Below are 68,639 nucleotides of genomic sequence, written 5' to 3'. Positions count from 1 at the left end.
CCCCCCCCCCCCCCGTAGGGTTACTATATTTCAACAACCAAAAAAGAGAGCCCCAACCGCTCTCTACACCCGCTTCTCCTGACAGCCCCCCCCAGAATCCCCGACCAATCTAACCCCCGTTCCCTGTCCCTTGCCTGCCCCCCCCCCCAACCAGGCCGAGGGAGAGCTGCAGGCTCCACATGGAGCCAAACACAGTTCTGCGCTGCTCTGTGCGGGAGGAGGGAGCGGGGGAGGGGGAGGGACTCTGGCTGCTAGAGGCCCCAGTAGCTGCGAGCGGCTTTCAATCAGGCTCAGCCGTCCAATCAGCCGCGCCGCACTCTGCATGAGGGGAAGGGGGAAATCCCGGACATTTCTACTTTATTAGAAATCCCCCCTGGACAGCCATTTAAAGCTGAAAAAGCCGGACATGTCCGGGGAAACCCAGACGGATGGTAACCCTAAATTATCAAGTGCTGGTTCCATCAGGCAATTTGTGTTTGCCCTGCTTGGTTTGGGCCCCTCTTAGATCTCCAAGGAGACCTTTGAGTGCTCTGGGTAACATTCTCTGGTTTCACTGTGTAACATTAGCGCCCTCATGGTGAAGATAGAGTCTGCTCTGCAGGCCGCTCTGGCCAAGAAAAGGTGTGCACAGGAATGTAGCAGTGAAAGTCCCTTCCTCCCCAGGACACAGGTGTCAATTTTGCCCGGGCATGGGGTGTTCAACCTTCTCTCAGCCCTAGGACCTGCCCCCACTCCACCCCTTCCCCAAAGTCCCCACCGCTGCCCCCCTCTTCCCACTCCTGCTCTGCCCTAGGCCCTGCCCCCCCCCCCCCCCATGCTCTTCTCCCCCCCCCCCCCCCCCCCCCCCCCCCCCCCCCCCCCCCCCCCCCGTGCACACCTCCTTCCTGCTGATCCCCCTTCTTGCCAGCGCCTCCTGCATGCCACAGAAAAGCTGATCTGCAGTGGGCGGGAAGCGCTGGGAGGGAGGGAGGGGGAGGAATTGATCAGAGGCGCTGGGGCAGAGGTAGGGGGGCTTGACTGCTGGTGGGTGCTAAGCACCTGTTAATTTTTTCCATGCTTCAGCCCTGGAGCACCCACAAGTCAGCGCCTATGACCCAGGGGCACCTGTTGCAAACCCCCTTCCACCCCCGAGTAACCACACCACACACACACTTGAAGAATACACTGAATTTAGGAAAGGGAAATATACATGTACAGAGGGGTGAAAGGAGAAAACCAACCTGGGGAACTATAGGGGGAGCAGTAAAACAGGGGTGCACTCAACACAAGGCCCCACAGGCCCAGTGGTACCACAGTCTGGAAGGGCAGAAACTGAGCAATGTGTCTGCACACAGAGTTCAGGAGCCCTGGGCAAAGTTCCAATTCAGTGGTGAGTCTTGGGTACTCCTGGTTGTCTTCGGTGCCAGTGAACTTTCCCCAACAAACCCCTCCGGTGCCCTCTTCTGCCGCTTTCTGCAAAGCCCCACAGAGCAACAACCGCCCCCCTTAGCTAGCTAACAGCCTCCCGCCTTATTCCTAACACAAGCCCCAGTACGATCACCCATACAGCTATGGCAAGCAGTGATAATGGGTCCAGCTCTGGTTTGTCCTTCTTGGGCGATTCCTCCCTGGCACAGTGCTCCTCCTGGCTCCCATCCTGGGATGTTCCTGATTGGATGCTCTGTCCCTAGGGTGACCAGACAGCAAATGTGAAAAACTGGGACAGGGGGTAGAGGGTAATAGGAGCCTATATAAGAAAAAGACCCAAAAATTGGGACCGTCCCTATAAAACCGGGACATCTGGTCACTCTATCTGTCCCTCCCACACTTCAGGCAGGTTCTCGTCTGCTTCGCTCTGTGAGCGCCTTTTTGCTGCAGCCTTTCTGTTTGGCGCTCCGGACACACACACCCTGTCACTCTCCCTCTCTCCATGCTTCCTCCCCAGAGCCCCAAACAGCACTTCTTTCCCTTAGGACAAAGATTGGAAGGGGCCATGCTCTCTAAACGCCAGAGTGGTAACACTTGTAAAGACAGCAGAGAACCCATGGAACTACAGTAGGTTCTGGTCACCTTGATGCCTCTGTCATATGCTTTGCAGGAATTCATACAGGATATCATGCAAGGCAAAAGTCCTCCTTGGATTGGACTTAATTTTACATCTCCTGCAATGAAGTGGACTTGGGAGGATGACTCCTAGTTAAATCAAACCCTTTGCATCTTTCCCCACATTAAATATCCCTGAGGTGTTTTAAAGATCAGCCAAGCTAGTTGTTTATCATTCTCTGTATTTATTCTTGCTGCACTGTAAGGCCTCTAATCACCTATAACAAGTGCACATGTGAACTAATGGATGACATAGTGCAGCAACGACTTCTATTCATGGGTGAAAGTAGAATGCAGCTCTTACCGGTACGGGGCCTCTCTGTTCCCTCTCCCCCCCAGAAGGGGCGGGGCCTTGGGTGGAAAGGGCGGGGCTGGGGGGGGGTCAATGCCCCCAGCCAGTCTATCTGCCCTCCCTGGCCCGTGCTGCCTGGGGCTCCAGCGGCAATTTAAAGGGCTCGGGGCTCTGGCCACTATAGCGGCAGCCGGAGCCCCGGGCCCTTTTAAGTCACGGCCCCAGGGCAGCTACTTCTTTTGCCCCCCCCCACCATTGGCGGCCAGAGGGCAAAAGGGGCAGTGCTTTAACGTCGCTGCCCCTTTTGCGCCCTTCCATTGGCAGCGCTTTAAAATCAGCGGTACAGGCTGATACTGAGCTACCTTTTATTGGTACGGCGTACCGGCCCGTACCCCCTTACTTTCACCCCTGCTTCTATTGCTTGTCGTGCTGGCACAGCAACGTGTATTTATGCAAGTTTTCAGTTGCAGAAGTTTGGCCTGTATTTATTTACATTTGAGAAAACACTGAAAGTTAGATTCTGACTGTGTGGCAACATTAACTATTATAAAAACACATTATAATGTTGACTTCACTAACTACATATGGGATTATTATAAAATTTTCATAGGAAAGAACCAAATTATAGCTCTGTGTCCCTCTACATATGTTGTTAAAACCTGGGAGCAGATTTAATGGGCTATATCCAGTCCCACAGAAGGGATACTAGTATGTACTGATAGCTACAGATAATTTTTCAAAATAGGTGGAAGGATTTCCACTTAGCGCTAAAACAGCACGTGAAGTGAAGAAGAAAATCTGTAAAATTATATCTTGACCTGGGATATCCAGAGCAGATACTGGCAGATCTAGGTTCTGAACTGAATAATGAGATAACAATTTACATTTTAGCGTTATTTTCACTCTATGGTCACCTACACAATCATAGCCGTGTGACGGGGGCTGTTAGCAGCTACAAACTGAGCCCTTTGGAAGCCAGCACCCTGGTCACTGAGAACACCCAGGGCACCGGGTGCAGTTAGAGGAGGAGGGACTGAGTAGTTTGGGTTTGGAAGGGCAGAGGGGATCACTTGCACCTGTAGGGAGCCTGATGCTGTCAGTAGCTCACCAGCTGGGTAGTGCTGAGAAGAAATTAGCAGTATAAAAGGCAGAGTGAGGGAGCAGGAAGGGGGCTCCACACAACTGCTGCTCTGCTGTGATGTACCTGAAGCATAAAGAGTAATAAAGACATGTGATGCAGGGAGCCTGGTGGTCTGTGCGGGCTGCTTAATTCCCAAAGAGGCCTGCCAGTCAGGGGTAGCAGGAGCTGAAGGGGGAGCCCATCCACAGTCAGATATTTACAAATGAACATTGCCACCATTGTTGTCAGGACAGTTTGTGCTGTACATTGTTAGTGACACCACATTGTTATGGCTCTTCAGATACCAAACATTTTTTGTACATATTAGCCTGCTTATCAACATATTTTCCCATGGAATAACACAATAAGATTGGATAAGAAACCCCAGTAATTACCCACAATTTCAATGGGAAAAGGGGAAAGGAACACAGGTATTTCTGAAGGAAATGTTATGGGAAAAATCATATATTTTCAGCTTACCCTTTCTCTGTGTGAAAAACTGGGACTAACGTGTTGCTTCACCAGCCCAGGCCACCTAGAAACCAGCTGACTGGATGAAAAGCCAAATGAATCCATCACAAGATAATTTAACAGTATTTATTTTCAAATAATCAAAGTAAGTAGGGGGTGCTCTGACATAAATTCAATATTGTGAATAATCTTCAAAATTGAACGATATTGAAAATGTTCATACTGCATCAAAGTTAAAACAAAAAGGAGTCCTAGCAATGCCATGTGATGTACCTGCCCTCATACTCTGCTTAGCTAGCTCTTCAATAAATTAGATTCAATCACTAATTTCAAGAAATGTAGACCAATCCATCACTATTTTTACAGATCATTACAGAAGGTGGTGGACAGAACCCAGAGCTAGTGGGATGAATTCCCTGGAACAACTTTATTTTCTTTGTGCTCTAAACCTCACATGACAACAAAAGCATCATGTGTGACCGAGAAGAAAGGTTTCCTGATTAAATTTCACCTAATTGCATGGAAAGTGTCTTTAAGTGCCCGGGTGTTTTTAATAAAATTAATTTGTGATTATTCAGTTAAGGATACAATCCCATCTCTATTTCTTTATTAAACTACATTTGTTGTGTCCTGATAGCCAAGAAAACAGAGTCCAATGAAATCAGCAGAGGTCACTGACAGTACATTGTTGCAAATAATTTTTCTAAAGAAAAACAAATGAAAAAGGATATGGTAGAAGAGATTTTTATGTATAGGAAACTAGCATTTGAGGTTGGGGACTGTGTTTTGGTAATGGATGTGAGAGTGAGAACAAGAAAGGGAGGGTCATAGTTTGATTACTGATTATATATAGCTAGAAAGTTAAAAATCACATGAATTAATTCTAGCAGAAGTTCTAAGAATATTATTATATAATCTTGTGTGAGTTCATTGAAATATTTTGTTAATTAATTCTATGTCATCATTTTTTCACCTGTAGAGAAGTTAAACTTTAATGGAGATTTCAAGAAAGAATCACAAAATTAATGAAAATAATTCCATTTCTAAAAATATGTGTAGATGCTTATTTTTGAAATACTGTTGAAATGGAAATTAAAATACTCTTGTATTTACACCTTATTACAGTACTGGCATTTTCTAAATTGGAACAATCTCTCTTTTTTTCTTTCTTTCTCTCATATTTTGCATTGCGATTTCACAGGAGTAGAAATTCTGAGAGGAGTGAATGATCCCCATCCATCACCATCTGCTACTCCTGGGCCAGGGGATGGGGAAAGGTGAAGGGCAGAAAAAACACTGAGAGCCGTTTGTCACACTGCACTGGGGTGTGAAGCAAGCAAATGGGGGTCGGGAAGCTATAGAGACTCCTTCCAGCAAGCGGGTCACATTCCCTCAGCTTGAACCCATTGCTCACACAGGTCTTGGTAGTGTCGGAGAATAACAGAGTTCTCACTTTTTGTTTGGGTACAGCAAGTCAGATGCTTTATTTCTCTCACAATTGCGCAGAGGGAGAGAGCTAAGCAGGTCTCTCTGCAGGTAAAGAATTACAGCAAGCATTTATACCTTTCATTACAGACAATAACAAGCAACAGCTGCATTTTGTTTATACATAGGCCATCTTGATATCTTATTTTTCTCACTTGTTTTGACTCTAGCCTACATACAATATTTTCTACACATTATCTACACAAGGTTGCAACAACTTTTTACACAGTTCTTTCCCACTCGCCTCACACAATCCTCGCTTCTACAAATCTTGCGTTATTAGGGTTAGAGTTAGCCTGACTCTTGCTAACGAACTGTCATGCATTGCAGTTCCTTCCTGTCAGTTCTTTCTCTGCTTCCACAGTAGGGTTGCCAGGCATCTGGTTTTCAACAGGAACACCCAGTCAAAAAGGGACCCTGGTAGCTCCTGTCACCACTGCTGACTGGGCCGTTAAAAGTCCGGTCGGTGGCACAGCAGGGCTAAGGCAGGCTCCCTTCCTGCCCTGGCTCCGCACAGCTCCCGGAAGCAGCCAGCATGTCCCTGTGGCTCCTAGTTGCAGGGGCAATCAGGGAAGCGCCACACGCTCCTCCCCGCCCCCAGCGCCGGCTCCACAGCTCCCATTGGCCTAGGGGCTGGACATGCTGGCCACTTCTGGGAGCAGCACGGAGCCAGGGCAGGTAGGGAACCTGCCTTAGCCCTGCTGCACCGCCGCCTGAGAGCCACCTGAGGTAAGTGCCACCCAACCGGAGCCTGCACCCCACACTCCTCCTGCACCCCAATCGCCTGCCCCAGGTCAGAACCCTCTCCAGACCCCACCCCCCCAGACCCACCCCCCAACTCCCTGCCCCAGTTCGGAACCCCCTCCCACACCCTAACTCCCTCCCAGACCCCACACCCCGTGCCCCCACCCACACCCCAACCCCCTGCCCCAGTCCTGAGCCCCCTCCTGCACCCAAACTCCCTCCCAGTGTCTGCACCCAAAACCCTCTCCCACACTCCAAACCCATGCCCCTTCCCTGAGCCCACACCCTGCACACCCTCTTGCACCCCAACCCCCTACCCAGCCCTGAGCCTCCTCCTGCACCCCACCCTAGAGCCCAGACCCCCACTGGGAGGGGACAGTCTCTGCCATGGGTGTCACTGTCAGGGACTAAGATTCCCTCCAGCCTGAGTGGGGATTGGGTAGATTATCAGGGGAGCTGAGTTTTTACCTTCCTTGTTGAGATAGGGACTGAAATAAGGGCGGAGCATCCCAGAGTGGCCCATACAGCAGGGCCCTGGTGCTCTCCCTCCTGCCCCCACACTTCCCAGGTGGCCATTTCACTCCCATACATGGTCCTTTCCCAGGGCAGGAAATGCCAGGATGTTCCCGTAGCTCACTGGCTCCGTTGCACTCACTGGGCCCCTCTCCTTCCCCACAGTCATTTCTACCACATGTGGCCTGTCTCCCCTCCCTGTCTAATTACATCCCTTCCCCTTGTGATCTGGGCTTTTCTGTTACTGCTGCCAGGGCTGCCTGGGGGGGGAGGGGCAAGTGGGGCAATTTGCCCCAGGGGGCAAGTGGGGCAATTTGCCCCAGGCCCCACAGGGGCCCCCACGAATATGTCAGAGGCTCCCCCTGTCTCTGTTTCCCCCCATCCCCCGGCGTCTCAGCTGGTAAGGCTGCGAGCTGCGGCCGAGCGGCAGGAACTCAGGCCCCGCTGGAGACACCACACCACTGCAGCACTGTCCGGGGCCGCTCCTGGACACAGCGCGCTGAGGCTCCGGGAGAGGAGGTAAGCGGCATAGTAAGGGGCTGGGCACCCCCCCAACCCCATCCCCCACAGCCCTGACCCCCAGCTCTGAGCCCAGCCCCTCTGAGCCAGGTACCCTCCCCGACCACATCTCCCTCACAGCCCTGACCCCCAGCTACGAGCCCAGCCCCTCTGAGCCGGACACCCCCCGACCCCATCCTCCCCACAGCCCTGATCCCCAGCTCCGAGCCCAGCCCCTCTGAGCCGGACACCCCCCGACCCCATCCCCCCCACAGCCCTGACCCCCAGCTCCGAGCCCAGCCCCTCTGAGCCGGACACACCCCTGACCCCATCTCCCCACAGCCCTGAGCCCAGCCCCTGTGAGCCGGGCATCCCCCCAACCCAGAGCCCAGCTCTCCACCCAGCCCTGGGCAACAGCAGCACCACCCACAGGCAGCAACAGCCCATTGGCACCAACCATTACCATCACCCAGCAACAGCCCATTTTGTAATTACAAATGTAGACATACCATTAAAGCATTTAATGTTTTTAAATAATGTATTTAGTGTATTTTCAAATTATTACAAATTAATTTTTGAATGTATTTCACTAGTTATTTTTTACATTTCCTAATACATGTTACTATAGTATTGCAACTTTTTTTATGGAAGGGCCCCCTGAAATTGCTTTGCCCCAGGCCCCCTGAATCCTCTGGGTGGCCCTGCCTGCTGCTGCAGCCCCCTTCTCACACCACCCTCATCCACAGCAGCCATCCTTGATATTGCACCCACCCTCCTCTGCCCTGCAACCTGCTCCCCCCACTCCTTTCTCTGCCCCCTCCCCTCCCCCAGATCACAGGCCTGGGGCTGGGAACTGAGAGGTGAGGGGATGGTGGGAGGCAGGCAGATGATGCTCTTTAGATATCCCCAGGGCAATAGGCCTGAGGGCTGGTCAGCGCTGGGAGGGGACAGTGTCTGCCGTGGGTGTCACTGGCAGGGACTAAGATTTCCTCTGGCCTGAGATGAAACTCAAAAAAAAAGATGAACTCAAACTGGAACGGGTGCAGAGAAGGGCCACTAGGATGATCAGAGGAATGGAAAACCTATCGTATGAAAAGAGACTAGAGGAGCTTGGGTTGTTTAGTCTGACAAAGCGAAGGCTGAAGGGGGATATGATTGCTATCTTTAAATATATCAGAGGGATAAATACAAGGGAGGGAGAGGAATTATTCCAGCTTAGTACTAATGTGGACACGAGAACGAATGGATATAAACTGGCCGTGGGGAAGTTCAGGCTTGAAATTAGACGAAGGTTTCTGACCGTCAGAGGGGTGAAATATTGGAACGGCCTTCCGAGGGAAACGGTGGGAGCGACGGACCTGTCTGGTTTTAAGATTAAGTTAGATAAGTTTATGGAGGGAATGGTTTAATGGTAAAACATAGTAGCCAAGGAAAACCAAGCGATGGTACGTAAATAGTATAATGGCCAACAAGGGTCAGGCTAGAGACTCTTGCCTACATGCTCGGGGTCTTACTGATCGCCATATTTGGGGTCGGGAAGGAATTTTCCTCCAGGGTAGATTGGCTGAGCCTCTGGAGGTTTTTCGCCTTCCTCCGCAGCATGGGGCAGGGATCACTAGCAGGAGGGTCTCTGCCGACTGAAGTCACTAAAACACAGGATTGGGGACTTCAACAGCAGAGTCCAGGGAAGGGTCTTGTGGCCTGCAGCATGCAGGGGGTCAGACCAGATGATCATAATGGTCCCTTCTGACCTTAAAGTCTATGAGTCTATGAGTCTATGAGCGGGGATCGGGCAGATTATCAGGGGAGCTGAGTTTTTACCCTCCTTGTTGAGATAGGGACTGAAATAAGGGCGGAGCATCCCAGAGAAGGTGTCAGCGATAGTGAGCAGATGGGATTTGTTAGTCACATTGTAAAATGAGACCTCGCCCGCCTCATAGTCCAGGAAAATCCCCACCCGGCTGGGCCTGACGCTTACGGGAAGGAGGGTCGAGGGGGAGTTGTTGGCCTTGTATTCCCCATTCCACAGCCATATGGCCCAGTATCCATTCCTAGGTGTGACTGTGACCTTCCCTTTTCTGCTCACAGTTTCCCTACAAACTCCCAGGTCCCAGTCAGTCTTATCTCCCACCTCCACCTCCCAGTAATGCCTCCCGCCCGTGAATCCCTCAGTGCCCAGGACACAGGGACAAAGATCAAATCTTTCAGGGTTGTCGGGCAGATCCTGTCTTGTGTCTCTGTGTCTCACACGTTTCCGATCCTCAGACAGGACGAGGTTGGGATTTGCCGTGTCTGGATCCAGAGTCACATCCACTGTGGAGAGAGTCACAGAGTCAGTGCCAAGGGCAGGGGCTGGTCACTAGGATCAAAGGGAAATTAACCTGCATCCCTGTTAATCACTGTGTGTAAGTGTGTGTGTGTGTGTGTGGGGGGAGGGGTGTTGTTGCCTAAGGGGAGTTAGGGCCCAGCTGCCTGTGAGGAGACAATGAGGGGGAAAGGGCAGGAGGAGTGGAGGAGGGGTGGGAAAGTGTCAATGGGGGCAGGGCGGGGGAGAGGACTGGTTGATGCTGGGAGAGGAAAGGGGAAGGGAGGTAACAGGAGCAGAGGGGAGAAGGGAGGGGCAGGTTCCAGGGGGCTTCAGATGGGGGAAGGGGTGGGCACCAGTGCAGAAGAGGGGCACAGACCCCAGTGGGTCACAAGGAAGCCAGGGAAGGGATGGGCACCAGGGGGCAGAGGGTTGTGAGGGAATGGGGGAGCTCCAATGGGGCAGGGGAAATCAAGGGGAGGGACAGGTGGCAGGGGGTAGACATGATGAGGAGTGGGGCAGGTGCCAGAATCATAGAGGGGGGAGAGAATGGGCAGGCACCAGTGCCAGAGGGGCAGAATGGGGTGATGGGAGGGACAGGCACCAGGGGGCCTAAAGGCATCAGGGCCATAGAGTGTGTGTGAGAATCAAGACCGGTGCCAATTGAGAGAGAGATGAGAGGAAGGGTGAGCACCAGGGTCCCAAAGGGGGAGTCAGGAGAGAGGGTGTGCACTGGGGAACAGAGGGGGGAGAGAGAAGGGGCAGGTACCAGGGAGGCAGAAGGGGAGTAGAAGGAGGGGCTGGCACCAGGGGAAAAGGAGGAGGTGGGAGAAGGCGCAGGTGACAAAGAGGGATGAGGGGTAGGGCAGATGCCAGAGGGGCATGGGGGGGCAAGGGGTGGGGAAGACCCCAGGAGGCAACAGGGGAGTGAGGGAAAGGGCAGTAATCAAGGGGGAGATGGGCATGAGGGATGCGTGCCAGGAAGACAGAGGTGGGGCGAGGGAAGGGGGAGTCACCAGGATGGATGCAGGGGGGGTTGAGCAGAGGGGCAGGTGCAAGGCGGGGAGAGAGGAGTGGGGTGGCACCAGGGGGCAGAGTGGGAACAAGGGAACAGGTGAGTACATGGGAGGCAGAGGGGTGTGGAGATGAGGACACCAGTGGGGCAGAGATGGGGTGAGGGAAAGGGTTTACATCAAGTGGGCAGAGGGGGCAGAGGAAGGGCAGGCACCAAGGAGGCAGATAGGGGCAGTGGTAGAGATGCGACTGAGTGGGGCAGAGGAGGAAAAGGAAGGAGCAGGTACTGGGGAGCAGTGGTGTGGCATTGATGTGGCAGGAACCAGGAGAAAAATGAAGGGAGAAGGGAAGGGTGATCATCAGACAATCACCTGCATAGACAATCCAGGAAGTTTTTGGAAAGTAGGGGACAATTTCCTGGTGCAAGTGCTGGAGGAACCAACTAGGGGCAGAGCTCCTCTAGATCTGCTGCTCACAAACCAGGAAGAATTAGTAGGGGAAGCAAAAATGGATGGGAACCTGGGAGACAGTGACCATGAGATGGTAGAGTTCAGGATCCTGACACAAGGAAGAAAGGAGAGCAGCAGAATACGGACCCTGGACTTCAGAAAAGCAAACTTTGACTCCCTCAGGGAACTGATGGGCAGGATCCCCTGGGAGAATAACATGAGGGGGAAAGGAGTCCAGGAGAGTTGGCTATATTTTAAAGAATCCTTATTGAGGTTGCAGGAAAAAATTATCCCGATGTGTAGAAAGAATAGTAAATATGGCAGGCGACCAGCTTGGCTAAACAGTGAAATCCTTGCTTATCTTAAACGCAAAAAAGAAGCTTACAAGACGTGGAAGATTGGACAAATGACCAGGGAGGAGTATAAAAATATTGCTCAGGCATGCAGGAGTGAAATCAGGAAGGCCAAATCACACTCGGCGTTGCAGCTAGCAAGAGATGTTAAGAGTAAGAAGAAGAGGTTCCTCAAGTATGTTAGTAACAAGAAGAAAGTCAAGGAAAGTGTGGGCCCCTTACTGTATGAGGGAGGCAACCTAGTGACAGAGGATGTGGAAAAAGCTAATGTACTCAATGATTTTTTTGCCTCTGTTTTCATGAACAAGGTCAGCTCCCAGACTGCTGCACTGGGCAGCACAGTATGGGGAGAAGGTGACCAGCCCTCTGTGGAGAAAGAAGTCATTCGGGACTATTTAGAAAAACTGGACGAGCACAAGTCCATGGGGCCGGATGTGCTGCATCCAAGGGTGCTATAAAGGAGTTGGTGAATGTGATTGCAGAGCCATTGGCCATTATCTTTGAAAACTCATGGCGATCGGGGGAGGTCCCGGATGACTGGAAAAAGGCTAATGTAGTGCCCATCTTTAAAAAAGGGAAGGAGGAGGATCCGGGGAACTACAGGCCAGTCAGCCTCACCTCAGTCCCTGGAAAAATCATGGAGCAGGTCCTCAAGGAATCAATTCTGAAGAACTTAGAGGAGAGGAAAGTGATCAAGAACAGTCAACATGGATTCACCAAGGGCAAGTCACGCCTGACTAACCTAATTGCCTTCTATGACGAGGTGGTCTAGTGGTTAGCATTTGGCACTTACTGCCACAGCCTGGGTTCGATTCCCAGTCAGGGAAAAGCAACTTTATATCAAAAACCTTCAGCTATTCTTCACTTGCAATTTAAATAAATCCATGATGAGATAACTGGCTTTATGGATGAGGGGAAAGCAGTGGATGTGTTATTCCTTGACTTTAGCAAAGCTTTTGATACTGTCTCCCACAGTATTCTTGCCAGCAAGTTAAAGAAGTATGGGCTGGATGAATGGACCATAAGGTGGATAGAAAGTTGGCTATATCGTCGAGCTCAGTGGGTAGTGATGAATGGCTCCATGTCTAGTTGGCAGCCGGTATTAAGCGGAATGCCCCAAGGGTCGGTCCTGGGACCGGTTTTGTTCAATATCTTTATCAATGATCTGGAGGATGGCGTGGACTGCACCCTCAGCAAGTTTGCAGATGACACTAAACTGGACCCAGATAAATTAGAGGATTGGGCCAAAAGGAATCTGATGAGGTTCAACAAGGACAAGTGCAGAGTCCTGCACTTAGGACGGAAGAATCCCAGGCACTGCTACAGACTAGGGACTGAATGGCTAGGCAGCAGTTCTGCAGAAAAGAACCTAGGGGTTACAGTGGATGAGAAGCTGGAGGAAAGTGATCAGGAACAGTCAGCATGGATTCACCAAGGGCAAGTCATGCCTGACTAACCTAATTGCCTTCTATGACAAGATAACTGGCTCTGTGGATGAGGGGAAAGTAGTGGATGTGTTATTCCTTGACTTTAGCAAAGCTTTTGATACGGTCTCCCACAGTATTCTTGCCAGCAAGTTAAAGAAATATGGGTTGGATGAATGGACTATAAGGTGGATAGAAAGTTGGCTAGATCATCAGGCTCAACGGGTAGTGATCAATGGCTCCATGTCTAGTTGGCAGCCGGTTTCAAGTGGAGTGCCCCAAGGGTCGGTCCTGGGGCTGGTTTTGTTCAATATCTTCATTAATGATCTGGAGGATGGTGTGGACTGCACCCTCAGCAAGTTTGCAGATGACACTAAACTGGGAGGAGTGATAGATACGCTGGAGGGTAGGGATAGGATACAGAGGGATCTAGACAAATTAGAGGATTGGGCCAAAAGAAACCTGATGAGGTTCAACAAGGACAAGTGCAGAGTCCTGCACTTAGGACGGAAGAATCCTATTCACTGTTACAGACTAGGGACCGAATGGCTAGGAAGCAGTTCTGCAGAAAAGGACCTAGGGGTTACAGTGGATGAGAAGCTGGATATGAGTCAACAGTGTGCCCTTGTTGCCAAGAAGGCTAACGGCATTTTGGGCTGTATAAGTAGGGGCATAGCCAGCAGATCGAGGGATGTGATCGTTCCCCTCTATTCAACATTGGTGAGGCCTCACCTGGAGTACTGTGTCCAGTTTTGGGCCCCACACTGCAAGAAGGATGTGGAAAGATTAGAAAGAGTCCAGCGGAGGGCAACAAAAATGATTAGGGGGCTGGAGCACATGACTTATGAGGGGAGGCTGAGGGAACTGGGATTGTTTAGTCTGCAGAAGAGAAGAATGAGGGGGGATTTGATAGCTGCTTTCAACTACCTGAAAGGGGGTTCCAAAGAGGATGGATCTAGACTGTTCTCAGTGGTACCTGATGACAGAACAAGGAGTAATGGTCTCAAGTTACAATGTGGGAGGTCTAGGTTGGATATTAGGAAACACTATTTCACTAGGAGAGTGGTGAAGCACTGGAATGGGTTACCTAGGGAGGTGGTGGAATCTCCTTCCTTAGAGGTTTTTAAGGTCAGGCTTGACAAAGCCCTGGCTGGGATGATTTAGTTGGGATTTGGTCCTGCTTTGAACAGGGGGTTGGACTAGATGACCTCCTGAGGTCCCTTCCAACCCTGATATTATATGATTCTATGATCAGGGGGTGGGAGGGCAAGGGAACAGGTGGGTGCTGGGGGTTTAGAGAAATACGAGGGGAGGGGTGAAAGCTGGGGGGCAGAGGAGGGTGAGCAGATGGGAAGGCAGCAAGGGGGTAGGGGTAGGCGCAGGTGCCAGTGGGACAGTGGTGGGGCATGAAATGGGGCAGGCAATAGGGCAAACAAGGGGCAGGTATTGGGGATAGAGAAAGGGACAAGGGAAGAGGTGGGCACCAGAGGGCTGGGGGGGGGGCAGTGGAAGTGCTGGAGGGTGGAAAGGAGGAAGCAGTCAAAAGAGGGATGGGGGAGGAGAGGAGTGGTTGCCAGGGGCAGTATGGTGTGAAAGCAGGGGTAGGCCCAAAAGGCAGAGGGTGAGGGAGGTCATGGGTGATGGGGGCAGAGGTTGGGGGGGTGAGCACCAGGGAGGAAGGGGACAAAGGGAGGGGCAGGTGAGCAAAGGCAGGGGTCAGTTCCAGGGAGGAAGAGGGGGGTGGAGGGCACGGGCATGTGACAGGGAGGCAAAATGGGTGGAGAGGGGTCCCTGGGAGCAGAAAGGGGGTGAAGGGGTGGAGCGAGGTGGAGTGGGGGAGGATAAAGGCAGGGGCCGGGTGAGCACAGAGGTTGAAGGAAGGGTAAGGTCGGGGCAGAAGTTAGGGGCCAGTGGGGGAAGACGAGATTGGCAGATGCCAGGGGACAGAGAGAGGTGAAGGTGGGCAGGCTCCAGGGAATCTCTGTTGTTCTGGGGCCATGTGTGGCTGGTTTGTTACTAAGAGCAGGTTGGTGCCGTCCCCACATACACGGGGCGTAGCTGGGACTCTCCATGCTGGCTGGGCCCATGGGCACCACCCTTCCAGCCAGGAAAACCCCACAGCCATCCCCTCCCCTCTCCTGGACCAGATTCCCCATCCCCACCCTCCACTGGGCATGGGCAATGTGTCTGGGCTGGGGTCGCTGGTCAGGGGCAGGGCAGTAGGGGGATAGGAGATGAGGGGCTTTGAGGAGTGTAACTGGGTACTGGAGGAACAGGGGCTGTTGCTAATGAGGCTGGGGCAGTGGTGATGGGAGGGGACATTTCCCCAATTACTGCCCCCTCCATCTGTGATAAGCTGCACCGGGGGCCAGTCGCAGTTCATATCTGCATAGTGCATCTGCATTAGGGGCAGCTACATCGGTGCAAGGAAATCCCAGCCAGCAGACACAAACTGAGATGCTGTGCCAGGGGCCGTAACCCCTCTCCTCACTGGGGTTATGGATCAATAATTACTGGGTGATTGGGGCAGGGGAGCTGGATTCTGGAGCTCCAAGGTGGGGGCCCGACCCACTGGGTTGCAGAGTCATTTTCAGTCTCACACTCTGGCCCAGTGCCCAGGGCAGTGTTTAGACACAGGGGGCATCTTCAGCAGGAGAGATTGAGGGAGCCCCACATCAGACACCTGGAGCCCAGTAGTTCCAGCCCTCACCTGAGGGGGGGCCCTACATTCCAATTCCTTCCCTTCATCACATGGGGGGATTGAACCTGGGGCTTCCAGCTGAGGGCCCAGCCACTGGGCTAAAGGCTAGAAGGGAAGTGGCAGCACATTTGAAAAACTATTCAGCAAACTCAACATGGATTAAATCAACCCAAACATTTTGCCCAGCTCTATATCAAACATGTCAAGGCAACTTGGGAGCCCAAATCCCAGAGACTTGCAGTGAGTGACTGTCAATATCTCCAGCAATGCAGTTACGGGCAGGCCAGGCTCAGGACATCAGCTATGAAACACTCCAGAACTGCCGTTAAATTTGGCCTTGGTAGAAAAATTTCCCTCTGGGATCCCACAAATCAGGCTGCAGATGGAGACTTGGCTCCAACCTGAACTCTCTGCCCAGAGAGATTTGTCCCATGGACGCTGTGAGTGGCACAGACCCTCTGCAGCTGCACCTGGGCATCTCCCAGAGTGGATAATGGTCACAGAGACCATCTCAGAGCCCCAGGAGCTCAGGTGTCTCCATCTAACAACTGTGCCAGCCACCCCCCTCGCTCTCATTAACCAGCCCAGGGTCAGACACGCTGGGAACTTTCACACCAAGGCTCAGGCAGTGAGTCCAAGATCTGGATTGACAGACTGAGGTTTGTGGGACTCCTGCTACGGTTCTAAAAATAGCCATACAGACCTTCTGGCTCAGGCTGGATTTTGGTCCCTGAAGCTGTCATAAACATACAGCTAAGGGTAGCATAAAATCCCTCTTTACCCTATAAGGGGTTAATTCCTCTTTTACCTGTAAAGGGTTAAGAAGCTCAGGTAACCTGGCTGACACCTGACCAAAAGGACCAATAAGGGGACAAGATAATTTCAAATTTGGTGGGAGGGGGGAAGGCTTTGTCTGTCTGTTCTGTGTGCTTGCTGGAGACAGATCAAGAAGGCAAGCAATCCAACTCCATTAGAATTAGTAAGTACAAATAAGGGAATGCATTAGCTTACTTTTATTTTGGCCAGAGAGCAGGGGCGCTTCAAACAAGGAAGCGTTACCCTTCCTTCAGCCTTCAGACTCATGTTGTGTCTGGGGCTTCAAACTCCAGCCCCAGACACAACATCTACAGTTGGTTTTAATGCTGTAGCGCAAACCCACGAGCCAATGTCTGTCACCCTGGCTCTGAGACTCGCCCAGGGGGGTGACAGAGCAGCACGGCACAGACACCTTCCATGTCGGTGGGACATTCACTCCCCCAAGCTGGTGTCTGAAGGGCCAGCAACAACAATGGGCATTCCAGCTCCCATTGCTGGAAGTGCTCAGGCACCCACGGCAGTGCACTGAGGATGGCCAGCGACTTGAAAGAGTCACCCATCACAGACAGGGTAGAGAAGATGGTGTGGAGCTGGTCCAATGCTGTGCACTGATCATGGGTAGGATGGGCATATAAGACGGGGCTGCCTCCAGGAGCAAGGATGGGCAGACTGGCCGACTTTCCCAGAACACTCAGAGAACCAGGGAGTTCCAGGTTATTAAAGACACCCAGCCAAGGGGAAGTCAGGCCCAGGTTGCTGTTGAAATAGAGGACTTTGGGAACCCCATTTTGGGCTGGGGAGAATGACCCCATAGGGTTAATTTTTTTTGACTGCCAGGAGAAGGGACACATAAAAAGATGCTGCCCTACAAGAACTTTGGATTTTGGACATGGGTGATGTCGCTATGGGGCAGTGAGAGTTTCTAGTAATGAGCAAAATGAGTAGCCAAGAAAGCAGGCCATGGGATATAGGCTTCAGAGGGAGAAGCCAGCGATGGGTGTCAGGTCTCCCTTTGCTCACCAGCAATACCTTAACCTCGCTCCCAGATTCAAAGCTTGGGGAGTTTGAGTAGCTTCCCCCAGGAGCCTGAAAGGACTCCCTTGGAAAATGATCCAACCAGCAGCTCTAAGGGACAGCCAACTCTCTGGGCCAGGGGAACCGAGGCAGAAGCTAAATGTGATTCAGCATTTCTGGTGGTCCCGGGAGAGGGTTGTGACAAGAGCTCTGACAGGGATATTGAACAGCTCTGTAATTTGCAAGCCCAGGTCCAGGTTTTCTTACTGAAACTGGCCAAGCAACAGGAGCAAACCCAGTGACTAGAAGGCAGGCAGAACGAGCTACTCGCAGAGCAGGAGAGAAGTCATCAGGTTGTGGCTATGGAGAGCAAACAGGTCAAGGCACTGATAAAGGAACAGGATGTTCAGCAGAAGAAATTCTGCTCTAGCTTCCAAGAAGCCCAGCAGTTGAAGATAAAGCTCCAGCACTTGCATGAGCCATGGACTGATGAGATTATTCAAATGCAGGAGAAATTTACAGCTGTTGAATGTAACAAGTGTCAGGCACCATCCCACAGGGAGGAAGTGGCAGTTGGAATTACCAATACCCCTGGTCAAGGAGCCCTGGCCCTAGAGGAGAAGCAGCACCTGGAGACCCGAATAGTTCAGGTAGAGAATGAGCCATGCAAGAGGAAAGTTACCCAGGAGCCAAAACTGAAAGGGCTTGAACAACTCCTGTGCCTTGCGAAGGAGGGGCCCAGAAAGGGCTGCAGGATGTGAGTGGTGGCTAGGAAACCAGAGGAGGGTTTGCTGGGACATAGAAGCCTGCCACACTGCATAGAAGGAAGAAAGTTGGAGAACTTGAAACTGAGTGTCCACCTGCAACTGACCTGAGAGGTGCGATTCCCAGCTCATGTAGATGTACCTGAGCTAACTCTGCTCAAGCTAACATGCTAAAAGTAGCAGTGTAGCCAGGGTAGTATGGGCAGGCCAGGCCAGCTGCCTGAGTACATACCAAGGGGGGCTGTGTGGGTTACTACTCAGGCAATTAGCTGAAGCTGCCACTCGTGGCACCCTGACCACATGGCTATTGTTAGGTGCTAGTTCAGCTATGTTTACACAAGCTGGGAATCACACCTCTTAGCTCAAATGTACATGTATGCTAAGACAGCAGAAGGAACAGCTCCTGGGACACACAGGGGAGTGGAACGACGCTGCATGTGTCCTGGAAAGCTTTTTAGAGGAACGAGTTGATCAGCCACTGAAGGGCTGGCACAAATACGGAAGTGGGGGCGACAAAGGAATCTGCACCAATGGCTGTGCCCTCTACAGCTACTCAGCAAATCCACCCACTAATGGACTGGGAAGAGCTGGAAGAAAATGTTGCTGCAGCGGAGGGGAGCAGGGCAGAAGGCCTTGCACAGCTGAGCACCCTCCAGGCCCAAAGGCTGAGGCCCAGCAGGAGCTAAAGGAGGTTCGCTGCCCAGGGGACTGGATCGCAGCCCAAGCCATCCAGCAGAGCAGGAGCTGGCCTGTCTCAGCACTGGAAGGTGACTGGGGAACAGCAGTGTTTGTGTTGCAGAAGGAGGTGACAGAACCAGCTTAAGATCTAGTGTGGAACGAAGCCCAACTCTGAGACTCATATGAAGCAGGAGAGTCCAGAGAATGAGGCGACAGCCTCGTGGAAAGAGCTGAAATTGTGCCAGAGAGGGAAGCGCAGTACAGATCAGCTGGTCAGTGAGGCTACACCAGCTGGCTGGAGACAAGAACAGTGCTGAGGTGGGTGCAGAGGTACAGGCCCATCAGGTGGAAGATGGGCTGTCTGAGGCACGGATTCTGGCTGATGAAGGGAAAAGCCACCATGTTAATGACATAAAAACACACGTCCAAGAGGAATCTGAAATAAGAAGGGAAGAGACCAGGGACCTCTCTCTCTGCACCTCCGCCCTGCCCCCCAGCCCCACCAAGGCCTGAAAGAGCAACACAAAGCCCCAACCAGAGCTGGGCTAAAAAGAAGTCCATCGTAAAGGAAACCATGTCCTCCCAGGGGAGGAGCAGAAAGGTGCTTTTCCAGCTGCTAACATTACACACAGTCATGTGGGCAGAAGAGGATCTGAAATGGGCTCCCAAAGCTCCTTTACTGAAGGTCGCAGGAAAAAAAGATGTGGTCAGTAGTAATTGGAGATGCTAACAAGGAGCTACTCCTGAATTGAAGTTGAGCTTAACTCCAAACGGTGTGTGCGTGCGTGCATGTGCGGGCGTGTATCCGGGGGTCTGCTGCCAGAGAGACTGTGAGGCAGCCTGATACTGATTTACCAATTTTAATGGAATGCTAAACTATATTAAACTGTTCATTCACTAGGTGGCACTGTGTGTAAAATACCTTATTTAAGTTACCCTTCAGAAGGAAGCTCTGTAGTCAGTCCACATCTGGTACAGGAGCATGACATAGTGTCAGAAATAAACTAGTGCCAGAGGGGAACAGAAACAGAAGGAAAAAAGCAACAAAGGTTTCACACAGAAGGGAAAAAGCAACAAAGGTTGCAAGATCTCATCAACATGCTACTCTTCAATGACCCAGAGAGCTTCAGCTTTGACAAACCTTCACAATGAACAGACTAGAAGTGTATTTTACAAGGTTTTGCATGGCAAACAAGCTCCACAAGGTAACCGGAGATACACATTTATCTCCTTCAATTTATGCTATGGGGAAGTAGGCAGAGCATATCCTGAAATTCTTTGACTTTACTGAAGACAGTCACAAAAGTGAATATCCAAGAATTCTGGCTATGTTTGATGCATACTTTAGAGCACAGAGAAATGTGGTTTATGAAAGAGCATTTTTTCACCAGAGAATTGAAGAACCAGAGGAAAATGTTAACGTTTTATAAGAGCTCTGCATGCATTGGCTGAAAACTGTGATTTTGAAACTGCAGTCCAAATCAACTTAAGAGACAACTCTGAACCACACTGTGTACAAACACCCCTACCAGAGACCCTTGGAGAAGACTAGGAGCAAATTTATGCAAATTCAGAGGACATCATTACCTGGTCATAGTGGGCTGTTTTTCCAGGTATATAGAAATGATGTACTTGAAAGACACAACATGTCACAGTGCTCTCGAGAAACTGAAGTGCACTTTTGCTCATTTTGGTATTCCAGAGCAACTAGTGACAAAGAATGGACCACAGTGTACTGCAGCAGACTAAGTTATTCCAAACAAAATATTATTTTGATCATATTACTAGCAGCCCACATTACCCTGAAGCAAATGGAGAGGCTAAGAAAGTTGTGAAGACATCCTGTTGTAGGATTTTCTTGGAAGATCCATTCCTTGCTCTTCTGAGTTACAGATCAACTCCAACATCAGCTACTAGACACAGTCCAACACAACTTCTGATGGGAAGACAACTCAGAACTACCCTCCCAGCTCTGGAAAAGAATATATCTCCAAAGTGGCCAGACATGATGAGAGTAGCCAAATCAGATAACAAGGCAAAAAGAGCTTACAAACACTTTTACAAGATATGACATTCAGTTAGAGAACTACCAGGTCTAGCCACTTTTTCCTGTAAAGGTTATGGTTTACTGAATCTATTCATCCTATTTGTGCACATATATCATTTTTGTACTTGAAGTTAAGAATATTGGCTGTATACTTGCTTGATTTCTAAGTAAGCTTTGTAAGGCATTTGGTCAGCTTCTTTAGAAAGGAATTTGCAAAGTTAAGTGCCCAATCAAGAAGCATTTAAGGAACAATGCATCTTGGAATGCTCCTATCCACATAAGAAGTCTTCCTGGAGACATACAAGATACCATGTGGGCAATGGCTTCTGCCTGTAAAAACTGTCAGTCATGCATGGACATGTGACTTGCCCAGGTGACTCCAGAATTCCATCTTGGAGCTGGACTTTGCATAGGAGAAAGGAGGGGGTCTCGACTAGGGTTACCATCCGTCCGGGTTTCCCTGGACATGTCCGGCTTTTTCAGTGTTAAATGGCCGTCCGGGGGGAGATTTCTAATCAAGTAGAAATGTCCAGGATTTCCCCCTTCCCCTCATGCGGAGTGTGGCGCGGCTGATTGGACGCCTGGCCTGATTGAAAGCCGCTCGCAGCCACTAGGGCCTCTAGCAGCCAGAGTCCCTTCCCCTCCCCCGCTCCCTCCTCCCCCACAGAGCAGCGGCAGTGTTTGATTCCACGTGGAGCCTGCATTTCTCCCTCTGCCGGGTGAGTGGGGGGAGCAGGGCAGGTGGTGGGGGAGGAGGGGGTGCAGAGGCTGCAGGGGCAGGGCAGGCAGGGGGTGCAGAGGCTGCAGGGTGAGTGGGGAGCAGGGGGCACAGAGACTGCAGGGGCGGCAGAGTGCAGAGGCTGCAGGGTGAGGAGGAGCAGGGCAGGCAAGGGCATAGAGGCTGCAGGGGCTGCGGGGCGAGTGGGGAGCAGGGAAGCACTTAGCAACCCCCAACCAAGATCAGAGCGGGAGGGAGGAGGGGGAATGCGGGGTGCTCAGAGGAGGGGGCAGAGTTGGTGCAGGGACTTTGGGGAAGGGGTTGGAATGGGGGTGGAGAAGGGGTGGGGTTGGGGTGGGGCCGGGGGTGGGGAAGGGGCGGAGTTGGGGCAGGGCCGGGGGCGGGACCGGGGCCCCGTGGATTGTCCTCTTTTTTAAATGTTTGAATATGGTAACCCTAGTCTCGACCTACAAGATAAAGTCTATTTAAGCCCTTGGGAGACCCCTCCATTTTGTCTTCAGTTGGCTAAAGAAATAGCTTCTTCACCCCCCCCCCCCCCAGGACACCTGAAAGAAACTGGAACAAAGGACAGTAAAGACGGGGTGTGAGTGATTGCTGGACCCAGACTTGCAGGAGACTAGTCTGTAAAAGGAAGCTTACTGGAACTGGTGAGGTGTTATTTGTATTCAGTTTTCTTAGACATAGGCTTGTGTGGTTTATTTTATTTTTCTTGGTAATTCACTTTGTTCTGTCTGTTACTACTTGGAATCACTTAAATCCTACTTCTGTATTTAATAAAATCACTTTTTACTTATTAATTAACCCAGAGTATGTATTAATATCAGGAGGGGGGCCCAAACAGCTGTGCATATTTCTCTATCAGTATTATAGAGGGCAAACAATTTATGAGTTTACCCTGTATAAGTGTTATACAGGGTAAAACAGATTTATTTGGGTTTAGACCCCATTGGGAGTTGGGCATCTGAGTGTTATAGATAAGAACACTTCTGTAAGCTGCTTTCAGTCAAGGCAGCTTTGGGGCAAGTAATTCAGACCCTGGGTCTGTGTTGGAGCAGACAGGCATGTCTGGCTCAGCAAGACAGGGTGCTGGGGTCCTGAACTGGCAGGGAAAGTAGGGGCAGAAGTAGTCTTGGCACAGCAGGTGGTAGCTCCCAGGGGGTTTCTGTGATCCAACCCATCACAGGCGTGTCTTACAAAGAGTAAAATTCTGGACTACACCACGCTGAAGACTATGGGGGAGTTTGTCCACTGCAGGAGCTACATATGGCCACAGGTCTTGCAGATTTCCTTGTGGTAGCAGGGCAGGAAGTACCCCCTGGGTGAAGAACATAACCAAGTCTTAGTCATGGTCAAGCTTGCCTTTGGGTACAGTTCGGCTTGGGGTGTGTGTGTGTGTGTCGGGGGGGGGGGGTGAGATGTCACGGGGGCTGGCCCTTTAAGGGGAGTCAGGGACCAGACTATCTGTGACAAGCTCCTGTAAGGGAGAACCAGCCAACCCAGACCCACCTGAAAGTAATTAAATTCCTAGATGGGTGGTTGGCAGCTAACTATCTAATGAGCCTGATATAAAGGGTTACTAGCTGAAGGGGATCCTAGAAAGATGAAGTGTGTCAGGAAAGGAGCTCCCAGGAGAGCTCACCAGAGCAAGGAGCCTGGAATGGGTGCTCTTAGAGAGAGCTGCTTCCCTAAGGGAGAGGAGCTGCCAGAGATGACAATTACAGCAGCAGCAGCTGCAGCAGGACAGAAGCCTGCAGGCAGGGGCATGCAAATTTAATTTTGACCCCACTCTGGGGCTGGTGGGGTGGGTGGAAGGAAAGGGTTAATCCCACCACAGTGGCACTTCGCTGCCCAGCCCTGACTGGTCTCTGCTCTCTGGGTGCAGCACAGGGCGTGTGTCTCTGAGCAGGTCCCTGCCCACTCACCCGCCATTTTCCCCAGACACAGAGAACCCAGGTGCTGAGGGAAGGAGCAGCGCCGCATTGGCCCCGGCATGGCCTGAGCCTGTAAGCGCAGCAGCAGAGGCAGCGGCAGAGGGAGGGGCTCAGCCATCGAGAGCAGCCGTGTCCCCAGCTGCAGGGGAGGGGTCAGTGCTGGGACAACAGGCCGGGCTGGGTCAGGGTCGGGAGCTCTGGCAGCGAGCGCGGTACCAGCACCAATGGCCCTGCTGGAGACCCTGGGCCTAGCCAGCTGGGAGCAGCCAGTAAGTCTCTCAGGGCCTGGGACCCTGCCCAGGGGGAAGCTGCTGGAGGGCAGGGGCTGCCCAGGATGTGATACTAGGGGGTGACAAGAGGCTGGCCCTTCCCTAAATGAAGAACCAAGGAGAGAGGCTCAGGATCCTGACAGGCTCAGTGTTCAGCCATGCCCAGACCCAAGGGCATTAGGCGCCGACTTCCTCTGTTCCTCGGGGGTGCTCGACCACCACTCCACCCCAGGGCCTGCCCCCACTCCATCCTTTCCTCCAAGTCCCCCTGCCTCTTCCTGCCCCTGCTCCTCCCCCTGCACCCAGCACCTCCTGCATGCCGCCAGCCAAATAGCTGATCGTGGTGGGCGGCACCACTTCAGGTACCACTTTTAATGCCCCCTCAGTGATGGGCAGCCTGATGTGATGGATGGGATGGGGAGCAGAAGGCCCCACTCTGAGGCAGCAGCCGTGACTTCTCCTTAGCAGTATCCCAAGAGAATAACATTATTAAGGCTTCCACCTTACCACTTTCATGCATAGAATCAAGGCACTTCCCACAAAGAGAAACCTCAGCCAGAATGGTTACATCTGCTGAAGGGGAGCATCAAACCAACCGATCCCCTGAACACAAGGAAGTGCCCCAATGAAGGGATCTGAAGGGAAACAAACCTTAACGTCTACATCCCGGTCACCACTTTCACAGCTCCAGCATGTGCAGTACCACATTCCCCACCACTGCACTGCAATGCAAATACTTAACTCTGATCTCAGGCTTTCCCCAGCAACAATAACACGTCTTCCTCCATCCCTCCTCATTTACATGGATGAAGGGGAAGGAAAAAGAAGAATTGGTTACAAAAAAAAGTCTTTTTGTTTGTTTACTTCTTTCTACAGTTTTCAGTGAAAACCTGAGCAACTTTTTTCAGGTTTTGATTCACTGCAAAAAAAAAAAAAAAAAAAAGAAAAAATCTGGTAAAAATGAATATTTTCTAAATTATTTTGCAAAAAATATTGTTCTGGCAGGCATTACCAGGTGGTGCTACTACACTCAGTCTTCAGTTTCTTTTTTTTAGCGTGTGAGCAAGTTTTGAGTCTTGGGAAGACATGCAGGGTTGTGTTAGTTTTGGGTTATGCAAGGTGCAGTGGCAGTGTGGGGAGAGAGGGAGCTGAGAGAGCAGCAGGAGAGGTTGCTCTCTGCCTGGGGCTCTGATTAGAGTCAGTTCTGGAGAGATAGTTACTCCTTGGGAATGGGGCACTGGTGTTGGGCTGAGAATCCTGGCAGAAGGGATTGCCCTGCACGGAATATGTAACCACCTCTGTTCCAGGGCTGAGGTAAGTGTGTAAAAAAAGCAAGTTACACTCAGAATAGACCAGGCTCCACATCACTGATTTCTCCTCCACTGGGAAGCCAACCTGCAAGGCCCTGCCATCTGCTATCACTTGGCAGTGATGGGATTTTCACCAGCAATGCAGAAGTGCTGGGGTGCGGCAGGAAGCCCTGGCTTGAAGTAGTTTCCATCATATACTGGGTTTACAGTTTGGTTCGATGGCTCCCAGAACTCCCACTATACAAATAATTCCAACGCCACTGCAGGAGCTAGTATCTTTACTTCACAGACTTTTTCAATGTTAAATTATTAGAGGCAGAGTCCCTGAATGTAAGTGTCCCATTTCTGCAGGGGGCCCAGTATTAACATATTGGTCTCTATGTATCATAGCACTTTTGGGATGTATGAGGTTGTCAGGGAGGGGTAGTACCTCTGATGGGGGGACTTGTCATACCCCTTTGGGGTAGTCCGTCCACTTTGGTCCCCACCTGTCACTCAGCTCTCACCTGTGGCTCCAAGTAGCTGCAGCATGCGCAGCGGCCACACCCCGGGCAATGGCTTCAACGCACAATCCACTGACCGCGAACTTCCCATGCACCATCTGCAGCAAAATGTGCTCCTCTAGAATTGGCTTGTATAGCCATCAGAGGGCACACCATAAGACCAACAAACAGATGATCTGCACAGATTTGTCATCATTGGGTCGATGGATTACCAACATCATAGCACTTTTACTACCTTTGGCTGGAAGAGCCCAGAGGAATCTGGCACATGGATTTAGGAATGGAAAATTATGGGTGCTTTTCAGGTTGCAGATAGGAAAAGCTAGAGAGCCCCTGCTACATTAGTGTTAACTTACCTGTGAATTCCCGCAGCATTTCCATCATGCCAGGGACTCCGTACGCATCCTTCAGTTCAGCAGCATTGAGCTCTGGTTTCTGCAGTCTCACCTGCTCACTCCTAAGGAGAACACAGACGCTCAGCACAGGTACCATTGCAATGGGCTTGATAGAAATGGATGGTAAATTGAAGATGGAATCTCACCTGATCAGTGTGTCCTTTACATCCTAAGGAGACAGACAGTAAATAAGAAAGTGTTAGTGTTGTACAGTTCAGCTGTACAACTGATGTTCACAGAACATCTGGTTAATTTTCTCTGTTCCCTGAGGCTTTACAGACAGAAAAACACCTGCAGCTCTGAGTTACATGAAGATTTATTACAATTAGGTAATAATAGCTGAATAGTGTGTGATAACAATGGTGCTGATGCACAACTCCAGCCCCAGAGAAGTGCAGACATATGCATGACTCACCAGTCACTAATGGTACCATGGGGTGCACTGGGTCACTAAATGGTGTATTAACTATTTGAAAACAACAAGAGAAATTTAATTTTCACAAAAATATTGTGCGGATTTTCCAGAAACTGGGCTGAGCTGCCAAAATACATCACAAGATTAGAAAAAGCCACTGTATAAATCAGTGGTCAGCAACCTTTCAGAAGAGGTGTGCCGAGTCTTTATTTATTCACTCTGATTTAAGGTTTTGCGTGTCAGTAATACATTTCAATGTTTTTAGAAGGTCTCTTTCTATAAGTCTATAATGTATAACTAAACTATTGTTGTATGTAAAGTAAACAAAGTTTTAAAAATGTTTAAGAAGCTTCATTTAAAATTAAATTAAAATGCAGAGCCCCCCGGACCGGTGGCCAGGACCCAGGCAGTGTGAGTGCCATTGAAAATCAGCTCGCATGCCGCCTTTGGCACGCGTGCCATAGGTTGCCTACCCCTGGTCTAAATCATGCTTATGCAGGTGTTTAACAGCAACTGTACTGCAAAAAGTGATGGTAAAACTGGACTCTAGAGTCTGCAAATACTGCATAAAATGTGATGCTCTTACTGTGAAAATGTGTTTTCTAACTGCCCTACCAATAACAAAGTCCAGCCTGCTGACTGGTGGGAAGAGAGAACTTTATCTTGACGCCTACACTTGGTGATGTTGGGAGGTGCTCTGATACTGTGGTGATGGGCACCAAGTAAGAACCTAGGAACGTTAATTGGCTAATCTTTTAGGGAAGGGGTAGTGAATTATTTTTTTGTCAAGGTCCAAACTCGAGAGAAAATAACAAACAAAATAATAATAATGATAATAAGTAAATAAAAATATTTCGGGGTCTGTTCAAAAGCACCTGCCGGTCCAGATTTGACCCACGGTCTACCTATTGACTACCCTTGTTTTAGGGGCAGGGATGCATCTTTCTGGATACTGGAAAGCATCCAGCACATGGCAGGTGCTACCCTGATAGGAACAGTAAAACCAGTCAATGGGAGCTGGGTGCCTAACCTGTTTGATGCCTTTGAAAACCTCACAAGGTTCCGGTCTGCATCGCTAGGCATACTTATGAAAATCTGGCCCTAAGTCATTCTTCAAAATGAGACGTGGGCTCCTAAGTCACTTAGGTGCTTTTGATCATTCTACCCATAGGCGCCGACTCTGTGGGTACTCTGGGGCTGGAACACCCATGGAAAAAAATAGTGGGTGCTGAGAAGGCCCCTCCTTTCCCCCTCCCGCAGTGCCAGGCCCCACCGATCAGCTTGTCCCTGTCCTCCCCAGTGCCTCCCAACATCAGCTGCTTGGCAGTGTTCTGGAGGCGCTGTGGGGAGGGGGAGGAGCGGGGGGTGGGAAGAGGCAGGGCGGGCCTAGATGATGCATGGCCCAGATGTGGGGAGTGGAAGGGACAGAACCAGCCCCTTCCAGCCACTGAGATGCTGCTCTGCAGCCCTGTGTGGCGGCTGCCTGAGAAAGCCGAGTCGGGCATGGAGCAGAAGCCTCCTCCTCCCCAGCCAGGCTCTCTCAGGCAGCTGCCAGGCAGGGCTGCAAGCAGCGACTGGGAGGGGCCAGTGTTAAAAGCGGCTCCCTCCTGCTCCCCGCCTGGGCTCCTGCCTACCAGGGAGAGCAGCAGAATGTGCCGGGGGGGCAGGCGCAGCAGGATGACAAAGTACCCCCCTTTGCAGGTAAAATGGGGTGGGGAGAGCGCCGGTTGCCACGGGGCTGGGGGCATGGGAGGGACACACGTGACCTTCCCTTTTGCTCATGGCCCCCCACTATGGGGAGGCACCAGTTGAATATGGGGCACCCTTGGGGGAGGGGCAGAGCAAGGGCGGGAAGAGGTGGGGCATTGGGGGACAGTGTGGAGTGGGGGCAGGGCCGAGGACGGAACAGGTGGTCTAGCACCCCCTGGGAAATCTGGAAGTCAGCGTCTATGATTCTACTCAGGTCCCTAACTTTAGGGAGCCAAATTTGAACATTTTGGCCTAACTATTGCTAATAATGGTGTGTAATACTGTGTAAATCTGTGGCACTACATAATAAATAGTAAATCAGTAAATAATAATTATAATATGGGGAGGGGGGGGGAGACAGTCTGTGTTTGTTTCCATGGCTGTGGAAAATCAAAACTAAAGGGGAACTTTGTATAACTCACCTTCAGCAGCTCCATGGCCGGTTGCAGACACTTCTCCTGGATCTCTGAGATCAGCTGCTGAAGAGAGGAGCTTTGCTGGGAGAGTTTGGTTACATTCTCATTCAGTTTCTTCAAAGTCTCCCTCTCTTCCTCTGCCAGTCTCTGGAGAAAGAGTTCCTTTTCCTCATTCAGAAGCAGTTGTAGTTTCTCAAATTCAGACAAGATTCGCTGTCTCTGGCACTTTACTCTTTCCTTTAGTGAGTAAAAATGAACAAACAAACCCATAAATATCAGCAGAATTAACAAGTATGTAAGGCCATTTTTGGTGAAGTACATTAGACTTGAATGAATGTTCATAGATTCATATTTTAAGGCCAGAAGGGACAATTGTGATCATCTAGTCTGACCCCCTACATGGCACAGGCCAGAAAATTACACCCAGGGGTTCCTGCATCAAGCCCATAACTTCTGAGTAAATAGTTAAATAATCAGTGACGCAGGGGTACTGGACTTGAGACAACCAACACAAAACTCATATTTGGGAAAAAGCAACCCCCATCACCCATCCTTTCATTATACTAGATATTCATCAGGAAATGCAAAATGTCCATAAAAGGAATGAATTAGCATCTAAAAACCAGGTCATCATATGCGGGTGGGGGATGCACTCTCCAGAACCCCTTGTTCAAATGCCCATAAATTTGCCCCATGTATTCTGCTGTGGCCCCTCAACAATCAGTAATTTTCAAACCAATCTGAGCATACCTGTGGCTTTTAGAGCACTTTGAATGGCAGCTTTAAACTGAAATGGTGTTTCCATTTTAAGTATGGTGCAGAAAGCCTTCCCCTAAACATGTGTAACTCCATTAGACTCACTAGGGCTGATTCCCCTCTCACTGACCCAGTGTAAATCAGGAGTAATCCTATCCATGCTAATGGGGCTATAGTAGTGTAAACACTGGTATGAGTGAGAGCAGAGCTGTCCCAGTGAGCACAGGCAGTGTGCACTCGACTAAATTAGAATGGCAGCGTTTTACACAGACTTGGCCCTGGTGCAAATGTTGACACAAGATGTGAGATAGGAAAGAGTCTGGCCCTGTGCCTTCCTAGGTGTTGCTAGAATGACTGGGCTTGATCCAGAAGGGGCTTCTGCAATAGAAATACAGATAAATAAAACATGGATTTATCTGGGCCTCATTTGTATTTTGAGTCAGTGTAAATCAGCCCATTATTGTTAAGTGTCATGAAGATTTGTTAATTTTACACTTCTGTTCCCCTCCATATGCCTCAGGCTCAACATTTTCTGGAATTAAAGTCCGATAATAATAATGAACAGAATTTGTTTTTTTTAATGCTACGCTCGTGTTGTCTATTTTTATCGAGATTCTCTTGTAAGTTCTTTAAAACACCTAAATGAAATGAGAGATTAAACCAAACCCTAGACACTTACCTTCCAGTCATTGGGTTTCTTTTGTTCCTTGGATTCCAACTTTGAAATCTCCTCTACTGCTTTCTTCAGAAGCTCAATGTCTTTGTGGAGTTTCACCTGTGGGGAAACGATGCCTGAGGAATTCTGATGCAGTGAGTCAGAGCTCTGGGGACTGCCCCAGGCCCCGGGCCCTGCAGGGGCCCCCACGAGAGTTTTCTGGGGCTCCTGGAGCGAGGTCCTTCACTCGCTCCGGGGGCCCCAGAAAACTCTTGCGGGGCCCGGGCCCCTGGAGTGAGCGAAGGATCCTCTGCGGAAGACCCGGAGCTGCTCTGGGTCTTTGGCAGCAATTCGGCGGCAGTGGCCCCCCGCCTCCGAAGACCCCAGGCCCCCTGAATCCTCTGGGCGGCCCTGTCTGGCTCTGTCTGGATTAGAGAAAAGTGTTGTGCTCTTGGCACATGTGGTGTTTGTTCCAGGGGTTAACTTGACCCCCTAGGAGGGAGAGATTGTGTTTGTGCCAAGGTGTGTGGCTGGGACCTTCCTCCGCACTGGGAACCCCACGGAAAACACCTTGGGCTCCAGCACACGACACTGGAGCACCAGCATCACACTGGCTTTTAACCTGGTTCCACCAGTTGCAGCTATGTCTGAACCAACCCTGGGCAAACAAACTCCTCATGTGGATCTTGGGCAGCTCACACAGGGCCTGCTGCCCTTAAACCCCCTGGATAAACTCCCAGTGGTGTCAGTGAGGGCAGAACTGGGCCCATCGCCTCTCCATGCCTCAGATCCCAGTGTGCAAAGCAAGCCTGAGTTAGGGGCTAGGCTCCCTGTACAATGACTGGGGAGCGACAGACACCTTAGACTGAGATCCACAAACTCCAGCATGCCGGGGAAGGAGCTGCCTAAGCTAGCAAATGGGAAGTGCTGACGGAGGTGTCCTAAGCCCTGCCCCCTCAGGGATTTAGGCACCTAACTCCAGGCTGCAGGGAGGCATCTATCTCTGCCAGCGACCCCCAGCCAGGAACCCGTCTCCTGGAGTCAGGTGGTAGGACACCCAGGCTGTTTCTTGGGGGAATGAGCTATGAGCCTGCCTCACTCCGCACAAAACAGTTGGAGGAGGAGGAGCCACCCACTTCATAACCTGTAGCCCAGTGGTTGAAGCACTCACCTGGGATGTGAGAGATCCACGTTCAATTCCCCCCTCCCTGCCTGATGATGAGAAAGGAGATCCCTGTTCTAATACTACCTCTCAGGAGAGGGCTCTAACCACTGGGCTACAGGAAAGTCTAATGAGGAAAGTCTTAAGTAAACCTGTGGAACTCTTTGCCAGAGGATGTTGTGAAGGCCAAGACTATAACAGGGTTCAAAAAAACAACTAGATAAATTCATGGAGGATAGGTCTATCAATAGCTATTAGCCAGGATGGTCAAGGGTGGTGTCCCTAGCCACTGTTTGCCAGAAGCTGGGAATGGGGGACAGGGGATGGATCACTTGATGATTGCCTGTTATCTTCATTCCCTCTGGAGTACCTGGCATGGGCCACTGTCGGAAGACAGGATACTGGGCTAGATGGACCTTTGGTCTGACCTAGTATGGCTGTTCTTATGAGGGGCTCACTCAGTCTCTCCTGTTGAAGCTGTTCCACTTTGGATCGCAGTGGCACCTATAATTGGGAATTAGGTTCCTATTTACCTTTGTGGGTCCAGGTCTGGGAGTTTTCCATTGACTTCAATGGAGCCAGGATTTCACCCAGTATATTTAGAAGACTCCTACTTGGAATGGCTAAACTCCATGTCATTTTAAAATTAAAAAGAAGAACAGGAGTACTTGTGGCACCTTAGAGACTAACAAATTTATTAGAGCATAAGCTTTCGTGGACTACAGCCCACTTCTTCGGATGCATATAGAATGGAACATATAATGAGGAGATATATATACACACATACAGAGAGCATAAACAGGTGGGAGTTGTCTTACCAACTCTGAGAGGCCAATTAATTAAGAGAAAAAAAAAAAAAACTTTTGAAGTGATAATCAAGCTAGCCGAGTACCGACAGTGTGATAAGAAGTGTGAGAGTACTTACAAGGGGAGATAGAGTCAACGTTTGTAATGGCTCAGCCATTCCCAGTCCTTATTCAAACCGGAGTTGATTGTGTCTAGTTTGCATATCAATTCTAGCTCTGCAGTCTCTCTTTGCAGTCTGTTTTTGAAGTTTTTCTGTTGTAATATAGCCACCCGCAGGTCTGTCACTGAATGACCAGACAGGTTAAAGTGTTCTCCCACTGGTTTTTGAGTATTTTGATTCCTGATGTCAGATTTGTGTCCATTAATTCTTTTGCGTAGAGACTGTCCGGTTTGGCCAATGTACATGGCAGAGGGGCATTGCTGGCACATGATGGCATATATCACATTGGTAGATGTGCAGGTGAACGAGCCCCTGATGGTATGGCTGATGTGATTAGGTCCTATGATGATGTCACTTGAATAGATATGTGGACAGAGTTGGCATCGGGGTTTGTTACAAGGATAGGTTCCTGGGTTAGTGGTTTTGTTCAGTGATGTGTGGTTGCTGGTGAGTATTTGCTTTAGGTTGGGGGGTTGTCTGTAAGCGAGGACAGGTCTGTCTCCCAAGATCTGTGAGAGTAAAGGATCATCTTTCAGGATAGGTTGTAGATCTCTGATGATGCGCTGGAGAGGTTTTAGTTGGGGGCTGAAGGTGACAGCTAGTGGTGTTCTGTTATTTTCTTTGTTGGGCCTGTCTTGTAGGAGGTGACTTCTGGGTACTCGTCTGGCTCTGTCAATCTGTTTTTTCACTTCAGCAGGTGGGTATTGTAGTTTTAAGAATGCTTGATAGAGATCTTGTAGGTGCTTGTCTCTATCTAATCATATATAACCGCATTTGCTCCAATCCCTCGGATAGAGACAAGCACCTACAAGATCTCTATCAAGCATTCTTAAAACTACAATACCCACCTGCTGAAGTGAAAAAACAGATTGACAGAGCCAGACGAGTACCCAGAAGTCACCTCCTACAAGACAGGCCCAACAAAGAAAATAACAGAACACCACTAGCTGTCACCTTCAGCCCCCAACTAAAACCTCTCCAGCGCATCATCAGAGATCTACAACCTATCCTGAAAGATGATCCTTTACTCTCACAGATCTTGGGAGACAGACCTGTCCTCGCTTACAGACAACCCCCCAACCTAAAGCAAATACTCACCAGCAACCACACATCACTGAACAAAACCACTAACCCAGGAACCTATCCTTGTAACAAACCCCGATGCCAACTCTGTCCACATATCTATTCAAGTGACATCATCATAGGACCTAATCACATCAGCCATACCATCAGGGGCTCGTTCACCTGCACATCTACCAATGTGATATATGCCATCATGTGCCAGCAATGCCCCTCTGCCATGTACATTGGCCAAACCGGACAGTCTCTACGCAAAAGAATTAATGGACACAAATCTGACATCAGGAATCAAAATACTCAAAAACCAGTGGGAGAACACTTTAACCTGTCTGGTCATTCAGTGACAGACCTGCGGGTGGCTATATTACAACAGAAAAACTTCAAAAACAGACTCCAACGAGAGACTGCTGAGCTGGAATTGATATGCAAACTAGACACAATCAACTCCGGTTTGAATAAGGACTGGGAATGGCTGAGCCATTACAAACGTTGACTCTATCTCCCCTTGTAAGTACTCTCACACTTCTTATCACACTGTCGGTACTCGGCTAGCTTGATTATCACTTCAAAAGTTTTTTTTTTTTTCTCTTAATTAATTGGCCTCTCAGAGTTGGTAAGACAACTCCCACCTGTTTATGCTCTCTGTATGTGTGTATATATATCTCCTCATTATATGTTCCATTCTATATGCATCCGAAGAAGTGGGCTGTAGTCCACGAAAGCTTATGCTCTAATAAATTTGTTAGTCTCTAAGGTGCCACAAGTACTCCTGTTCTTCTTTTTGCGGATACAGACTAACACGGCTGTTACTCTGAAACTTTAAAATTAAACTTCTCCTGCAGTGATTTAATTTCTCCTGGCTATTTAGAAATAAATCATAGACTCATAGAAGATTAGAGTTAGAAGATACCTCATGAGGTCATCTAGTCAAACCCCCTGCTCAAAGCAGGACCAATCCCCAACTAAATCATCCCAGCCAGGGCTTTGTCAAGCTGGCCTAAGGATGGAGATTCCGCAACCTCCTTGGTAACCCATTCCAGTGCTTCCTAATATCCAACCTAGACCTCCCCCACTGCAACTTGAGACCATTGCTCCTTGTTCTGTCATCTGCCACCACTGAGAACAGCCTAACTCTATCCTCTTTGGAACCCCCCTTCAGGTAGTTGAAGGCTGCTATCAAATCCTCCTTCATTCCTCTCTTCTGCAGACTAAACAAGTCTAGTTCCCTCACCCTCAGTTATTTACTTATTCCCATAATACAAGAACTAGGGGTCATCAAATGAAATTAATAAGCAGCAGGTTTAAAACAAATAAAAGGAAGTTCTTCTTCACGCAGCGCATAGTCAACTTGTGGAACTCCTTACCTGAGGAGGTTGTGAAGGCTAGGATTATAACAGAGTTTAAAAGAGAACTGGATAAATTCATGGTGGTGAAGTCCATTAATGGCTATTAGCCAGGACGGGTAAGGAATGGTGTCCCTAGCCTCTGTCTGTCAGAGGGTGGAGATGGATGGCAGGAGAGAGATCACTTGATCATTGCCTGTTAGGTTCACTCCCTCTGGGGCACCTGGCATTGGCCACTGTCGGTAGACAGGATACTGGGCTAGATGGACCTTTGGTCTGACCCGGTAGGGCCGTTCTTATGTACTTATGTTCTTATGCCTCTCCTCGTAAGTCATGTGCCTCAGCCCCCTGATCATTTTCATTGCCCTTCGCTGGACTCTCTCCAATTTGTCCACATCCTTTCTGTAGTGGGGGGACCAAAACTGGATGCAATACTCCAGATGTGGCCTCACCAGTGCCGAATAGAGGGGAATAATCACTTCCCTTGATCTGCTGGCAATGCTCCTACTAATGCAGCCCAATATGCAGCTAGCCGTCTTGGCAACAAGGGCACACTGCTGACTCATATCCAGCCTCTCATCCACTGTAATCCTGTAATAATGTTTCCTACCTTGTATTCCTGCACAGCCTGCTCAGTGGGCACCAGCGTGTGAGATCTGTGCTCCTGGGTGTTATCACAAACCAGACAGATCACCTCACCATCATCTTCACAGAACAGCTTGAGTTTGTCCTCATGCTCCCTGCAGATTATCTGCTTTTTTGGGTCTTCAGGTTTTATCCCTAATTGCTGGATATTTTCCACCATTCTGGCAAGCTGCCTGTTGGTCTGGAAATTCTCGTTCTTGATATTTTTTCTGCATTGTGGACAGAAAACTTCCTCTGTTTCCATTTCCATTTTTTCATAGTGCTCTGTGATACAAACTCGGCAGAAGTTGTGTCCACAGTCTATGCTCACTGGATCCTTGAAGTAACTCCGACATGTGGGACAAACCACTTCTTCCAGTAGCTTCCTCAAAGGATGGGCAGAGGCCATGGCTGTGGGAATGTAAGTGTTTCAGTGATCAGTTTCATTTAATGAGTAATACTCTAACTGCAAATTAGATGACATTTTAACAGTGAGGGTAGCAAACCATTGGAACAGCTTCCCAAGGGAAATGGCAGCACTTGTTATCAAGTCTTTAGACTGTCATTAGATGCCTTTCTAAAAGATTTGCTGTACATTGAATATAAGAATGGCCATACTAGATCAGACCACTGGTCATCTAGCCCAGTATACTGTCCTCTGACAGTGGTCAATGCCAGGTGCTCCAGAGGGAATGAACAGAGCAGGTAATCATCAAGTGATCCATCCCCTGTTGCCCATGCCCAGCTTCTGACAAACAGGGGCTAGAGACACCATCCCTGCCTATCCTGGCTAATAGCCATTGATGGACCTATCCTCCATGAATTTATCTAGTTATTTTTTGAATCCTGTTATAGTCTTGGCCTTCACAACATCTTCTGGCAAGGAGTTCCACAGGTTGACTGTGCATTGAGTGAAGAAATACTTCCTTTTGTTTGTTTTAAACTTGTTGCCTATTATTTTCATTGGGTGACCCCTAGTTCTTGTGTTATGTGAATGAGAAAATGACATTTCCTTATTCACTTTCTCCACACCAGTCAAGATTTTATAGACCTCTATCACATCCCCTCTTATTTGACTCTTTTCCAAGAGGAAAAGTCTCAATCTTTTTAAATGTCTCCTCACATGGAAGCGGTTCCATACCCCCTAATCCAATATATTTTTTCTGAGGTGAGGCCACCAGATCTGCACACATTATTGAAGATGTGGCGTACCATGGATTTGTAGAGAGGCAATACGATATTTTCTGTCTTGTTATCTAGCTCTTTCCTAATGGTTCCTAATATTCTGTTCGCTATTTTGACTGCCGCTGCCCATTGAGCAGATGTTTTCAGAGAACTGTCCACAATGACTCCAAGATCTCTGTCTTGAGTGATAAAAGCTAATTTAGACCCCATCATTTTGTATGTATAGTTGGGATTATGTTTTCTAATGTGCATTACTTTGTATTTATCAACACTGAATAAATAAACACTGATAGATGTGAAGGCCAGAAGAGACCAGATCATCTAGTCTGACCTCTCCATAGCATGGGCCAGAAAATTTTGCCTAGTAATTCCTGCATCAAGCCCATAATTTGTGGTAGAGGTAGAGCACATCTTTTAGAAAATGACATCCGATCTTGATTTAAACATCCCAAGTGATTGAGAATCCATTATGCCTCTGGGCCAATTGTTCCAATGGTTAATTACTCACATTGTTAAAAAACTGCACCTTATGTGGAACATTTTGTCTTCATTTTCATTGATTTGGTTTGCTCTGCCCAGGGCCGGCTCCAGGCACCAGCTTGGCAAGCAGGTGCTTGAGGTGGCCACTCCAGAGAGGGGCGGCAGGTCCAGCTATTCAGCGGCAATTTGGCGGACGGTCCCTCACTCCCGCTCGGAGCGAAGGACCTTCCGCCAAATTGCCGCCGCAGATCGCGATCGCGGCTTTTTTTTCTTTTTTGGCTGCTTGGGGCGGCCAAAACCCTGGAGCCGGCCCTGGCTCTGCCTCACTCCTTCCCTTTGTTTTTCTCTATTTTTTGCTCTGATTTGAGGATCCAGTGAGTTAGGCTTGGTCTGCACCACCAACATATGTTGGTATAACTACATCACTCATGGCTGTGGAAAATCCAAACCCCTGAGTGATGTAGTTATACCAACCTAACCCCCGCTGGAGACAGTGCTATGTCCATGGGAGGGCTTCTCCCATCAACATAGCCTCTAAGGGGCTGGCCACCTCTGCTCTGTGTCCTCTGTAACAGAATCATATCCTTATTTATGACATTTGCTGCTGGTGAGAACTCTATAATGTTTAGAACAGGACACAAAAATTTAGTTATGGAAAAAAGTGCCCCACTGTATCTGTAGTTAAATTTCATTTCAGAATAATTCAGTAAGGATGTAATTCTCCTCTTCCCAGATGACCAGCACAAGGCCTAGGCATTTGCGTCCCATTTAGAGACTCAAAATGGGATGTAAGCAGGATTTCAATGGGATCCAGGTCTCATGGTGGCCTTCCAAGTGGATGTACATTTCCCACAGAGCTCCTCCAGTCTACTTAGGGTTTATCTAGTTCATCACAGAAAATGTGGACACGTGCCTGTTAGTTATATAGCTCCCTATTTAAAACCAATGCTAAAAACAGCATAGCTAATTATTATTATTATGCACAGACAGTTTCTCTCAGTGTCTCTCAGAGACGGTTGAGTGGATGTGCCAGACATTTTTTTTAAAAAAGCATTAAAATCAATTTTAGATTTTAAGAAATCAAACTTTTAAAACCATGGAAATTAAAAGTTAAGATTCAGCTTTAACTAAAACCACCCTGAAGTTAAACTATTACAAACCACCATTACAAAACAAACATGGGGGCACCGAAACAAATGTAACTTGATCACAGCAGTATTGAAAATGTTGCCCATATCTCTTTAGGATTAAACACACGTCTCTGGTACTAAGCAGAATACTCTGACAGGAGACTGAACTCTTTTGGTGTTAGTGCCATAATCTGTTTTGGTATCGATCTGGCCCTCACTATCATAGTGTCTGGGCTCCTCCCAACCTTTAGTGTTTTTATCCTCTGGGAGGTAGAGCCCGATTACTATCCCCATTGTACAGATGAGGACAAGAGTCACAGAGGGACAAGTTTTCTAAAGGGATTGAGGCACCCAAAGATTCAGATAGGTGCCTAGTAGGATTTTCAAAAGCAATTAGGTTCCTAACTACTATTGAAATCAATGGGAGTTTGCCATGTGGGCATGTCCCAAAATCCCAGTAGGCACTAATCTGCATCTTTAGGCACCTACACAGCTTTAATAATCTGTCCCTAAATGTCTCACCCAAGATCCCACAGCACATCTGTGGCACAGCAGGCTAGTGCTGTAACCAGTGGACCATCCTGCCTCTCTAATCTCATTATTTTAGCCTGAGCATTTGCACATGATGGTATGTGACCAACCCTTCCCTGTGCAGTCTGAACACAAACCTGGAGAGCCACCACCACCTCTACCATTTGAGCTAACGCCCCAACTCCAGGAGATGCTCACACGTGTACATGTGTTCTTGAGACTGGCTGTGCATCCTGAAAGAGCCACACACAGACTGTGGGGCAGGGAGTGGGGAATGGGGTGGCTGGAATGTCCTTAAGTGTTCAAAAACCAGGTGTCACAACTGTTTTTGTTCATAATCTTGTGACATTTTTTATCCAGTCTTGTCATGTAGTTGGACTTGACTGATGAGTTGTGAGCACTTGTGGTAGGCACTGCTGAATATGAGATTAGTGTTCATTTACCTCTGAGTTCCTGCTGTTGAGTAGAACTGGTTTCCTGTTCTTGAACATTCACATTTTCACTCCTAAACAGAAGACATTCTCTGTCATCTTTCAGCTCAGCAATTCTGCAGTGCATCAAACAGGAATGAAAGGGGAAATGACAAAGGCAAATGCATGTACAGTACCTGCTTGATGTGCTTGCCTCCCCCTGAAAGGAGAAATGGGAAAACTATCAATAATTTAATAAAACCAAGTGAAAAAATATCCAAGGACCATACCCCATGGGTGTGCTACACACTTTGAGGCACAAAACCCCTCTTCCTATCAGGACAATCCCATTTCAGAAGGGTAAATTTCCAACCATCCCTGCTTTCCTAGGTACTTATTAATTTCATTCATCTGAGCAAATAATGTAATTAACTTATTCTTGCTGCTGTGGCTACAGTTTGCTAAACACACTGCCGTGCACTTTTGTCAACCACAAAGTGTTATGCCTCTATATGGATCAGCATTAGCCAGAATAAGTGATAGAGTCACGGCTAATAAGGCCATAAGAGACCATTCTAATCATCTGGTCTGACCTCCTGTTTTTGAGTATGAGTCAGAGAATCTTCCCCAGTGATTCCTGCATCATCAGCTTGTGGCTGAGCTAAAGCAAATCTCCGAGAGACGTCCAGCAATGATTTAAAGACTCCAAGTGATGGGGAACCCACCACAACCCTTCGTAAGTTGTTCCAATGGTAAATCCCTCTCATGGTAAAATATGTGACCCTTATTTCTAGCCTAAATCTTGTCTAGCTTTAACTTCCAGCCATTAGATCTCACTCTGCCTTTATATGCTGGATTAAAGAGCCCTCTCCCAGACCTGCTTTCACTCTGCAGGGCTAATAAAGGGAGCAAACTCCCCAGATGACCTCTCCCCCTTTTCTCTCTGCCCATGACATCCACAAGGCCTGAAGGACAAGGAAAGGATCATTGGACTGGGAGAGGGGTCTTGGCTGAAAGGCATCCAGCCAGTAAGACTGCATAATCATATGGTGAGAGATGTTTTGTTTTGAATTCATTTAGTTTGTTAAGTTAGATATGAGTTGCAGGGCTAATAGAATTAAAAGGCAGAAAAAATATCTCTTAGTAAGTAAAACAAGGAGCTCTGACTCTGCTATGGGCATGGGGATGTAGTTTAGTGAAGAATTTATTTGACAAATAAGGGAGGTCCATGGAGCTCAGACAATTCCATATAGCAAAAGGGGACAGAGACTATATTGAAGGGGGGATGCTCTCAGAGCAAGAGGGACCATCAACCACCATATGTCAGAGGGACCATCAACCACCATATGTCAGAAGACAAGGCTGGAGAGAGAGAATGCAGGGGGGTCTCTGCCTTGCCTGTGATGCTGACCAGACCTCAGAGTCATATGTCTACACTAGAAGTGTTACAGCCGTGCAGCTCTGCTGATACAGCTGCGCTGCTCTGTGCTGATGGGAGAGATTTCTCCTGTAGGCATAAAAAAACCACCCTCATGAGCAGCAGAAGCTATGTTGGTGGGAGAAGCTCTCCCACTGACATAGCGCTGGCCACACTGGCGCTTATGTTGGCGTAACTTATGTTGCTCAGGGGGTGGAATATTCACACCCCTGAGCAACATAAGTTTTTCCAACATAGGCTGTAGTGTAGATATAGTGATAGAAGGGGTGAGACTGGACACAGGGGATAGGTAGAGCCCTGCAAATCCTCAGATATTTGTTTTATAGCTGTGGACAATTTTTGCAGATAGCAGCGCAGGGCTCTGACAGTAAGAGCTGGATGGGCAGCCGTGAGGAACCGCAGTGCAGATCCTTCACCTGCCCTGAGATCTGGGGGGCAGGGACACACAGCTCCCCACAGCTTCCCGCCTAGCTCTTACCATGGCCAGGCTGTGGCTCTGAGCCCTCCACCTGCCCTGGGCGGGAGACCTGAGCTGCCCCCAGCCCATGTCCCTGTCCCCAAGGCACCCTGACTAGGGCAGATGGAGGGACCCAGGCTCCCCACAGCTGCTAGCGTGGCTCTCCCGAAACCAGCTCTGTTCAGGGAGGGGGTGGCTTGGAGCTGCAGCCTGGCTATGGCAAGAGCCAGGCGGGCAGCTGTGGGGAGCTGCGGTGGACTCTCCACCTGTCATGGAAGGGAGGCCTGAGCAGCCTCTTGGCATCTCCATAGGTCACCCCCAGTCCCCCTCCAGCCAGGCCAGTGTAGAGCCCAGCCAGGGAGCCATGGGGAGCTGTGGCAGACCTTCCACATGCCTGTGGTCATGGGGGAGGCTGAGAGCAGCCCCTGACCGTGTCCCCATCCCCCAGGCTCCCCGCCCAGCCAAGGGCAGGTGGAGGGTCCGTGACGCCACGCAGGATCCCCACAGCTGTCCATGCAGATCTCCCTGACTGGACTCCGGTGTGGGGCAGGAGGAAGGAGTGCCCAGCCAGGTAAGTAGAGCCCTGCAAATCCACTGACAATTTTTGCAAATTGAGGGTCGGATGCAGATACACATTTTTGTATCCACACAGGGCTTTAGGGATGGGGGGCACTTTGTCTTAGGACTGTTTGTTATTTTGTGTAGATCTGTAACTCTCTCTAGTGCTTTCTTATATATACAAGCGCCTGTGGTTAAGAAACCCCTTTGCTAAGCCAACGTTCCTGTCTTGCCTGAAACTTTGTCCCTGAAGGGGTCAATTGAGAACTCAGCGTGCGCACAGTGATCTGGAAATCTGCCAGAGCATGTGTAACCAAGTGGGAGTTTGGCAGGGCTGCGGCTCTGGGTCTGGGGTTTCAGACAGCTGGGGTGCGGAGGACCACATCCCAAAGAAGGGGGGCAGACATGTGGTCTGCAGCTGGGAGTGCAGCTGAGAGACCCAGAACTTAAGTCTTAGAAGCACATGGGATCCTGTGGTTAGGTCCAGTCACAGCGGACAGGTATCTGCCCAGAGAGGGGGTGACACAGGGCCCTGAAGGGATTTAATTAGCCAACAAAAACACCCCTACCTTGGACTCGTGGGCAGCCATTCCCATGGGAATCACAGCGTGAGAGCAGTGAGCCAGGGATCCTTTGCAATCCTCACAAAGGGCTTTGGAATCCTTCTTACAGAACCATGTGAGCTCTTTGCCGTGTTCCTCACAGATATTCCCTTCCCTTCCCTTTTGTTCTGGCTTTAACTCCACTTGTTTGATGGACTGTATTATGCTGCCCAGCAGCGTGTTGGGCCTGAAGGCTCTTTTCTGGAACATTTCTCCACACTGAGGACAGGCGGCTGTCTCCACCCCCTCACAGCGCCGGGTGATGCAGCCCAGGCAGAAGTTGTGCCCACACTCTATAGTCACCGGGTCTGTTAAATACTCCTCACAGATGGTACAAATGGCATTATCTAGCTCTCTACCAGCTAAAGACGTTGGAGGTGGGAGTTCCTGACCCTCAGCCTTATGTTTCCTTTTCCTTGGTGGAGCAGGTGTCTCCATGGCTGCTGGGCTCTCGGTCTGTCTGTCTCTCCTTCCCCTGCACTGTGTGTTCTGCTGTCACTGGTGGGAGGTGCCTGCTGCTGGCCTCTGCCCTGTTCCATGGCAGAGTGAGGTGAAGAGAAGGGAGGGGCCTGGAAGGGAAAGAGGAGAAGGAAAACAGAAAAAAAGGGACGAGGAACTGACTGGGAGAGGAGGAGGAATGACAGTTAGAAAGGGCGGGAAAGCAGCTCTGCCAGATCCCCCTCTCTAGTGAACAGGAGCAGGGAGGGGTTTTAGCTCCATGTTCTGCACTTGTGAGGTGGACCCTGGAACACTGCACCCAGTTCTAATGGCCACACTTTGAAAAGGACGTTCAAAAGAGTGGAGAGGGTGCAAAAATGAGCCACAAAGGTGATTGAGGGCTGGAGAAAATGCCCTACAGGGGCAGACTGAAAGAGCTCGATCTGTTCAGTTTATCAAAAGGAAGAGTGAGAGGTGACTTGATCACGGTGTTTATGTGCCTTCATGGAGAGAAAATCCTGGGTATTAAAGGGCTCTATAATCTAGTGGAGAAAGGCAGGACAAGAACCAATGGCTGGAATCTCCTTCCTTAGAGGTTTTTAAGGTCAGGCTTGACAAAGCTCTGGCTGGGATGATTTAGTTGGGAATTGGTCCTGCTTTGAGCAGGGGGTTGGACTAGATGACCTCCTGAGGTCCCTTCCAACCCTAATATTCTATGATTCTATGAAGCTGAAGCCAGACAAATCATAAGGCACAATTTTTTTAACAGTGCAGGTGATTAAGAAACTCCCAAGTTGGTGGATGCTCCATCCTTTAATGTCTCCCAGTCCAGACTGGTGCCTTTCTGGAAAGAGGCTTTAGTCAAACACAAGTTATTGGGCTCAGTAACTAGGTGAAATTCACTGGCCTGTGTTATAAAGGTCAGACTAAATCTAATGGTCCCTTCAGGTTTTAAAAACTAGGAATCTATGAATTCCGGCAGGGCTGAGATTGTCTGAGGCATCAGTGCTGGAGAAACAGCATGAATACTAAATTAAGTAGGCTGTGGGTAAAGTGTGCCCATCGCCAGGAGCTTTCCTGCAGGTCCTTAAAAATGCAGGAGGACGATAGGGAAGGAAACCCATGAGTTTGAGGGTCTGAGACTAGCCTAGTGCTTCCAAGGGAACAATGAATATTCCACTGACTTCTGTTTACACTCACTTCCATCCAGTTTTGATTCTGGGTTCATATTTAGAATAAAACATTGATCATTACACCGTGACCTGAACCCACAAGAACACTCTGTTATTCAGTAGTGCTGGGGCCTGGTTTTCTCTGCTCCTAAGAACAGACAAATAAGTGTGGTCAGCGCTCAGGGCCCAGTTCGGTTTATTGTTTCCTTATCCTCCCTGCCCACAATTGCGCTGGGAGTCTCTGTCACTCATGTTACATCTCTCGTATAGACAGGGGCGGCTCTATGTATTTTGCTGCCCCAAGCACGGCAGTCAGGAGGCTTTCGGTGGCGCGCCTGCAGGAGGTTTGCCGGTCCTGCGGATTCGGCATACCTGCTGCCGAATTGCCGCTGAAGCCGCGGGACTGGCGGACTTCCCATACGCATGCCGCCGAAGGCTCCCTGACTGCCGCCCCCACAGCGACTGGCAGGCCACCGCCCTTCCCCTGCCCATGGCTTGCCGCCCCAGGCACGCGCTTGGTGCACTGGTGCCTGGAGCCGCCCCTGCATATAGATCGTGAGCTCCCTGGGCCAGGGACGTATCTTCGTTACATGTCTGTGACTGGGGTTCCTAGGAGCTAGTATACCATTACTGATACTGATAACCATTAACAGCAAGTAGGGGAATAAACAAATGTGGTAGCCCAGGCTAGCTCTTTCATCAATAACCCCACCTCAGAGTAATACAGCACCACTTGCTCCTCCTGAACTCCCCAGAGAGGGGCCCCAGGGAGCCCCAGGAACAAATGTGGACAGGGGAACTGGCTTGGGTGGAAGGAATGTATTAGATGGAATCACTGAGCTCCTGAGGACAGACATGGTTTCTTTAGCAAAGCTTTTGATATGGTCTCCCACAATATTCTTGCCAGCAAGTTAAAGAAATATGGATTGGATGAATGGCTAGCTCCTCGGACTCAATGGGTAATGATCAATGACTCGATGTCTAGTTGGCAGCCGGTATCAAGCAGAGAGCTCCGGGGTTCAGTCCTGGGGCCGGTTTTGTTCAACATCTTCATTAACGATCTGGATGATGGGATTAATTGCACCCTCAGCAAGTTCACGGATGACACTAAGCTGGGGGGAGAGGTAGATACACTGGAGGGTAGGGATAGGGTCCAAAGTGACCTAGACAAATTGGAGGATTGGGCCCAAAGAAATCTGATGAGATTCAGCAAGGACAAGTGCAGAGTCCTGCACTTAGGATGGAAGAATCCCATGCACCGCTACAGGCTGGGGACCAACTGGCTAAGCAGCAGTTCTGCAGAAAAGGACCTGGGGATTTCAGTGGACGAGAAGCTGGATATGAGTCAACAGTGTGCCCTTGTTGCCAAGTAGGCTAACGGCATATTGGGCTGCATTAATAGGAGCATTGCCAGCAGATTGAGGGAAGAGATTATTCCCTTTTATTTGGCATTGGTGAGGCCACATTTGGAGTATTGCATCCAGTTTTGGGGCCCCCACAGAAAGGATGTGGACAAGTTGGAGAGATTCCAGCGGAGGGCAACGAAAATGATTAGGGGGCTGGAGCACATGACTTACAAGAGAGGCTGAGGGAACTGGGGTTATTTAGTCTGCAGAAGAGAAGAGTGAGGGGGTATTTGATAGCAGCCTTCAACTACCTGAAGGGGGGTTCCAAAGAGGATGGAGCTAGACTGTTCTCAGTGGTACCAGATGACAGAACAAGAAGCAATGGTCTCAAGTTGCAGTGGAGGAGGTTTAGGTTGGATATTAGGAAAAACTATTTCACTAGGAGGGTGGTGAAGCATTGGAATGGGTTACCTAGGGAAGTGGTGGAATTTCCATTCTTAGAGGTTTTTAAGGCCCAGCTTGACAAATCCCTGGATGGGATGATTTAGTTGGGGTTGGTCCTGCTTTGAGCAGGGGGTTGGACTACATGACCTCCTGAGGTCTCTTCCGACCCTTATCTTCTATGATTCTACGTCCATCACAGCATATCAGGGGGGACCAGAGAGGCCAGGTAGCCATTTGCACAGCTGCAAATAGGGTTATAGATCTCCAGCTCTACCCACTGGATCTGCTGCCTCTGCCTAATCCATTTCTAGTAAGGTTGAACCCCAAATGGACAAATAAAGAGTGAGGGATAATTTTCTTGGCAGCAGCCCTGCTGAGAAGGATCTGGGAGTAGTGGTGGATCACAACCTCAACATGAGTCAGCAATGCGATGCTGTTGCAAAAAAAGCAAATGCAATTTTAGGTTGCATTAACAGAGGCATAGCATGCAAGTCACGGGAGGTGATAGTACCACCCTACTCAGTGCTGGTTAAGCCGCAGCTGGAGTGCTGTGTCCAATTTTGGTCATCAGTTGTATAGAAAGTATGTGGAGAAGCTGGACAGAATCCAGAGGCAAGCAGCAAAGATGATCAAAGGGATGGAATGTAGCCATCTGAGCAAAGGCTGAAGGAACTGGGTATGTTTAGTTTGGAAAAGAGGAGATGTGAGGGGTGGGAGGGGGGACATGATAATCTTCAAGTACTTGAAAGGCTGCCATAAAAAAGATGGAGAAAAGTTCCTCTCTTGCCACAGAGGGCAGGACAAGAGGCAATGGGTTCAAACCCATTGTCTGAGGAGCATCCATGCACATGAGGAATTAATTGACAGTATTCATATGGAGACTTCCAAGGCTGAGGAAGCTATCCAGCTATCATGCCACCAGGGGAGGAGGATAAGGCTCTGGAACAGGGAGGACACTGGCCACTGGTTACTTCTGGCAGCAGGCCAGAAGTTCTCCATCCCTACTTCCAACCCACCCACCACGGTGATGGAGAACTGTTATGCTGCCCTGGCAACGAGTGATGAGGAATCATCCCAAAGGTTGAAGAGGAGAAGCCATGTACCTCCAAGGCTGAGAGGATCAAAGCCACTGCTCCCAGGAGGAAACATAGGGTAGTGGTGGTTGGAGACTCTTTTCTGAGGGGGAGGGAGGCACCCATCTGTTGCCCTGACGTGGCATCCCAGGAGGTTTGCTGCCTGCCAGGGGTCCGTATCTGAGACGTTACGGTGGGATTGTCGAGGATTATTCAGCGCTTTGACTACTACCCCCTGCTACTCATCCATGTGGGCACTAATGATACTGGCAGGTATGACCTTCAGCAGATTAGAAGTGACTACAGGGCTCTGGGAGTAAGGGTGAAGGAGTTGGAGTGCAGGTGGTGTTCTCTTCAGTCCTTCCAGTCAAGGGTAGGGGCCTCGGCAGAGACAGATGCATCCTGGAGGTGAATGCCTGGCTGCAAGGATGGTGTCGCCAGGAGGGCTTCAGCTTCCTTGACCACGGGATGTTGTTCCAGGAAGAAGGACTGCTAAACAGAGATGGGGTCTACCTATCGAGAAAGGGGAAGAGCATATTTGGCTACAGACTGGCTAACCTAGTGAGGAGGGCTTTAAATTAGGTTCAATGGGGGCAGGTGACCAAAGCCCACAGGTAAGTCAAAAACATGGAGACCTGGGAGAAGGGTCAGAATGTGGGGGGAACATGGGCTGTTATAGCAGAAATAAGGGAGAGACAAGACAGAACTGGGGGCAGAAATCAAATCAGTATCTTAAATGTCTGTATACTAATGTGAGAAGTATGGGGAATAATCTGAAAGAACTTGAAATGCTAGTAAATCAACACAATTATGACATAGTTGGCATCACAGAGACTTGGTGAGATAATATGCATGACTGGAATATTGGTATAGAAGGGTACAGCTTGCTCAGGAAGGACAGGCACGGAAAAATGGGAGGAGGTGTTGCCTTATATATTAAAAATGTATACACTTGGACTGAGGTTGAGATAGAAATAAGAGACAGACTTGTTGAAAGTCTCTGGGTAAGGATAAAAGGGGTAAAAAACAAGGGTGATGTCCTGCTACAGACCAGGAAGAAGAAGTGGATGAGGCTTTTTTTTAAACAACTAACAAAATCATCCAAAGCACAGGACTTGGTGGTGATGGGGGATTTCAACTACCCAGACATCTGTTGAGAAAATAACATAGCAGGGCAGAGATTATCCAATAAGTTCTTGCAATGTATTGGAGACAATTTTTTATTTCAGAAGGTGGAGAAAGCTACTGGGGGAAGGCTGTTGTAGATTTGATTTTGACAAATAGGGAGGAACTGGTTGAGAATTTGAAAGTGGAAGGCAGCTTGGGTGAAAGTGATCATGAAATGATAGAGGTCATGATTCTAAGGAATGGTAGGAGGGAGACCAGCACAATAAAGACAATGGATTTCAAGAAGGCAGACTTTAGCAAACTCAGGGAGTTGGTAGGTAAGATCTCATGGGAAACAAGTCTAAGGGGAAAAACAATTGAAGACAGTTGGCAGTTTTTCAAAGAGAAATTATTAAGGGCACAAGAGCAAACTATCCCACTGCATAGGAAAGATAGGAAGTATGGCAAGAGACCACCCTGGCTTCACCAGGAGATCTTCAATTATCTAAAACTCAAAAAAGAGTCCCTACAAAAAGTGGAAACTCGGTCAAATTACAAAGGATGAATATAAACAAATAACACAAGTATGTAGGGACAAAATTACACAGGGTCAATGCACAAAATGAGATCAAACTAGCTAGGGACATAAAGGGTAACAAGAAAACATTCTACAAATACATTAGAAGCAAGAGGAAGACCAAGGATAGAGTAGGCCCGTTACTCATTGAGGGGGAAAAGACAATAACAGAAAACGTGGCAGAGATGCTTAATGACTTCTTTGTTTCAGTTTTCACCAAGAAGGTTGGTGGTGATTGGATATCTAACATAGTGAATGTCAGTGAAAATGAGGTAGGATCAGAGTCTAAAAGAGGGGAAGAACAAGTCAAAAATTACTTAGACAAGTTAGATGTTTTCAAATCACCAGGGCCTGATGAAATGCATGCTAGAATACTCAAGGAGCTGACTGAGGAGATATCTGAGCCATTAGTAATTATCTTTGAAAAGTCATGAAAGATGGGAGACATTCCAGAAGACTGGAAAAGGGCAAATATAGTGCCCATCTATAAAAAGGGAAATAAGGACAACCCAGGGAATTACAGACCAATCAGCTTAACTTCTGTACTGGGAAAGGTAATGGAGCAAATAATTAAGAAATCAATTTGGAAACACCTAGAAGATAATGAGGTGATAAGTAACAGTCAGCTTCTATGGATTTGTCAAGAACAAATCATGTCAAACCAACTTGATAGCTTTCTTTGACAGGGTAACAAGCCTTGTGGATAGGGGAGAAGTGGTAGATGTGGTATATCTTGACTTTAGTAAGGCTTTTGATACTGTCTCACATGACTGTCCCATAAACAAACTAGGAAAATACAACCTAGATCGAGCTACTATAAGGTGGGTGCATAACTAGCTGGAAAATCATTCCCAGAGAGTAGTTATCAGTGGTTCACAGTCATGCTGGAAGGGCACAATGAGTGGGGTCCCTCAGGGATCAGTTCTGGGTCCGGTTCTGTTCAATATCTTCATCAATGATTTAGATAATGGCATAGAGAGTACACTTATAAAGATTGCGGACGATACCAAGCTGGGAGGGTTGCAAGTGCTTTGGAGGATAGGATTAAAATTCAAAATGATCTGACAAACTGGAGAAATGGTCTGAAGTAAATAGGATGAAATTCAATAAGGACAAATGCAAAGTACTCCACTTAGGAAGGAACAATCACTTGCACACATACAAAATGGGAAATGACTGCCTAGGAAGTAGTACTGTGGAAAGGGATCTGGGGGTCATAGTGGATCACAAGCTAAATATGAGTCAACAGTGTAACACTGTTGCAAAAAAAGCAAACATCATTCTGGGATCTATTAGCAAGAGTAATTGTAAGCCAGACCTCAGATTAGGCCTCAGCTGGAGTAGTGTGTCCTGTTCTTGGCGCCACATTTCAGCAAAGATGTGGACAAATTGGAGAAAGTCCAGAGAACAGCAGCAAAAATGACTAAAAGTCTAGAAAACATGACCTATGAGGGAAGATTGAAAAAATTGGGTTTGTTTAGTCTGGAGAAGAGAAGACTGAGGGGGGACATGATAAAAGTTTTCACGTACATAAAAAGTTGTTACAAGGAGGAGGGAGAAAAATTGTTCTTCTTAACCTCTTAGAATAGGACAAGAAGCAATGGTCTTAAATTGCAGGAAGGGCAGTTTAGGTTGGACATTAGGAAAAACGTCCTAACTGTCAGAGTGGTTAAGCACAGGAATAAACAGCATAGGGAGGTTGTGGAATCTCCATCATTGGGGATTTTTAAGAGCAGGTTGGACAAACACCTGCCAGGGATGGTCTAGATAATACTTAGTCCTGCCCTGAGTGCAGGCGACTGGACTAGATGACCTCTTGAGGTCCCTTCCTGTTCTACGATTCTATGATTCCGAACTACAGCAGAGCAGATTTAGATTAAATCTCAGGAAAAATTTGCTAACTGTAAGAACAATAGGACAATGGAACAGACTGCCAAGGGAACTCATGGAAGCTCCTTCACTGGAGGTTTTCAAAAGGAAGCTGGGTAGCCATCTGTCTCATATGGTTTAGACACAACAATTCCTGTATCACGGCAGGGGTTAGAGCAGATGGCCCTTGTGGCCCCTTCTAAACCTGTGGTTCTATGATTCTATGATTCTAACTGAAAATATACATGGTGACAGCACAGTCTGCCACACCACACCAGCTACCCCCCCTCCCATCTCTTCCCCTGGACTCTGCTCCTCCTTATTCCTATTGAAAGTGGCAGCTGCCTAATAAAGACACACACGTTACAGCTCAGCAATAGCACCTGTGCCCCCAGCACCTCGTGTCCCTGCTGAGCCCCTCTCCCTCCCCTCCTGCTATTCTCTGCTGCCCTTCACTTGCCCAGGATCCCATCATGTTAGCAGCAAAATAAGGTCTGGATGAAGCATGGTCTGAGGATGCCCTTCCCCCACCCCACCCAGAGACCAGGGTGAAGCCCGGGCAGTCAGGTTTACTTGGCCCTGCCTCGGGGGGGGGTGGGGGGGTGGGCTGCATGTGGTGACCTCTCCAGGGCCCTTCCAGCCAAACATTTCTGTCAGTGAGCTCTGGCCTGTCTGAGACTCTCCAGGCCTTGGAGCCTGACCTGGTGCCCATTGCAGTCAATGGTCAGATTCCCATTGGCCATTGGATCTGGTCCTAGCGCACATCTCACCACCTGTATGTTGCAGTGTGCATTGTTAGGGGCCTAGTGACCCCTGGGTTACTGTTACAGGGAGACATTGAGCTGAGCTCACAGAGTTCTGTTTTGTCTGTTAAATCTCCTCTGGATTTCTGCCATCCTGCCCCTGAAAATGAAAATGTCAGAAAGTAACAACAGCCCTGGGGCAGATCCCAGTGACTCTGCAGAGACACTGCGAGTTCTATTGCTCCAGAGGCTGAAGTGCAACCCCAGCCCAAGCCAGGTGCCAGATAAAACTCAGGCTGCAGCTTTCAGTTGGAATGTGGCAAACCCCGGGTAACTGAAGAGGAAGGAGCAAAGAGAAACTAACAATGTGATTTTATCGGCTGTTCTTTTATGTGGCCACATTATTTTTTCCAAGAAAATAGGGTCAGTCTAGTGAGAATGAGGGAGAAAAATAGCATTTAAAAATTAAGAGGAAAAGTTATCAAGACACCCTAGTTAATGTCTAGCTCTACCCACCATTCCCAGGGAATTCTCCCCCTCCCCCGTTGTTTATGATCCTGCTGAGATGATGACCTTTGGTAATAGCAGCAGGAAGGTGCAGGTGGTGACTGTGGGGTACAAAGGGTAACAATAAGCAGCAGTTTATTGAGCTGCAGAGGGGAGTGGTGTCCAATGGGAACCTCTGGGGTCAGAGTCTGCTTTTTTATTGCACATCATTGAACTGTTATCTGACAGACAGGACCTGAGTCAGGGTAACAGCAACATTGAGCCTGTGTGCCCCAGAACACACTGATAGAGAATGATCATTAAACAGCCTGCTGCCTGTGCTGACAGACTCAGGGTATTGATCTGAAATGCTTCAGGTGCGGCTCTGAAGGGAGTTCCAGGGTAAGGTGCATAATTCCCTGCTCTGCTACAGTCTACCTGTGTGGCCTTAGGCAAGTCATTTAGGCCCAGAATTTCCAAAGTGTTTTGATGTCTAAAGATGCAGATAGGTGCCTAGTGGAATTTTCAAAGGTGCCTGGGAACCAAGCTTCCAATGGAAGTTAGGAACCTAAGTGCTTTTGAAAATCCCACTAGTCACTTAACTACATCTTTAGGTGCCTACAGACCTTCCAAAATCTGCCCCTTAGTCTCTGTGCCAGATTTGAAAAGCTATTTAGGCTCCTAAAGATACAGACAGGAGCCTAGTGGGACTTTCAAAAGTGCCTGCGTGAATTAGGTGCCTGACTCCCATGAATTTCCTTTAGCTCCTGCCCCTTCTGCATTCATCCCGTGCATATTCCATCGAAGGCGCTTGCTGGCAGGAATGTCCATGTGAACAAGGGATTTCTTCTGAATGTTATAAAATATTAATGGGAAGCAATGACTGAACCTTTAGGCCCTGATCCAACAAGTTCCTTAAGTATGTGCCTAACTTGCAGCATGCAAACAACCCAGCAAAGTCTTAATCACAAATATTTGCACCAAATACCTGTTTCTAAGAGTTAAATTCATACAGTCAAGAAACAGAAACAATCCCAGGTGACCTGTGTGTCCAATCATAACTAACCCCCACAGATCAATGTATTTGACAAATGTATTTAGCAAATATTTTGGAACAAATAAATCTGAGAACATTGTGATCAATTTGTGGGCAGCTGACAAACTGGAACAGAAGCTGATCTCGCTGGACACATCACATGCTGCACATTATTCCCCCAGCTCTGCTTTCAGCCCATCTGTCCTCCCGCACCCCCCAGTCTTGGTCTCTTGCCTTTTATTTATGCCTTTGCTGTCCCTGAAGAATTACCGGTGTTACTATTATTCCGTGTTATTTCTGTAGCCCCCTCAGTGCCCTGGGCATGTTGTATGGTCCCTGCCCTGGGAGCTCCCAAGTGGGGCTGGGCTCAGGGGCTCACTAGTGGGTATATGGAGGAATTTGAAGGAGAAGTCTGCAGGCTCTGGGAAGTAGGTCAGGGTGGACGTCCCAGGCATGGAGGCAGGTGCAAAGATAAAAGGACATGGGGTGGGGGATGGGCTAGGCAAGAGGTTGAGGTGGAGCGAACACGTGGGGAGAGGGGTGAAGAGCTTCCTGGGCTCCCAGGTCCCATTCACCCATCCTGGGCCCCTCGCTCACACAACCCTGGGGCTGGGCTCTCCCTCCCCTTCCCCAGGCCCAGATACCGACTCCCCTTCACCAGCTCTCCCCATTCCCCGTCCCCAGCCCTCCCTCCATCACGCTGGGACCAGTTTCCCTGACACAGCTGAGTTGGCAGCACAAAGCAGCCCGGACAGCAGGGCCTAGCACTCTCGCTCTTAACTCCTGTGGTTGTTTCACTCCTTGGCATGGGTAAAGAGTCTCTAGGGCAGTAAACGCTAGGACATTCCCTGTTGCTCACTGGTCCCATCACACTCACTGAGGTCCTGGGCTCAGCTTTTCTTTGGGAGTCAGACCCTGCAGTTATTGATCCTGAGGGGACTTGGGAATTCCCTGAAGCCAGGCCTGGAACTGACCCCACTGGGCTTCTCTGGGAGGCTGTGGGGGAGGCACTAAAATGAGAGGACCTAGGTCTCCTCCCCTAGAACATTCTGAAGTCCCGCTGCAATTTTCTGAATTTTATACAATTAAAAAAAATAATAATTGAGGCCAAAAATTGTAAGTGCCCATGTGGGACCCTCTGTGGGGGGTGGGGGTGGGGGGACACAGCCCATGGTGAGCACCTGGTCTAGTCATTCAGCCTACCCACTGCACCAGCTGCCCTCCATAGGAGCTCCCTTGCACACAGTACACAGGGCTCCTTGCCCATCCCCCATTCACAGCCTGGCAGTGTCAACAACTAGCACATGATGTTCTCGCAGTGACTGATTCTGGCCGGGCTGGAACCAGTCTCCCGATGACACAAGATGCTCCATGCCCCCACCCAATCAGGGCTACAGCAGGAAGAGCTCTCCCTCCCCACCCCTCAGCATCAAAGCTGTTCTCATGGGAGGGGAGCTGCCACCTCTGACATTACAAGCAGGGCCGGCTCTAACTTTTTTACCCCCCCAAGCAAAAAAAAAAGAGCGCCGCCCTGCCGTAACATTCCCCTCCCCCAGCACCACGCTGCCATAACACACACCCCCAGTGCCGCCCCCCCCCACTGAAACCCCCCCCCCCAGCACCGCGCCGCTGACCCTCCCCGCCAAGCGCCGCCAAAGCCCCCCACGGAGCGCAGCGCCGCACCGCCGAACCCCAACGCCGAGCGCCGTGGTGCTGAACCCCCCCACCGAGCACCGCCGAACCCACCTGCCCCTGCCGAGCGCCCCGCTGCCGAAACAAAAACAACCCACCCCACCCCCAGCGCCGCCTGACTGAACCAAAAAAAAACCAACCCCCGAGCCCCCCCCGCCACCCCAAGATTGGCCACCCCTTACCAGGTGCCGCCCCAAGCACGTGCTTGGTCGGCTGATGCCTGGAGCCTGCCCTGATTACAAGAGGGTGTCCCAGTGCTGCTGATCTGGGCCCAGGGATACTGACCAGTGTCTGTTCTAGGTGGCCCAGAGCCAGAGACACTGGGGTCACACATAGAGGAGGGGCCAACCCTATAGCATCAATACAACCCTTGCCCCCCTCCACACACACACACACACACACTCTCTCTCAGGCCTGGTCTACACCAGGCAGCAGGAACTGGCCAACGCTAGGGGCATTGCTTTGAACGTGAAAGGAGGGCACTGCTATAAATTGAGCTTTCAGCAGCCAAAAGTCTACGGCTTACCATGTCCGCCTGCTACCCGAATTCCACTGTCCTGCCCCGTTTGTGTGATCTGTACTCCAAGACCCCAGGCACTGAATGGGAAGGCCGAAAATTCGACCTTGTCCTGAGTGTGCATGTGATAGGTGCTGTGCATGGTCTTGTTCACAGAGAAAGACTATGTTCATTGTTCACAAAAATGTATCTTTGTGAGGAATTCACTCCCTTTTTCCCATCCCACGGCTGCGAGTGTCTCCCGACCTACCCCAGCATCCCCCTCCCAGAGGCTGGTGCGGAGAAAGAAAAGGACACGGGACGACATGTTCTCAGAACTTATGGGCTGCTCCCGAGCCAATGCGGCCCAGCAGACCTAGTGGAGGGAGAACGTGTTGCAATATCAGCGATCACACATGGAACGGGAGGAGAGGTGGTGGCAAGAAGACCAGCAGGTGACTCAAACGCTGCTTGGACTAATGAGGGAGCAAACGGACACGCTCCGGTGCCTTGTGGATGTTCTGCAGGACTGGAGGCAGAAGGACAGAGCCCCGCTGCAGTCTCTCTCTAACCGCCCTCCCCCGCCACAAAGTCCCATCCCCTCCTCACCCAAAGTCCCAAGAAGGAGGGGTGGCAGGGGCCGTGAAAACAGTCACTCCACCCCTGCAGACTGCTCAAGTACCAGAAGGCTCTCATTCCCAAAAATTTGATAAGTCCTTTCCTTCACTCCAAAAGCACCTCACCCAAGCCTGCATCCCAGTGTCATCCCCTAACTGTGTAGTTGTTAATAAAAAATATGTTTCTGTTAATTACTGTTTCCGTCATGTTCTTTTAGAGGAGAGTGTGTTTGAAGGGGGGAAAGAGGGTTGGTAATTGGAGAGGACAGTCACCTTTACCAGGGTACAGACATGGGGGCAGGTTCAGCAGCAGGTCACACACACATTGCAGTCACTAGGCACCCTGGTCAATCTGGGAGGTGATTTTCATGTTCTGTGGGGGGGGGGCTATGTGAGTTTGTGGCGGGGGAGGGCGGTTAGCGATCTTATGCAGCGGTCCTTATCCTGGATCACAGAGCCACGCAGCAGGGGATCTGTAACCGTCCTCCCCCGCCACAAACTCACATAGCCCCCACACACAGAGTCCCAAAAAGGAGGGGTGGCAGGCTCCGTTGAAACAACCAGTCCACCACTGCGGACTGCTCTAGGAGCAGGAGCCTATCATTCCTTGAGTTTAGAAGCGTCCTTTCCATCACTACACCTGCTCCCCACCACAGTCTGTGTCCCAGTTTCAACCCTTTACCACGAAACCCTTAATAAAGAAAACGGTGTTAATGAACAAAGTTCCATTTATTTTATTTTTAAACGTGTGTTGGAAGGGAGGCAACAGAGTGAAGGGGGTATGTAACTGGAGAGGATAGTCAACATTAAGTGGGTAAAGAAACGGGGGCAGGTTCAGCTTCTCTTTAAACAAACTTAATAGTCACAGGTTACCCTGCTCACTGTGGAACCTAGCTTTCAAAGCCTCCTGGATGCACAGCACGTCCCGCTGGGCTCTTCTAATCGCCCGGCTGTCTGGCTGGGCATAATCAGCAGCCAGGCGATGTGCCTCAATCTCCCACCCCGCCATAAAGGTCTCCCCCTTGCTCTCACAGAGATTGTGGAGCACACAGCAAGCTGCAATAACAATGGGGATATTGGTTTCACTGAGATCAGAGCGAGTCAGTAAGCTTCTCCATCTCCCCTTCAGACATCCAAAAGCACACTCCACCACCATTCTGCACTTGCTCAGACGGTAGTTGAAGAGTTCTTTTTCACTGTCCAGGGCACCTGTATAGGGCTTCATGAGCCAGGGCATTAGCGGGTAGGCTGGGTCCCCAAGGATCACTATAGGCATCTCCACATCCTCAACAGTTATTTTCTGGTCCGGGAAGTAAATACCTTCCTGCAGCCGTCTAAACAGACCAGAGTTCCTGAAAACACGAGAGTCATGAACCTTGCCTGGCCATCCGACGTTGATGTTGGTAAAACATCCCCTATGGTCCACCAGTGCTTGCAGCACCATTGAAAAGTAGCCCTTTCTGTTAATGTACTGGCTGGCCTGGTGGTCCGGTCCCAGAATAGGGATGTGAGTTCCATCTATAGCCCCACCGCAGTTTGGGAATCCCATCGCGGCAAAGCCATCTATGATGACCTGCATGTTTCCCAGTGTCACTACCTTTGAGAGAAGTAGCTCAACAATTGCGTTGGCTACTTGCATCACAGCAACCCCCACGGTAGATTTGCCCACGCCAAAGTGGTTCGCGACTGTCTGGCGTTGCAAGCTTCCAGAGGGCTATGGCCACTAGCTTCTGGACAGTCAGGGCTGCTCGTATCCGGGGTGTCCTTGTGCTTCAGGGCAGGGGACAGCAACTCACAAAGTTCCAGGAAAGTTCCCTTACACATGCGAAAGTTTCGCAGCCACTGTGATTCATCCCAGACCTGCAGCACTATGCAGTCCCACCAGTCCGTGCTTGTTTCCCGGGCCCAGAATCGCCATTCCACAGCATCAACATGACCCATTGCCACCATGATGTCCACGGCGTGCGGTCCCGTGCTTTGCGAGAGGTCTGTGCCATTCTCAACTTCATGTCCTCACCGCGCTGCCGTAGCCTCCTCACCCGATTTCTCAGCATCTGCCTCTGGAAAAGGTGGATGATAAGGTGCGAGGTGTTGACAACAGCCATAACTGCAGCGATGGAGTGCTGTGGCGTCCACGCTGTCACTCACCAGAAAAGTGCGCAAACTGATTGCCCGCCGGCGCTTTCAGGGAGGGAGGGCGGGAGTGACGGTTGAATGACGACAGTTACCCAAAACCACCCTCGACACATTTTTTTCCCCAGCAGGCATTGGGGGCTTGACCCAGAATTCCAATGGGCAGCGGGGACTGCGGGAACTGTGGGATAGCTGCCCACAGTGCACCGCTTCCAATGTCGATGCTTGCCCCGTTAGTGTGGACTCACAAAGTCGAATTACTGTTCTTAGTGTGGATATACACGTTCGACTTTGTAATATCGGTCCCACTAATTCGATTTAAGTAAAATCGAACTACTCTCGTAGTATAGACATACCCTCAGACTGCATCTGGGGCCAGCAAACACAAACACACTTGAAAGAGAAGCAAGAGGCAGTAGGATTTCCGGGAGGGAAGAAGGATAATATCTCTGTGCACCATGTGGATTCTTCAGCCACCCCCTCCCCTGCCTACAGCCGCTGCCCCCTCTCTTCCTCACCCAGAGCCAGGGCCGTGGGCACCCAGGCCTGGCAGCTTCCCCAGAGCAGCAACCCCCAACCTGGCTGGCCAAACTCAGCAGTGTAGACGGGCCCTGAGCCAGCCAGGCCTGGAGGCTATTGCCTGGGCAGAGTGTCTTAGCTTTGTACCCAGGCTCATGGCAGGGTGTGGCTACAAAGGCCATGGCACCCTGATACTGTGCTCTGCCCCATGTGCTTTGGGACTCCTGGCACACGGCTCTGCTGGCCCCACTTACTCCACCCCCAACCCACATGCACAGATGCCCAGCAGTAGAGGATCCCTCCCTGGCTGCCACATGCTGCCAGGTGCAGACACCCCATGCTCAATGACACCGACCAGCCTGACAGCCCCTGGGGCAGCCCAGCACAGAGAAGGAACTGCACCCTGTGAGGCTCCGTAGCTGGGGTTACACCCAGCCCACCCCTCTCACAGAGGCAGGGAAGCCCTGGCCTACTGGCCCTGCAAGCCACAGTTCAACTCTTTCCCCCATGATCTGAGTGGACCCCATTCCTTCATCCTGCTGCCCCAGGCGCATAGGTCCCAGCCTCAGCCTGCCCGTGGTCTCCAGCTGCAGCTAGTGCTGCCACCTGCTGGTGACTGGGTGTCTCTGTGCCTGGCTCTTAGACTTCCCATCCCAGGCCCTGGCCTGCCACCCTCTGCCAGTGACTGGGTGTGTCTCTGACTGGCCCTCAGCCTTCCTGACCCAGCTCCTGGCCTGCTGCCACCTGCTGCCCACAGGCAGCCTCCGGGGATCCCTCCTGAGCCCATTTTCCCCCAACCTCACCTTAAACCTCCCTTTCCTTGCCCTGGGGATTATATAGCCCTGTGCTGGCTGGATCCTCTGCCGCCCACCCAGGCAGAGTGCAGGGATGGTGCCCAACACTCAGCCAGCTGGCTCACTGTAGTTGGTGCCTTTACTAGCATCACACCTGTGGGGTGAGGACAGAGATCAGCGGAGCTGCCTCCTGCAGTGAAGAGAACAGGCTGATGGGAGATGTTAGGGCCTGCTAGATATCAGCAGCACTGCAGAGCTGGCAATGTGTTCACTGCATACCATACCCTGGAGAACAATTCAAACCCTGAAGGGTGAGGCAGACGGCAGCACTGGCCTGGAGAGCCAGGTAGCAAAGATTGGGGGAAGAATCCTGCTGACTACATGCCATTTAATCTGAAATGACCTATGCGGGGAGGGATAGCTCAGCGGTTTGAGCATTGGCCTGCTAAACCCAGGCTTGTGAGTTCAAGCCTTAAGGAGGCCAATTAGGGATTTGGGGCAAAAATCTGTCTGGGGATTGGTCCTGCTTTGAGCAGGGGGTTGGACTAGATGACCTCCTGAGGTCCCTTCCAACCCTGATATTCTATGCTGCTACAGGCACCTTTGTAGCTGCAGCCACACCAGAGAAGTCACTTGCTTTAACAAGATCTGTTCTAAGCAGATTTAGCTAGTTTGGTGTGTGCACCAGCTCCCAGGGAGGGTGTGGCCCATGGAACAGGGAGAGACTATTGCAACTGTAACCCACACCAAGTTGGTGTGATGCTCTCTCCCACTCTAGGAGCTGAACACAGAAGTTGATGAGCCAGCTACTGGTTCTCAGCTAAGAGAACTGGCTCTTTTAACTTTAGGCAATAAAGACTCATAACATCATACCCCTCTGTGGGTAGTTGACCAGACAGATTGACCCTGTTACCTCTGGTTTCCATCTGTGGTACTTTTACATCTCCTACCACTATTGTTCCTGAGTGCCTTATAGTCTTTAAGGCATTCATCCTGACAACACCACTGTGGGCAGCACTATTATTCCCATTTTACAGAACTGAGACACTAAGGCCTGGTCTACACTAGGCGTTTATGTCGAAGTTAGCGCCGTTACATCGAATTAACCCTGCACCCGTCCACACCGCGAAGGTATTTAGTTCGACATAGAGGTCTCTTTAATTCGACTTCTGTACTCCTCCCCGACGAGGGGAGTAGCGCTAAATTCGACATGGCCATGTCGAATTAGGCTAGGTGTGGATGGAAATCGACGTTAATAGCTCCGGGAGCTATCCCACAGTGCACCACTCTGTTGACGCTCTGGACAGCAGTACGAGCTCGGATGCTCTGACCAGCCACACAGGAAAAGCCCCGGGAAAATTTGAATTTGAATTCCTTTTCCTGTCTGGCCAGTTTGAATCTCATTTCCTGTCTGGACATCGTGGCGAGCTCAGCAGCACTGGCAACGATGCAGAGCTCTCCAGCACTGATGGCAGTGCAAGCTCAGAATAGAAAGAGGGCCCCAGCATGGACTGATCGGGAAGTCTTGGATCTCATCGCTGTGTGGGGCGATGAGTCCGTGCTTTCCGAGCTGCGATCCAAAAGACGGAATGCAAAGATCTATGAGAAGATCTCTAAAGACATGGCAGAGAGAGGATACAGCCGGGATGTAACGCAGTGCCGCGTGAAAATCAAGGAGCTGAGGCAAGGCTACCAGAAGACCAAAGAGGCAAACGGACGCTCCGGATCCCATCCCCAGACATCCCGTTTCTACGAGGCACTGCATTCCATCCTCGGTGCGGCCGCCACCACTACCCCACCACTGACTGTGGACTCTGAGGATGGGATAGTGTCCACGGCCGGATCCTCGGACATGTTAGCGGACGGGGAAGATGAGGAAGGAGATGAGGAGGACGAGGCAGTCGACAGCGCTCACAACGCTGATTTCCCCGACAGCCAGGATCTCTTCATCACCCTTACAGAGATCCCCTACCAACCCTCCCCAGCCGTTACCCCGGACACAGAATCTGGTGAAGGATCATCCAGTAAGTGTTGTAAACATCTAAACATTTATTTGTAACAGAACATGATTATTAACAATGTAAAAAATGGGTTTCTCATGATTACTTTGAATAACTTAACGGTTCAGTCATGGGCAGTGCAAGTATTTCAAAAAAATCTAGCAATGTCCGGTTTTGCATGATTGTCCTGCCCAAGCCGCTCTACTGTGTAGTCCCTGCTACTGCAGCTACAGTAAGATGCGGTCTATATGTCCGGGGATGGAGCAGAAATCCTCCTGGGACATCTCAAGGAAGCTCTCCTGCAGGTAATTTGAAATCCGCTGCATTAGGTTCTTGGGGAGAGCGGCCTTATTGGGTCCTCCGTAGTAGGACACGTTGCCGCGCCACGAGACTAGCAAGTACTCCGGAATCATTGCTTGGCACAGCATGGCGGCATACGGCCCTGGTCTTTGGAGGCTTTCCCGGAGCATTCTCTGTCTGTCGCTCTCAGAGATCCTCATGAGGGTGATGTCGCTCATGAAGACCTGCTTTGAATGAGGTAGGGGAATGTTATTAGTGTTGGCTGGTTTGCAGCCACGCGGTGGAGGCGGGAAAGGGTCAGCCGAAAGGGATCGTTCCCGGGGACAGCCGCGAGGGTGTGGGACAGGAGCAAACTTCCTGCTTGCCGGATTGCTGGCAGCAGGGACCGACATTGATTTCAATGTGAAATGAGGCCATTGCTAATATTAAAGTTTTAAGCTGCCACGAATCTACGGCTTACCATGTCTGCCTGCAACAGAAATTCCGTTGTCCTGACAGGGTTCTCAAAAGTGCTCTGCAAAACCACAGACAGTGAATGCGAAGGCCGAGAATTCGACCTTGTGCTGAGTGCGCATGTGATAGGTGCTGTGCATGGTCCTGTTCACAGAGAAAGACTATGTTCTTTGTTCACAACTACATTTATCTTTCTGAGGAATTCACTCCCTTTTTCCCATTCCCACAGCCCCATCTGCGACTGTCTCACAACCTAGCCTGTCATCACACTCCCAGAGGCTAGGGAGGATTAGGCATAAGAAGAAGAGGACACGGGAGGACATGTTCTCCGAGCTTATAGCCTGCTCCAGAGCACAGGCAGCACAGCAGACCCAGTGGCGGGAGAACTTGTCCCAAATGCACCAAGCCAACATGGATCGGGAGGAGAGGTGGCGTCAGGAAGACCAGCAGGCGACTCAAACCCTGCTTGGACTACTGAGGGAGCAAACGGACACGCTCCGGCGCCTTGTGGATGTTCTGCAGGAACGGAGGCAGGAGGACAGAGCCCCGCTGCAGTCCATCTCTAACCGCCCTCCCCCGCCACCAAGTCCCATACTCCCTTCACCCAAAGTGCACAGAAGGAGAGGCGGCAGAGTCCCTGCTAACTCTCACTGCACCCCTGCAGAGAGCTCGAGCAGCAGAAGGCTCTCAGTCCCCAAAGTTTGACAAGTTCTTTCCTTCCCGCCTGACACAAGCCCCTGTCCAAGTTTCACTTCCCAGTCCCCTGTGTAGTTGTTAATAAAAAATATGTTTCTGTTAACTACTGTTTCCATCATGTTCTTTTGGAGGAGGGGGGGAAAGGGGGTTGGTAATTGGACAGGACAGTCACCTTTGGCAGGGTACATAGTCGGGGGCAGGCACAGCAGCAGGGCACATACATAGTGCAGTGATGCAGTGACTACTTACCCTGGTTAGTCTGGGAGGTTCTTTTCATGTTATGTGGTGGGAGGTGGGTTGCTCTGTGACTTTGTGGCACGGGAGGGCAGTTAGAGATCTGAAGCGGCGGTCCTTAGGCAGGATCACAGAGCCACACAGCAGGGGATCTGTAAGCGTCCCCCCCCGCCACAAAGTCACATAGTACCCCCATACACACAGTCCCTATCAGGAGGGGTGACAGGCTCCGTTGAAAGAACCATCCCACCGCACCGGAGCCTGTCAGTCCTTCAGTTTAGAAGCTGCATTCGCGCGACTACACTACACCCGCTCCGCACCACAGTCTGCGTCCCAGTTTTAAAAAATTCCCGCGAAAACAGTATTACAGAAAACGGTGTGCTTTAACAAAGTAGAACTATTTTTATTTTGAAACGTGTGTTGGAAGTGGGGTGAAGGCTTCTCTGTACACAAAATTAGAAAGTCACAGGTTACCCTGCTCACTCAGGAACTTTGCTTTCAAAGCCTCCCGGATGCACAGCGCTTCCCGCTGGTCTCTTCTAATCGCCCGGCTGTCTGGCTGTGAGTAATCAGCAGCCAGGCTAATTTCCTCAACCTCCCACCCCGCCATAAAGGTCTCCCCCTTGCTCTCACAGAGATTGTGGAGCACACAGCAAGCTGCTATAACAATGGGGATATTGGTTTCGCTGAGATCACAGCGAGTCATCAAGCTTCTCCATCTCCCCTTGAGACGTCCAAAAGCACACTCCACCACCATTCTGCACTTGCTCAGCCGGTAGTTGAAGAGTTCTTTTTCAGTGTCCAGGGCACCTGTATAGGGCTTCATGAGCCAGGGCATTAGCGGGTAGGCTGGGTCCCCGAGGATGACTATAGGCATCTGCACATCCCCAACAGTTATTTTGTGGTCCGGGAAGTAAATACCTTGCTGCAGCCGTCTAAACAGACCAGAGTTCCTGAAAACACGAGCGTCATGAACCTTGCCCGGCCATCCCACGTAGATGTTGGTAAAACGTCCCCTGTGGTCCACCAGTGCTTGCAGCACCATGGAAAAGTAGCCCTTTCTGTTAATGTACTGGCTGGCCTGGTGGTCCGGTGCCAGGATAGGGATGTGAGTTCCATCTATGGCCCCACCGCAGTTTGGGAATCCCATCGCTGCGAAGCCATCTATGATCGCCTCCACGTTTCCCAGGGTCACTACCTTTGGCAGCAGTACATCAACGATTGCCTTGGCTACTTGCATCACAACAACCCCCACGGTAGATTTGCCCACCCCAAACTGGCTCGCGACTGACCGGTAGCTGTCAGGCGTTGCAAGCTTCCAGAGGGCTATGGCCACTCGCTTATGGACAGTCAGGGCTGGTCGCATCCGGGTGTCATTGCGCTTCAGGGCAGGGGACAGCAACTCACAAAGTTCAAGGAAAGTTCCCTTCCGCATGCGGAAGTTTCGCAGCCACTGTGATTCATCCCAGACCTGCAGCACTATGCGGTCCCACCACTCAGTGCTTGTTTCCCGTGCCCAGAATCGCCGTTCCACGGCATCAACATGACCCATTGCCACCGTGATGTCCTCGGCGCTGGGTCCCCTGCTTTCTGAGAGGTCTGTGCTACTCTCACACTTCAGGCCACCACCGCGTTGACGTAGCCTCCTCGCCTGACTTTTCTGCATCTGCCTCAGGGCAACCTGTATGATAAGCTGCGAGGCGTTGAGAGCGGCCACAACTGCAGCGATGGTTGCAGCGGGCTCCATGCTCACAGTGCTGTGGCGTCCGCGCTGTCAATGACTTGAAAAGTGCGCGAAATGATTTCCCGCCGGCGCTTTCAGGGAGGGAGGGAGGGCGGGAGTGAGTGATGGATGGATGACGACAGTTACCCAAAAGCACCCTCGACACATTTTTTTACCCAGAAGGCATTGGTGGCTCGACCCAGAATTCCAATGGGCAGCGGGGACTGCGGGAACTGTGGGATAGCTGCCCACAGTGCACCGCTTCCAATGTCGACGCTTTCCCCGTTAGTGTGGACTCACAAAGTCGAATTACTGTCCTTAGTGTGGACACACACGTTCGACTTTGCAATATCGATTCCAAATATTCGATTTAAGTAAAATCGAACTACTCTCGTAGTGTAGACAAGGCCTAAGACCCAGATCCTCAAAGGTATTTTGATGCCTAACTCCCCCTGTAACTTGACCAGGGCCTGTTTTGTTAATTTTTGTGGAATAAATGGGTCCAGAGAGTCAAAGATGGTAACAGGGCCTTGTCACTCTACTATACCAAACAGTTAAACAAAGTTTGAGGTTTCATATACAGAGATCTTGGTCTGCTTAGTCCAATGGCAAATACAGTATTGACAATCTTTTTATACTTAAAGATACAGAAAAACAAGGGAAAACAGTTGAAGTATTTGAAGTATGACGTATTAAGAAAGGGGATGTTGTTCAAATGAAAGCCTATTTCCTTTCCATTTAGTCGTAGAGAGGTTTTATGGGGAAACACCCCTGCCTGACAGTCTTTTCGATGGTGATGTTAGCAGGGACTGAATGAGCTCTCCCGTGACTTCTAGTGATGAATGGGGAGAAAAAGACTTCAGGAGCAGACCACACTTGCGCAGACAGACCTACTCGGCCTATGTGCACAGCAGGAGCTGCTTTGCCAAAGTGATTGAGTTTGGCTAATTTGGGGTTTCAAATCGCTACAGCATTGAATGCAGGGGTAATGCAATGTTGGTATCCTTACTGGACGAGTAAAGGGCAGCAGGACTGTACTTAGCCTGTCCGGATTGAGGGGGTCAGCCTTGACTGAACTGAACTCGCTAAGCAGGGGTAGGGATGCTAAATGCTTTTTTGGGGGAAGCCAAGTAGATGTTCCTATCTGGTGGTGTGGGCTCTGCATAAAGAATCCTAGGCGTGGTCTACACTTGGAGATTATGTCGAATTTAGCAGCGTTAAATCGAATTAACCCTGACCCGTCCACACAATGAAGCTATTTAGTTTGACATAGAGGTCTCTTAAATTCGATTTCTGTACTCCTCCCCGACAAGGGGAGTAGCGCTAAATTCGACATAGCCATGTTGAATTAGGGTAGGTGTGGATGGAAATTGACGCTAATAGCTCCGGGAGCTATCCCACAGTGCACCACTCTGTTGACGCTCTGGACAGCAGTCCGAGCTCGGATGCTCTGACCAGCCACACAGGAAAAGCCCCGGGAAAATTTGAATCCCTTTTCCTGTCTGGGCAGTTTGAATCTCATTTCCTGTTTGGACATCGTGGCGAGCTCAGCAGCACTGGCAACGATGCAGAGTTCTCCAGCAGAGGTGACCATGCAATCTCAGAATAGAAAGAGGGCCCCAGCATGGACTGATTGGGAAGTCTTGGATCTGATCGCTGTGTGGGGCGATGAGTCCGTGCTTTCGGAGCTGCAATCGAAAAGACGGAACGCAAAGATCTACGAGAAGATCTCAAAAGCCATGACAGAGAGAGGATACAGCCAGGATGCAACGCAGTGCCGTGTGAAAATCAAGGAGCTGAGACAAGGGTACCAGAAGACCAAAGAGTCAAACGGACGCTCCGGATCCCAGCCCCAGACATGCCATTTCTACGAGGCAGTGCATTCCATTCTAGATGCGGCCACCACCACTACCCCACCAGTGACCGTGGACTCTGACGATGGGATATTGTCAACGGCCGCTTCCTCGGAGATGTTAGCGGACGGGGAAGATGAGGAAGGTGATGAGGAGGACGAGGCAGTCGACAGCGCTTACAACGCTGATTTCCCAGACAGCCAGGATCTCTTCATCACCCTCACAGAGATCCCCTACCAACCGTCCCCAGGCGTTAACCCGGACCCTGAATCAGGGGAAGGATCAGTCGGTAAGTGTTTTAAACATGTAAACATTTATTTTGAACAGAACAGGAATATTAACAATGGGTTTTTCATGATTTGTTTGCCCTAGGCACTTAACGTTTTAGTCCTTGGCAGTGCAACTACTGCAAAAGAATCTACCAACGTCCAGTTTATCATGATTAGTTTGCCCTAGGCGCTCTACTTTTTAGTCCTTGCCAGTGCAGCTACTGGAAAAGAAGGTCTATATGTCCGGGGATAGAGCTGAAATCCTCCTGGGACATCTCCATGAAGCTCTCCTGGAGGTAATTGGAAAGCCTTTGCATGAGGTTCCTGGGGAAAGCGGCCTTATTGTGTCCTCCGTGGTAGGAAACTTTTCCGCGCCAGGCTATCATCAAGTACTCTGGGATCATTGCCTTGCAGAGCATGGCGGCGTACGGCCCTGGTTTTTGCTGGCTTTCAAGCAGCATGCGTTCTTTCTCGGTCTCAGAAATCCTCAGCAGAGTGATGTCGCTCATGGTGACCTGCTTAGAATTAGGGGAATGTTACTATTGGGACTGCTTGCCTGTTCCTTTACAGAACTGTCACCGGCGGTTTACAGCCACGCGGTGGAGGCGGGAGAGGGGCAGCATACAGGGATCTTTCCCGGGGACAGCCGCGAGGGGGTGGGACAGGGGCAGAGTTCATGCTTGCTGGATTGCCGGCAGCAGGAACTGGCCAACGATAGGAGCATTGCTTTGAACGTGAAAGGAGAGCACTGCTATAATTTAAGTTTTAAGCAGCGAAAAGTCTACGGCTTACCATGTCAGCCTGCTACCTGAATTCCGCTGTCCTTCCCCGCTTGTCTGATCTTCACTGCAAGACCCCAGGCACTGAATGCGAAGGCCGAAAATTCAACCTTGTCCTGAGTGCGCATGTGATAGGTGCTGTGCATGGTCTTGTTCACAGAGAAAGACTATGTTCATTGTTCACAAAAAATTGTCTTTGTGAGGAATTCACTCCCTTTTTCCCATCCCACAGCTGCAACTGTCTCCCGACCTATCCTGGCATCCCCCTCCCAGAGGCTGGCGCAGATTAGGTGGAGAAAGAAAAGGACACGGGACGACATGTTCTCAGAACTTATGGGCTGCTCCCGAGCCGATGTGGCCCTGCAGACCCAGTGGAGGGAGAACATGTCACAATACCAGCGAGCACACAGCGAATGGGAGGAGAGGTGGCAGCAGGAAGACCAGCAGGTGACTCAAACGCTGCTTGGACTAATGAGGGAGCAAACGGACACGCTCCGGCGCCTTGTGGATGTTCTGCAGGACCGGAGACAGGAGGACAGAGCCCTGCTGCAGTCTATCTCTAACCGCCCTCCCCCGCCACAAAGTCCCATCCCCCCCTCACCCAAAGTCCCAAGAAGGAGAGGCAGCAGGGGCCGTGAAAACTGTCACTCCACCCCTGCAGACTGCTCAAGTACCAGAAGGCTCTCATTCCCAAAAATTTGATAAGTCCTTTCCTTCCCACCTCACCCAAGCCCCCGTCCCAGTTTCATCTCCTAACTGTGTAGTTGCTAATAAAAGATACGTTTCTGTTAATTACTGTTTCCATCATGTTCTTTTAGGGGAGAGTGTGTTTGAAGGGGGGGAAGGGGATTCGTAATTGGAGAGGACAGTCACCTTTACCAGGGTACAGACACGGGGGCAGGTTCAGCAGAAGGTCACACACACATTGCAGTCACTATGCACCCTGGTCAGTCTGGGAGGTGGTTTTCATGTTCTGTGTGTGTGTGGGGGGCATGTGACTTTGTGGTGGGGGAGGCCGGTTAGAGATCTTATGCAGAAGTCCTTAACACAGAGCCACGCAGCAGGGGATCTGTAACCGTCCTCCCCTGCCACAAAGTCACATAGCCCCCACAAACAGAGTCCCGAAAAGGAGGGGTGGCAGGCTCCGTTGAAACAACCAGTCCACCATCGCGGACCGCTCTAGGAGCAGGAGCCTGTCATTCCTCGAGTTTAGAAGCGTTCTTTCCATCACTACGCCCACTCCCCACCACAGTCTGCATCCCAGTTTCAACACTTTATCACAAAATCCGTAATAAAGAAAATGGTGTTCATTAACAAAGTTCCAATTATTTTATTTTTAAACGTGTGTTGGAAGGGGGCGGGGGGACGGGGTGAACGGGGTATGTAGCTGGAGAGGATAGTCAACATTCAGTGGGTAAAGAAATGGGGGCAGGTTCATCTTCTCTTTAAACAAACTTAATAGTCACAGGTTACCCTGCTCACTGAGGAACCGATCTTTCAAAGCCTCCCGGATGCACAGCGTGTCCTGCTGGGCTCTTCTAATCGCACGGCTGTCTGGCTGGGCATAATCAGCAGCCAGGCTATTTGCCTCAACCTCCCACCCCGCCATAAAGGTCTCCCCCTTGCTCTGACAGAGATTGTGGAGCACACAGCAAGCTGCAATAACAATGGGGTTATTGGTTTTGCTGAGATCAGAGCGAGTCAGTAAGCTTCTCCATCTCCCCTTCAGACATCCAAAAGCACACTCCACCACCATTCTGCACTTGCTCAGACGGTAGTTGAAGAGTTCTTTTTCAGTGTCCAGGGCGCCTGTATAGGGCTTCATGAGCCAGGGCATTAGCGGGTAGGCTGGGTTCCCGAGGATCACTATAGGCATCTCCACATCCCCAATAGTTATTTTGTGGTCCGGGAAGTA

At 50.0% G+C, this 68,639-nt stretch overlaps 1 protein-coding gene across 1 annotated transcript; it reads right to left on the bottom strand.

The window, feature by feature from the left end:
* Nucleotides 1–7,960: 7,960 nt before the first annotated feature.
* LOC117887140 (E3 ubiquitin-protein ligase TRIM39-like) lies at nt 7,961–42,402 on the bottom strand. The gene is made up of 10 exons (XM_034789419.1): nt 41,843–42,402; nt 39,018–39,040; nt 38,854–38,915; nt 35,071–35,495; nt 29,933–30,028; nt 28,504–28,734; nt 26,064–26,086; nt 25,879–25,979; nt 8,988–9,518; nt 7,961–8,206 (listed from the first exon to the last, which is right to left on the bottom strand). Exons 1-10 carry the CDS (start codon nt 42,311–42,313, stop codon nt 8,172–8,174), a joined length of 1,998 nt encoding a protein of 665 aa, XP_034645310.1. The 5' UTR covers nt 42,314–42,402; the 3' UTR covers nt 7,961–8,171.
* Between the last annotated feature and the right edge of the window lie 26,237 nt (nt 42,403–68,639).

Source organism: Trachemys scripta, chromosome 14, assembly GCF_013100865.1.
Source record: "Trachemys scripta elegans isolate TJP31775 chromosome 14, CAS_Tse_1.0, whole genome shotgun sequence".
NCBI classification, from domain to species: Eukaryota; Metazoa; Chordata; order Testudines; family Emydidae; genus Trachemys; species Trachemys scripta.
Note: the sequence above shows the minus strand (reverse complement) of the source record. Positions and strands in the feature narration are given on the sequence as shown.

Coding starts and splice junctions, on each gene's coding strand:
- LOC117887140 (XM_034789419.1), bottom strand. CDS start 42,313: ATGGAGACACCTGCTCCACCAAGGAAAAGGAAACATAAGGCTGAGGGT. Junction 26,087..28,503: donor CGGCCATGGAGCTGCTGAAG/GTGAGTTATACA, acceptor CTGTCTCCTTAG/GATGTAAAGGACACACTGAT. Junction 9,519..25,878: donor AATGCTGCGGGAATTCACAG/GTAAGTTAACAC, acceptor CTCTCTCCACAG/TGGATGTGACTCTGGATCCA.